This window comes from Suricata suricatta, chromosome 14 (genome assembly GCF_006229205.1).
Source record: "Suricata suricatta isolate VVHF042 chromosome 14, meerkat_22Aug2017_6uvM2_HiC, whole genome shotgun sequence".
NCBI classification, from domain to species: domain Eukaryota; kingdom Metazoa; phylum Chordata; class Mammalia; order Carnivora; family Herpestidae; genus Suricata; species Suricata suricatta.
In genome coordinates this window covers 8,702,431-8,774,519 of record NC_043713.1, presented here as the reverse complement: position 1 = coordinate 8,774,519, position 72,089 = coordinate 8,702,431, and the positions used below count along the sequence as shown (strand labels likewise).

The window sequence follows — 72,089 nt, the reverse complement described above, 5'->3', positions numbered from 1 at the left end:
CCAGACAACAACACAATCGTGAGTTCTTGGGTTTTATTTTAGCCTCTTTTATATCCTGGGCATGATGCTGGAGAAGCTGGCAATTGATAAAGCCTACTTTCTCGAGCCAAAGGATGGGGAAAGGACGGTCTAGGAAAACAACTTGTTTCACAATAACTTCCGTACTCAAGTCACAAACAACAGTGGAAAAGCATGGTCTCTCACACCCTTATCACCAAAAGGTGAGTGGGAACCTGAGCGTCTGCTCTGGCTGGCTTCAAAGACTTTAGCTATTAGAAAGGACTTTAATGCATGCTGAGTAAATAAATAAGATGCAATCCCATTTTGGAAATTTTTCACCTTCTTATCACTTCAGAGTTCAAGTGTTTTATCTTTGTAACTACCAATAGGGTAGACAAAGCAACATTAATATATTCGTTTCACTTTTTTTCCACTTCACTCTACAAACCAGGACATTAAATGTGTCATAAAATGCTCATTCCTTACACTACCTTAAAAACAACTCATCTTGGGGCGCCTGATTGGCTCAGTCGGTTACGCCTCCAGCTTCGGCTCAGGTCATGATCTCACAATTTGTGGGTTCAAGCCCTGTGTCAGGTTCCGTGCTGACAGCTAGCTCAGAGCCTGGAGCCTGCTTCAGATTCTGTGTCTCCCTCTCTCTCTCTGACCCTCCCCTGCTCACACTGTCTCTCTCTGTCTCTCAAAAATAAATAAAAAAACATAAAGAAAACCTCATCTTTCAAATTGCAAACAAAGCTGCCATTTCCAAAAAGCCATGTTCCCGGAAGCCCCTAGTTGTATCTGGACTTCTGTGAACTCCATGGTGTGTTGTACTATTTTAACTGCCCATTGATGTAATGTGGAAATTACCCTGTGCTTTGTCATTTGGCGGGAGCAGGTTCCATAGTGAAGGTAATGAAAATGTAACTTTCTCCAATGCATTCATTTTCTTAATGTTTATTTATTTTTGAGAGAGAACGAGGGAGAGGGGGAGAGAGAGAGAGAATGAACAAGGGAAGGGCAGAGAGAGGGAGACACAGAATTTGAAGCGGGCTCCAGACTCCCATCTGTCAGCACAGAGCCCCACACGGGGCTTGATCTCAAGAACCTTGAGATCATGACCTGAGCTGAAATTGGACACTTAACCGACCGAGCTATCGAGGTGCCCCTTTCTGTTGCATTCTTGAGTGGAGGACTTCCTGCTACAAGACATCTACAGACCTCTCCATGTGTCTCAATAACCTCCCTAAAGACAGCCCACACCATGGCATTTGTTGGCAATGAGTGGGGTTGGGGTGAAATTGATGGTCCCTAGTGAGAGATGCAATGGAGTTGTCTCAGTAGGAAGAAAAAAATTCAAACCATTGGTCTTTGAGGCTAAAAGAAGGGTAAGGAGACAGAGGGAGAAGAGGATGTGCAAGTCTTCCCAGCAGCACAAGCCAGAACCTCACCCCCACACAGAACCTGGGGGCTAACCCTGGCCTCCTGCCAGAGCCTTCACAGCAGTAATGGAAGAGGTTTAGACCGGTCAGCAGAGGAGGGTCTTTTTGTATTGTCACTGCCAGCAGAGAGGGAGGTTCTTAACATCTCTAACAGAGGGAAATGGAACCCACCATGGTATAAAGACCAGAAATTCCTTAAATTGACTCTGTAGTGAATATACAATCTAGTGAAAGAGACAGAGACAAAAGGAGGTAAGAAAAAAAAAGAGATCTTTTAAATAATTGGGACCTGATTTTTTTTTTACATTCTAAAATTTAAAAAAGTGGTATGTTCCCTTCCTCTTGGATCACAGAGCTCCGTATGATTGATAGATGTCTACTCCTTTATGTGTGGCCCTAGATCTTAAGCTCTGTGTGTGCAGGGGCATGTCTGTTTGGTTCATAAATTTATTCTGAACACTAAGCTATGAGTCCCGTTTCTCACATCTTGGTTATAAGAAGACTTTAAAAATAATGCTACAAAACCAAAATAAAACAGGAAGAAAATTACAATTTTAGCCCATATAGCACATAAAACAAATTGGCCATATACCAAAAAGATGTGGTAGTTCATAAATCAAAAAGTTTTAATTTGGTTAAATACATTGTTTTAAATGACATCAGAAAATAAACCAATGTGACTAAGGCATTTTCCTTTCAACTTTGGTTTTCTCATAGATTAAAATCATGTATTTTTTAATATATGGAGAGAATATAAATCTGGTTTTGTGTTATTTACATAATAAGAGCCAAATTCTTAACTGGAAATTATAGAGTCATCAGGATCTTGGGAAGGACAACAGAATCTACTAATGCATTTCGTAAATTATATATGCAAATGTACCTAACATATATAAATACCTACTTGGTCTCCTATACCAGCAACTTTAGGCTAAATTTCTAAATCAAGAAAATGAACCTTCAAATGATATCTGATTCTAAATTCACGTTATTTAGGAAAAATCAGTTAGCAACTCCAGCCTCTCAAAAGAGTTCTTTGGACCATAATTATAAGCATCATTTTAGGTCAAACACAGTGTCCCCGAGAACAGATCAAGCAAGCAGAACTACACAGGAGCACTGAGAGTGGTAAAGGTAATCTACACTGAGTGATGGGTAAGAGGATGTTGCTTAGGGAATCAAAACAGAGTGAAGCGGGGGGAGATGCAGTGGAAAAAGCAGCTGTCGACACATTTTGTAGGACCTCATGTTCTTTGCCTTTCAGATAATATTAACTTTTGTAAAAAGCAATGTTTATAAAACAATAGACGCTCTAGAAGAGATAATATCCAAGTCAAGTTCTGAAAAGTGCCAAGTGAGGAGAGGTTCAAAACGCATCCCAAGCAAAGGAGCCAGTGCTGTTATTAAGAAAGGCATAAGATGGGGCGCCTTGGGTGGCTCAGTTGGTTGAGCGTCCGGCTTTGGCTCAGGTCATCATCTCACGATTCGTGGGTTTGAGCCCCACGTTGGGCTCTGTGCTGACAGGTAGCTCAGAGCCTGGAGCCTGTCTTCAGATTCTGTGTCTTCCTCTCTCTCTGACCCTCCCCTGCTCATGCTGTCTCTCTCTGTCTCTCAAAAATAAGTTAAAGAAAGGCATAAGATATTCAGAAGCCAGGAAGTATTTTCTTCTAGAATTTCATTGTAGAGCAAGGCCACAGACCTGTGTAATTCCCTACACTCCTAAGAGCTGCCCATAAGCTTTCTGCTCCGTCCTGAGATACAGAAGAGGTCCATTATGGGTCCCTGGCCCCAGAGTGAAACTCCATGCTTCTCAGGAAGGCGTGGCCACATTTCTGCAGGATGGAGTCCACATGCCTTCTTTGTGAAGCCTGCACTATGACTCCCCCGGGGCTTGGCAGAAGCCCAGATTCTGTTACATTTCCTCCATATCTCCAGATAGTATGGGCTGCATATGCAAATCGTGCTCCGGGACCAATCCTGACATGCATACACTCTCCAGGGTGTATAAATCCTGCTGTGTTTGATAAAGCTTCAGACAAAATCCTTAATTGATTTTCATGAGGCAAAATAATAATCTATTCTTTGCAGGCATGCTCACTCTTTTAGAAAACAAACACATAGGCAATGGTTAGACAGGGAAAACCCATTACACAGAGACTTGAATTTTCAAGATAAAAATATAGCGGCTTTAGTATCATTTGAGAGTTTGTAGATAATTTAGAGGTCATTACTAACTCTATGCATCTCAATAAGGAGTAATGTTTCTGCATGCCTCTGACAGCATATGCGCAACCTTCAGGAACATTTTGTCCAGAAAACGGTCTCTTTCCAAACTGCTTTTGTCTTTCTTTTCTTTTCAAACCACTCATCTCAGTAAAGTTACTGTATTTATTCATATATTTTATACATTTATCTTTAAGAAGTAAATAAGACGAAGTTTTAATTTTTTTTTCTGCATTTAAAAGCAAGCATATTGTCCATAGAGATTAAGTAAAATATACTCTTGTTAAAAAATTTTTCCTGTAGTAGAAAAGAGAGGGATGTCAAGCTGTCTGCTCCTCACTAAAGCAAAATAAAAAAATTGGAGGTGGGGATATTACTGTATATTTAAGACATCAAGTCACATGAGTTTGGCCTTTTCCCTCATTATCTCGATATTGCTGGACTAAGAATAAGGTGTAATTAGAGACCCTAGGGGCACCTGGGTGGCTCAGTCGGTTAAGCGTCTGGCTTCAGCTCAGGTCATGATCTCACGGTTCATGGGTTCGAACCCCGTGTCAGGCTCTGTGCTGACAGCTCAGAGCCTGGAGCCCCTTCAGATTCTGTGTCTCCCTCTCTCTCTGACCCTCCCCAGCTCACGCTGTCTCTCTCTGTCTCTCAAAAATAAATAAAAAACATTTAAAAAAAAAAAGGTGTAATTAGAGACCCAATAGTCTGCTCCACTTCCTTCACCTTGGCCTAAAACCAAGGACAAGGCCCTAAACCCTGACCAGAAAGTAAATACTACATGTGAATACCACTCTTCCATCACAGGAAAAATGGCATTTTTTTCTCTCTTGTTCTCACAAGCATATACTTCTTTTCGATAAAGCTAAAAGACATCACAAAAGAAAGGAGAAAGTAGACAAATAGACATAAATGTCAAATTTTCAGTAACTACAGCATTTCATTATGACCCACTATCCTTTATGAAAGGTGTTGGAGAACAAAAATTTAAAAACTTTGATATTATTTTCCCATTTTAATGTGTGAAGATCATAGAAAATAAGAAGGCATGTTTAAGGATAAATACATGCCAGCAATTTTGTGTTTGTTTAAATAAATTTTGCTACACATTTACATTCTTGAAAAATAGTAGAGTTTAAAAATAAGTTGTGCACCCAGTTAGGAAATAAAAATAAAATATATTTCTTATATTGTATACCCAAATATATGTAACGTACTCAAATATGTATTTTCACCTGTGGGCCAATCACAGGGGAGATTACTACTTACGTGCTTCGAATAGGGTAGTAGCATTTTTATCAGTAATAGAAGTGGAAGGAGAAGGAAGAGGGCTAGGAAGAGAGGTGCCAGAGCAGTAGTACTAGTAGTAATGGAGTAGTATAGGAACACTTCATTGTCTGAGTAGAAGGCATCCAGAACACCATGTGTGTGGATCTTTGTGGAGCAGGAGCCTATGTTCCATTCCTTTAAGTGAGAAAATAATAACACATTCCCAGCCTACCTTTAGTTTCTCCCAATATCACTAAGATACTTAAACTCCTATATAATATACCATCAAAAAATTTTTTGCAAAATGTAAATCATTAAAAATATAAGTTACTCAGTTATTTAACACTTACACACTTGTTAGTAAATATATATGTTTGCTGCACTTAAAATATAAATAAGGATGTTAACCAAATGCACTTTTCCTCTACACTGCAGCAAAAATATACTATAAGGTAAATAAGAAAGTGGTAAAGTAAAAAGATGTTTAAAAATCTACTTAACACTTGGGGCACCTGGGTGGTTCAGTCGTTTAAGAATCTAGCTCAGGTCTTGATCTCAGGATGGAGTTCAAGCCCTGTGTTGGGCTTCATACTGGGCGTGAAGCCTACTTAGAAAAAAATGTAGATAACACTTAATAAAGTAAAATAAAACAAAAAATGTAATGACTCAACAAATGAAGAGTTGCTTGTCCTAGTCAGTTCAGGCTACTTTGTCAAATACTATGGTCTAGCTGCTTAAACAACAAATTATCTATTTATCACAATTTCAGAGATTGGAAGTTCAAGATCAAGGTGCTGGCAGATCTGGTGTCTGGTGAGAGTCCTTTCCTTGATTTACTGATGGGCATCACCTTGTATCCTCACAAAGCAGAGAACAGAAAGAGTAACAACACACACTGTCATTTTTTTCTTATACGTGCACTAATCTCATTAGGAGGACCCCACCATGTGATCTAATTACCTCTCAAAGACCTCACCTCCAAGTACCATCATACTCGAGACTATCTTCCTAGCTGTGAATTTGGGAGAAGGGGGGTTTGAGCATTCAGCCCAAGGCAGTTGCCTAAATGTGTTGATGGAGAGAGAAAGAAAATTCAGTTTTGTACAACATGAAGTTGATACTTAACTTAGCTTCATTACAAATTTCCTACCTCTCTTAATTTTTTTAGAGCTTTGAAGATGCCCGATATTTTGTGCTTTTCCAGCATGCTGTCTGACACCATTTCAGGATGATAGTGTCTCTCCACCCCTGTACAAGGAACTTGGACAGTCTTCGAAATTATCATACTACATTGAGTAATATGGTAGAGTTTCCCCAAACTAACCACACTTTCATACTTTTCTACATTTTTATACGCATAAAAATAGTTGTATGGATGTTTCTTTCCTTTTTTAAAAATGTTTTATTTATTTTTTAGACAGAGAGAGACAGAGCCTGAGAGGAGGAGGGGCAGAGAGAGAGAGGGAGACGCAGAATCGGAGGCAGGCTCCAGACTCTGAGCTAGCTGTCAGCACAGAGCCCAAGATGGGGCTCAAACCCACAAACATGAGATCATGACTTGAACTGAAGTCAGAGGCCCAATCAACTGAGCCACCCAGGCACCCCTTCTCTCAGTTTCTTATCCCCACCCCTTTATTTTCTTCCCAAGCATGTCTATGTCTTCAAAGATGTTGAACCTAATAATGTGGAGGAGAGGATGGCAATAATAACACAAATACCATTTCATAGTGTAGCCTGAAAGGTTTTTAGTAAAGAGATAATAATGAAAATTCATGTGTTTATTTAAAAAGTAAACAATATAGGGGCACCTGGGTGGTTCAGTTGGTTAAGTGTCTGACTCTTGATATGGCCCAAGTCATGATCTTACAGTTCATGGGATCAAGCCCCACGTCAGGCTCTGTGATGACAGTATGGAGGCTGCTTGGGATTGTCTCTCCTCCTCTTTCTGCCCTTCCTCCAATCTCTCTCAAAATAAAAAAATAAATTTAAAAAAAATAAAAATAAGCAAATATAACAAACAGAGGAGCTCTGAAAAAGACACATTCATTTTTAGGGTTAGGTAGATAGAGCAGGGTGGTAAATGTCATATATAATGGTAGATATTATATACTATAATAAGGACCAATTCTATAATGTATATCATAGTCAATGTATAATAAATAATAAAGCTATATGACTCCATCCACTAGAAAAGAGGTTAACATTTCAATAATACTACAGGGAAAATTGACTAATAAAAATACATACCAAATTGGATCTGGTATCACAATCCAACAGAACTGAGTTGGACTAAAAATTAAATGGGAAAAAAATAAAACCAAAGCAAAAAACACTATCAGCAAAGATAGTGACTATTTTGTGGTTTAGGGTATCCGAAGTTTCCTGAATATCCTAACTCTTTAAACAGCACAATCATTCTCTGTGTAAGATACACTCAAAAAATTCAGTCATCTTTGATCATTTTTTTCTATCCCGTTACCATGTTCATTGTATTATCTTTATTTCTATACCTGCAAATTCCTTATATGGCTGAGATTATTCCTTTTGAAGCAGATTGCTGGTTATATCAAAACACAGTTTAAAAAAAAGATATTTTTTTCAGTTTCCATTGAGCTTTACTTTAGTGTGGTCTCTATTCTGGAATTAAAATGCATCCTTAGGGGCGCCTGGGTGGCTCAGTTGGTTAAGCGTCTGATTTCAGCTCAGGTCATGATCTCACGGTTTGTGGGTTCAAGCCCCATGCTGGGCTCTGTGCTGACAGCTAGCTCAGAGCCTGGAGCCTGTCTTTGGATCCTGGGATCCCTTCTCTCTCTGACCCTCCCTTGCTCATGCTGTCTCTCTCTCTCTCAAAAAAACAAAAACCAACCAACCAAACAAACAATAAAATGCATCCTTAGTATGCTTCAAAATATGTTTCCAATTTTATTCAATACCAGAAATATGCCCTACTCTTCTACTCTGTGTCTTTGGTCAATCCCATCACCTTAGATGTTGTGTCCTTCTTCACCTGTACCACAGAGAATCCTATCCATTTCTAAGAGGCTGATCTCAATGTCATTTTGATATGCTAGTTCCTACAACTCCCTACCCAACTGGAGGTCACCTGTTCTTCTTTGGAACCTCATGGGACACTGTAGAGCACACGTACACTCACCTGAAGCCATCTTGTAAAGAGTTAATGGTCATGAGGCACCTGAGTGACTCAGTTGATTGAACATCCAACTCTTGATTTCAGCTCAGGTCATGATCTCACAGTTCATGATTTCAAGACCCACATGGCGCTCTGCACTGACAGTGCAGAGCCTGCTTGGGATCTTCTCTCTCCTTCTCTCTCTGCCCCTCTCTCGCTCTCACTCTCTCTCTCAACAAAAATAAATGAACATAAAAACAAAAGTGAATGGTCATTTCTTTGCTGTGTGACCATATGAACTATCCACTAAGTACTCAAATATTGGCATCTGGAAAGAGACAGGAGCATAACAGTGAGCAAAATAGAAAGACATATACAGACACAAACAAATTAAAAAAAGAAGAAAATACAGAGAAACGGAGAGACAGATAATTATTAAATAGGCCAATGAGTGAGTATGGGCCCAGCTAGTACATGAGAGGGACAGCAAGTCTGCTTCAGAATATTTTTATTTCTAGAATACTTAGCATAGCAGAAGCTAATCATTATGAGTGATTCAACCAGAGAAATAGCTCTTTGTTCCAACGCTGAAGCATTGCTTTGAATTAAGGTTTACACAATTGCTTTGAATTAAGGTTTACGCAATTTTGATATTTTTCTTAGGGATTTTTGGGAGTGCTTTGCTTATGTGTGCTTTTCAACTTGCACACTGATTCTACAGTTTGATTCATTTGTCAGATGCTACACTAGTGTAGTGTTCAAACATTCCCGTGATGGTTCCAAATTCCTTGGCAAGAATCATTCACCCCCATGGTTCTTAGCGCATACTTTGTATTCCATGATCTGTATTATGGAAGTGCTTAACTGAAATTTCAGATTGTTTTCACTGATGCCCCACCTGCGCTTCTGGTACTAACAATCTGACCGGCCATTTCAAAACACAAACAAAAGAAAAAATCCTAAATTATATTTTAGCAGCTGAGGCATAGTCCTATGAGAAACACAGTAATGAATATGGTACCCTAAACAAAATCCACATAAACTTTTGAAAATTACTTTTCATTCTGGTTGAAAAAATTAGCAATATTTATTACTTGGGAAGCCTGTATTACAATAAAAACTATGTATGTCTTTGAAAATAATAGTCATATAAATTCTACTTTTGGTGTTTGTCAATCCAGGAGGAATTAAGGCCACATATTCTTGGGGCATCTGGGTGGCTCAGTTGATTAAGTGTCTGACTCTTGATTTCGGCTCAGGTCATGATCTCACATTTCATGGGATTGAGCCCTGGGTCAGGCTCCACATTGACAGTGCAGAGCCTGCTTGTGATTCTCTTTCTCCCCCTCTCTTCTTCTTCCCTTCTTGCACATGCTCGCTGGCTCTCTATCTCTCTCAAAATAAATAAATAAACATTAAAAAGGGTACATATTCTCACATCAGATGAAGATCAAAACATTTAATAAAGATGAATTCTTTGGATTTACTCATTTTTTAGTAACCAAGTAACGCAAATATTTGTATAGAGATGTTGCCCATATACCTATATACCAAAAGACAACAGAGTCTGCACTGATGAATCAGTATATATAAAAAGTACATGGACACATCTACACACAAATACACATTGCATCATTTCTGCCACTAAGCCTGATTTTGTGAAATAAGCTCTAATTTTGGTTTTTTAAAACTGTTACCTCACTGAAGAGTCATTTCAGATTTAGAACTCATTTTTAACCTTCGTTTTACAAATGTATCATCAGTATCATCAATCATTGATTATTGAAAGATCACCATTATTAAGCAGACGGCCTCTTGTTTGTGGACACTTCCTACACCCGGAGTCTACCTTATTAGTAAACTTCCTGATGCGAGAGATAATAAATATTCCGATAGCCTGAACAAGTGTGATTCTCTTTTCTTTTCTTTTCTTTATAACTAAAAATATCCTGTTACAGGGGCGCCTGGGTGGCTCAGGCAGTTGAGCGTTCGACTTCAACTCAGGTCATGATCTCACAGTTCCTGGGTTCAAGCCCCGCATCAGGCTCTGTGCTGACAGCTTAGAGCCTGGAGCCTGCTCCTGATTCTGTGTGTCCATTTTGCTCTGCCCCTCTCCTGTTCATGATCTGTCTCTCTCTGTCTCTCAAAAATAAATAAATGTTTTTTTTAAAAAAATGTTCAAAAAATAAAAAAATAAAAGTATCCTGTTGCACACATACAACGGATTCCCAAAGTCACGCGGTATGATAGCTCCAGGGTGGTATACGTGTAGTAAGATGACATGAAATGATATAAACAAATATTTTAAAGCTGATATTGGTTCTATGTAGCTATGCTTTGAATTTACTGTTTGTTGGCGTTCTAAGCAAATGTGTGCTTCAATAAAAGGGAAAATAGTGAGAACCTAGGGGCCCAATGAGGTCGGGGAGCTCATAAAAGAGGAATTATTTGTTTAAAGCTGTAGGACAAATGCACATTTCTTATTAAAAAGAGGTTATTGGTTGGAAATTATCTCGGTCTGAGAATAAAGGCACGTGACAGAATACAAATCTATATGATACAGCATTGGGTTCCTCGGGTTTCCGGTTCTATACGTCTTCTAAGGCAACTAAGAAAGTTTCAGAAAGAATGAACTCACAAAGTTCTAGTTAACTTCCTATAATCTTTTGTTCGGAGTTTTGTTTCTGTGCGACTTGAGTCTATAAAAGCTCTTTTGTGAAGGATTAAAAGCAACAACTTGCATCATGAATATAAAGGATCTTTGGAACTGCACTTTTGAAATTGCTCCCGTCTCCTTGATCCGCAATATTTTGACAGGCACTTTCATGGTCTTTATTAAGGGAACTTTAGCATTTTTCTTTCCTTTCATGTTAAAAATGTCTACCTGTAAAGCAGATATTTTTTCATGCCTGTTTTTCCCCCCACAGGACACAAAATAACTTAAAAAGCTAAATGTTATAAGTATGCACATTGAGAAACCAAATACATAATTTAATATAAACAAAAGATAGATAATGAAGACTTCACTTTTTGTACTGAACTATAAATACAAAATTATCTGAATTATATTCAAACAATTTCTGCAAATATCTATCTTCTCCATTAAGAACTACAATAAAATGTTGAGGAATTATGAAATACAAATTAAGAGAATTTAATGGTCAATAACTGTTTTAGCTTATCTACACATTTTCTTTAAGTTCCTGAAGAATGAATCCAAACTCTTGCATCTTCTTAAGAGTTATAAAAGTACACTTTTTATTGAGAGTTTAAATAAGCTTCATGTCTATGAGTAAGTTTCACATGTGAGGTTGTTTTTTCTATCCATGTCAGAAGCTGAAATTTTGTACATAAGACTGTCAAAATGTGATTTTCTGCATACACCGGAACTGGAAAATCAGGCTGAGGAAGTGTCCTGGCTAATAGTGAAGATTTGCTGCTTGAAAAAGTCCCACAAAATATGGTCAAAATACTGGTTACAATTTCAATAGAACCTTGAGAGTCATGGGACCACTGAAAAGAAAGGAAATCAATGAAAAGCTATAGTAGGTGATTTTTATCTACAATGCACAGTTGTGCAAGATTTGAAAGAAGAAAATTTTGGTTTATCAAATTACTTGAATTCTAAATTGGAACTTTTGATTTTGGGGGATATTTTCCTTGTTAATTTGTGTAGGATTCCACCTGAAATTAACTGTTCATGCAGTGGATAAAAACGTTGGAGGCATGAAGGTATAGACAGCTGTGTGACCCCAAACTGGTAAATAAATCTCCTTTCCCTGATTTCTTCAACTAGAATGTTAATCTGTCTCTGGAAAACTCTTGTAGCACTATTTGTAATGCCATTATAATACTTCCAGACCAATATTGAGTACTTGTGTTACAACCTCAAATATATAGGAAATTCATGGAGGATAGAAAGCACATCATATCTATCTTTGAATTCTAGATAGCACATAGCAATTCTTTGAGCAAAGATGTGACTCCAAATATAGCTGACCCATGAATGAACACAGTCCAATAGGTGACAGGAAACACGTAAGAATGAAGCAGTCATACCTTTGTTTCAGCATGGATAGAAAGGATATAGGGAAAACAATAGATAAGAACAATTTCTCTAATGTATAAAGTGACTAGTCACTATAACATTTGGAATTATTTTTAAAAATGGAATTTATTTCAAAAAATAAAAACCAAGATCAAAAGCATAAAAGTTTGCTTACTTATCATCCTAAGAGGAGATCAGTGATTTTCCATTTTATCACTGCTATGCATTCTTTAAAAGATTGACCTTGATGCTAATTTTGTGCTAGAACTGAAAAACAAAAAAACTGTAGAATGTTATAATTCCAACCAACAGTCTTTTTGTTTCACTTCCCAAACTGTCTAGCTTTTTAGAAAATAATAGGTTTTGACAGTTTCAGGGGTAAGGATAATATTTTGTTGTCACATGTCCCCAAAGACACCTGCTGAGAAATTTATCACAGTTCAAAGAGCATGGATATACCATCTCATATTAAACGTGAGATTCTTATTGAAAGTGTGGTCCCCTGTGTGTTTACTGAGTTTAGCTTGAAAAACCACATATTTATTCAGATCTTTGTTCTAGTGTTAATCCCTTGTCTGACAGCATCTCACATTTCTTGGCTAAACATTCCTCCTCAAATGCCACCTCATACTAATTAAAGTGAAGTATTTCAGCTACTGTTTATTTATTAATTCTACCAAGACTTCCTGTAAATAAAAAAGGATCCAAGAGGGAAAAACCATATATTTGACTTGCAAATCACATCTGTAGAGTGTCAACTTTGTCCATGAAAATTAATGGTTTGTAACACAGCTAGTTATTTCCTCTTAGTTTGCATCATGCATTATGGCCCAATTATAAACAAATAGTAACTTCAGTGTAATTACAAATGTAATTCAGTTAAAATAGAAAATTCCATATGGATTAGAGAAAAACTATTCATTCAGATTGAGGATATCAAATGTGGCAAATTTGGAATGGAGTGATTGCTTTCATTTGGGTGTGATACAAAATCAACTCTAGGAGAAAAGGAGAAATAAATGGGTTGGTGTGCCCCCATGACCTCTTTAAAAATTCCAGGGCTCTTTTATTGGAAAGAGGGCGGGCAATGATTTGGAGGTTCTCAACTATATTCCTACTCCCTATTGCAAGGATCCATTTTGGACCAATATATTAATTATATAAATAAAAGATATGGATATTTATTGCTTTTTATGAAATCATAACAATACTCTTTTCTATCATGTTTTATTATAAAAAATTATACTCATGCTATGTCACAGGGACAAGGATAGAGAATACTGGTAAAAAAGAGTCAGTAACAAGTACTTCCAAAACCAGAGGATTTAACACATTCTCTAAATCTTGTTTGGAAATTTCCATGTTTAAAGTATTTCACTTGACTCCACTATGCTGAGGTTGGCAGTTCATACTGATCAGAACCTTTTTTCTATTAGTGTGAATTTTTCCATAGCTGCAGACATCCTCAAAGTGTGGTTGATTAGAAAGTACATTTTTAACCTATTTCAATAGGATCATTGTGAAATTTTAGTGAAGATATTTTGCTAAGACAAACCAATGGTGTCATTTTTTTCCCCACCACTTGCTGCTATTATTTAATCTACATAGACTAAAATCTCTATTTCTACATATGGACTTAGAGAGGTAAGGTTCTCTTGTTTCCTCTCCTACACCCACAGAATATAAATGTACGTTTAGAGGAAGGGGCCAGTGCTTCCTAGACTCAGCTCATGGAGGCAATTGCATAGATCCAGGTATCCTGCGGAGAAAACATGGAGGCCAAAAGCATTGGAGTTTGTGTATCTCCCTTCCCTATGTCCTATGACATTGTTTGTAGATGTGGCATCTCCCTAATATCTTCCAAACCACATATTAGGATGTTCTGAGATTTCAAATGAGAAACCTTGGCAAGCCTTGGTGTGGCACTCATTGTTAACAATGCCCCATGATTTGGAAGGCAGTGGAGGCAACAGTAAAGTCTCTGATGAAGCGTGTTGGAGAACCAGATGACGGGCAACACAACCAAATGACCTTCCACGTTAGGCACCTTAATGAGCAAAAAGGACTGGATGGCGTTAGGGGAGTTAACTACTGTTTGATCCTTCTGTGTTTTCTCTTCTAACATCTTCAGGTGTGGCCTGATGGTTCTATAAAAAGTTCTATCTCAAAGTTTCTCTCTGGACTCTGTCATGCTGTATGTCCCCTCCCTTGGACCTCCTCTTCACAGATATTATCTAAAAGGGGGCTTGTTTCTTCTCCTTGATGAGTAGTACAAGGCATGTGTCACATGTCAGGCACTTGTCTAAGGGTTCTACAAATATCACTCGTTTATTCTCCCTAATACCTTACAAGGGCAGTACTGCCATTATCCACCATTTTCTATGTGAGGTAGATAAAGCACAGAGATTTTATGTAATTACCATGCATCATACAGCTAGTAGATGATAAGGTTGGGATTTGAAGGTAGTTTCAGTCTATATTATTCTCCCCTAGAGTAGGGAAAAAGCTGCCATTAAACAGAAGTGTCAATTATTAATGCAAAGTGACATATGAAGAATCTTGGTGGTGAATTATATTCAATATTATTAATAACAAGTAATATAAATGGGTACAAATCTAAATTGGATAGAAATTTCTTACTCTTTTGGCTCCTATAAAAATTAATTTGCAAGTTAGCTATAATCAAAATCTAAAACTCAAGAACATTCAAATCAACAGCATTAATTTCACATGATACACTGAATGGGTTTTAGAGGAAAAAGATACTAGGACAAAACTTCCATCATATTTAATATTGTATAAATTTTGAAATCAGTAACATAAATATAGAGAATTCACATTTTGGCATCAGAATGTAATTACTAACATCAAAGTCCAGTTTCAAATTAACATCTGATTCAGAATAATTGGGCTGCATATTCAATTAGAATAATTCTAAATGAGCAATTCTCAAAATTTAGTTGTAAGTAGGTATCACATAACTCTGTATAGTGTCTCATTTACTTGAACTTTAGTATTATTTCTTTACTAACGATCCCTCTTCTTTAATAAGTAGTATTCAGACCTATAACTTAATGTTTAAATTTAATTTTTATAACTGCTGAATGAGAGACAGATAGAAACAGAAGTTACTTGGTGGAAGAAAATCAGCAAATCCTGCTATAACTATTCCAACCTTTTTGAAAATCACTTGAATGTAAATTTTCACTTCTGTTTTATCTTCAAATTTCAGTATTTGACCTGATGAAAAAAATTCTCATTTATACAGCATGCTATGACAAGGTTTTCCCTTCATTTGGTACAAAATTGTAATTTACATTTTGAGCTCATGTCTGCATTTTCTCATTATCCTGGGACAATTAAAATTCAAAATTGCACTTCAACATTGTTATTTCCATTGTATCAGCTAATGTACATTCTAATGTACTTAAAAAAGCAAAGTCATATTTTACCAAATATCCTTCATGTGAAATTACCAAATAAAAGGTTTATCTCAAGTAAAATATTTTAACATAACTACAAAGGTTAATATCAACAATTGTTCAAATTTTGACACTAGGAAATGACGACATAGTGGAAGGTAGGCACAATTAGCAACACATTAGAAGTTAAAAAATGTCCATCTACTCTTTTTAGAGCTAAGTTCCTACAGAATTATGATTGCACATATAAAAATTATTAACCCTCAGTAAAATAAATAAAACACCTGAAGAATGAACAAAAGCAGACTCATTCTATAAAAGAGTGAATAGTTGGAAGATATAAGGAGCACGAGTGGCTTTACCATTTTCACAGCTTTTTGCCTAAAGACTGGCTACAGGGAAAACCTGCACAGTGCAGCGAAAACTAAAGTGGAACCGGCCAAAACCCGGGCCGGAAGGGACAGAGAGCAAATGTTTGGAGTATTCACAGCCACTAACACAAATGGGATTACTTTCAGAGAGGAGATGGACTTTGAGAGTTATCTGTGGATCTCTGTTAAATTCTGTCCACACCTCTGGCCAACCCTTTAAACATGGGTACAAAGGACAAATTGAAAGAAGCACAACTAAAGATTAAAATAACTGAAGTAAAATTCGAGCTGGTACTGATAAAATGGAGTGTCAAGGTTGAATCTAACCAAGTTAATTGTCACCTAAATTAAAAACAAGACAATAATCTTTGGAAGAATATAACTGAATATAGAGTTGCTACAATGCAATATTCTCATAGTCCAGGAAAATTTCCAAATTATGCAATATATATATACAAAGTATTAGCGTTAATTAATAAGAGTGTTCCTTTCATTAAAAAAAAAACCAACAATGCAATGATCTATAAATAGAAGAAAAATAAACAAATGTTATTTTAATCATGGAGAGGATTTAATACATGTGTTAGCTATAGTTACACAATTCACAATGAATGTCAGTAAAACAACATATAAGAAATCAAGGTACAGAAGAATAAACGTATTATGCTGTCAAATATATAAGTATTTAAATATGCAAAATACTGCTATGCATATTGTTTAGGAGAAGATATAAATTGTAGTAAAATATAATAACATGGATGGGAATTATTATACTAAATTCAGTATTAAAGAAAGAAAATTTATATATGGTCAAGAGCACAAATTTTACTATATGTTGATGAATTTTTTAAAAATAGACACATTAATGAATTGCCATCCTAATCAAATATAAAACATTCCTATTATGGCAAAATGTCTCCTATTGTCATTATCCAATCAACCCTCAACCCATATACAAGTGCTTTCTGTTTCCATGAATATAGACTTTTCCTTTTCTTGAGCCTCATATAAATCAAATCTTAAGTGTATTTACTTATTGAGATGGATTTTTTTTGCTCAACATATTTTTGAATATAGAATGCTGTCTTTACTAGTTACTGATTTTTTTTGTGTGTTGTTTTATAGAAATTCTTTAAATGAATAGACTCCAATTGAAAATGTTATTCTTTCATTAACAAACTACTGATTAATTCAAGGTTTAGATATTACGAGTTAAAATCCTATGTATTCTCTTGAATAACTTGCTTGGGGCATTTTTAAAAAATTATTTTTGGGGAAGCCTGGGTGGCTCGGTCTGTTGAGCGTCTGGCTTCAGCTCAGGTCATGATCTCATGGTGTGTGGGTTCGAGCCCTGCGTCGGGCTCTGTGCTGACAGCTCAGAGCCTGGAGCCTGCTTCATATTCTGTATCTCTCTCTCTGACCCTCACCTGTTTATGCGGTCTCTCTCTGTCTCTCAAAAATAAATAAACATTAAAAAAATTAAAAATAAATACTTTTGGTAGCGCCCTGAGTGACTCAGTCTGTTGAGCATCCTACTTCTGCTCAGGTCATGATCTCACAGTTCATGGGTTCGAGCCCCGCGTCAGGCTCTGTGCTGACAGCTCAGAGCCTGGAGCCTGCTTCAGATCTGTGTCTCCCTCTCTCTCTGACCCTCCCCTGCTCTTGCTCATGCCATCTCTCTCTCTCTCAAAAATAAATTAAAAAACATTAAAAAATTACTTTTGGTAAGAAGAGACTGTATCATAGGTAATAGTATGTTTTACCTTTATTAGAAAATACCAGAGGTGCCTGGTTGGTTCAGTTGGTTAAGCCTCAGGGCATGATCTCCTAGTTCCTGGGTTCAGGCCTGCGTCCAGCTCTGTGCTGACAGCTCAGAGCCTGGAGCCTGCTTTGAATTCTGTGTCTCCCTCTCTCTCTGTCCCTCCCCTGCTCACACTCTGTCTTTCTCTGTCTCTCTCTCTCTCAAAAATAAATAAACATAAAAGAGAAAAGAAAAAAAAAAAGAAAATACCAGTATTCTGAAGTGATTATTTCATTGTGATTTTTCTCATTTGTCCATTTTAGTTTTAAAAACTTTTTTTTTACCACAAAAAAAGCGAGAAAACTCTGGTTACTAAAGACAGGAATGAAAGAAGTACCGTCGATACTGACAGACATCACAGCAGGAAAAAAAAGAAAAAGGTTACAAGAGAATACTAGGAACCATTTTCTGCCAAAAAATCAGAAAACCTAGATAAAATGTACTCTTCCAAAGAAACCATCCCCAAATCTGAAGAACAGGAACCCCCCCTCAAATCATACTACTGGGTCAGTATTACTTTGATACTAAAATTAGTCTACGGCCATACCACCCTGAACGCACCCGATCTCGTCTGATACTAAAATTAAATAAGGACATCACAAGAAAAGAATTCCTAAAGAATATTGATACAAAAGTTCTCAATACTAAGAAATGGAATCCAGCAACATATATAAAAGATTATAGACCATAACCAAGTGAAAGTTATCCCAGGAATAGAAAACAGAAAAAACATTTGACAAAATTCAACATCTTTTTTTTATAGTTTATTGTCAAATCAGTTTCCATATAACACCCAGTGCTCTTCCCCACAAGTGCCTTCCTCCATGACCATCATCCCCTTCCCCCTTCCCCCTCCCCCTTAAGCCCTCAGTTCGTTTTCAGTATTCAATAGTCTCTCATGGCTTGTGTCCCTCTCTCTCCCCAACATCTTTAATGATATAAATATTCAACAAAGTAGGACAGGAAAGGATATTTTGGTGGCAGTTTCTATGACCCCCATGTTCTCATTTTTTTTCGAAAGAAGTATACACCATACATCACTAAGGTTTTCCCATCCCCCCTTCCCACCATTGCTTTCTACTTTTGTTTCCTAACATTTAGTGTCTCCAAAGGCCTCATCTTTTTTTCCCTCTATTCCCAGGAAATTCATTTAGTCCCAGTATTTCAATCTGCACTGATGCCAAATGAGTTGCAAACCTGCATTTTTCTCATTTGAAGACCTTTATGTCTTCTCACTTAGGTAACATTCCTCCATCTCTAGCTGTTTATTGGAAATTTAACACATTGTTCTCAAAGTAAATAATCCAGGGGTGCCTGGTGGCTCAGTCAGTTGAGTTTCCAGCTTCAGCTCCGGTCATGATCTCACAGTTTGTGGGTTCGAGCCCCTTATTGGGCTCTGTGCTAACAGCTAGCTCAGAACCTGGAGCCTGTCTTCAGATTCTGAGTCTCCTTCTCTCTCTGACCCTCCCCTGCTCATGCTGTCTCTCTCTCTCTCCCTCTCACTCTTTCTCTCTCTCTCTCAAAAATAAATAAAACATAAAAACACAAATAAATAATTCATAATTATAGTTCCACTATGAAAGTACCTCTCCCTTTTCATAGAACCACCAAATTGTTTAGAACTTAACAACATCTCGCTTTTGTTTTCGCATTAATTCAAAGATCAAATAACTGCCAATTCCCCTTAAATTTTCATTTAAAATGTAAGATAACTTTGTTACATGAATACACTTTCCAACTATAAAGAGCCTTAGCTATACCTCATAATAGTCTGACACTGTAAAGGTGGAAAAGCTGTAGGAGTAGATGGAGAGGAGACGACCATCCCTGTGATAGTAATTTCAATACTTTCAGTTAGCTTAAATCTTCCCTAAATAATGATTAGAATTGTTAGCTTGCCAACAAAATAGCCACTAAAGGTTCTGGACACTAATCCAATTGTAAAATTTTTCCTTTCCATATTTTACTCAACCCAAAGACCTAGAATATATGATCACAATTACTCCAATGTTATTATAGTACGTAAGCTGGTTAAAATTTATACCTAGCAAACGAGATGTGTCTTTGTTGCTTTAGGAGTCCTCAGTAGTAAAGGGCATGTTCTGTTTTAATTTTGACTCCCAGATGTATTTTTAACTTATCTGATAATTGAGAGAATTGCTTAGATAATTGAAGACACTTTCTTTCTCGGTGCACATGTTTATAAAGAACAGGGGTGCCCTGCTGTTTTCATTTATTCCAGGTTACAGCTCCTACAACTCAGAGAACAAAGGTATATTCAGAATTCAGTAAATTCTGGGAAATGAAAAACAAATGAGTCAACGTTTGACCTCATAAATGACATTTGCAAGCTGTGTGTAACTGCTTCATCACTCTGTGTGCATTTTACGTTAAAAAATAAGTAACGTTAAAAGAGGCAAAATACGGTTTTGAAAATATTTAGGTTTATACAAACCATATTAAGGTTTTTCTTAATTTCTAAAATATTTGTGGCATGGTTTGCTTCCAATTGTTTGAATATGGATCCATTTTAGAGAAAGTAAACAGCAGTATACCTGTGGTGAATTTATTTCATGCTGCTTAACATTGCCAGTTCTTCTAATTGAGCCAACATCTGCTCTTCTGAACTTCCAGGTGTGTAATAACTCACTTGATATCTACTTTTTCTGTTACTATAGCAGCGCTCTTTAATGAGGTCAACAAATCCAAATGTCAAATTCTAGATGAAATTGCAAAAATGTAACATTGTCTCACAATAGTTGCATTTCTGTTAAGTAAGAAAAGTAGAGGAAAATTGACCATTCTTTATGCAAAAAGCCAAAACACAGCTTAATTATGGAAGCTATTTATTTGCTAAATAATTGATAGCATAAGATTTTTAAAATTCTATGAGGATAAGCAAGTTTCCTTGTTAAACTAATTAATTAGAGCTGCATATAGGACAATATATTTTTGTAAAAAAAAAAAAAAAAACAAACAGATAAACGAGCTAAGGCACATGATGTGATTGAAAATCATCCAGGGGCGCCTGGGTGGCTCAGTCGGTTGAGCTTGTGGCTTCGGCTCAGGTCATGATCTCATGGTTCGTGGGTTCAAGCCCCACGTCGGGCTCTGTGCTGACAGCTAGCTCAGAGCCTGGAGCCTGCTTCAGATTCTGTATCTCCCTCTCTCTCTGACTCTCCTCTGCTCACACTGTCACTCTCTGTCTCTCAAAAATAAATTAAAACAGTTTTTAAAAATTAAAAAAAAAAGAAAATCATCCAGATTGATTAAGCTACCTACATATCATCACTTCTTTGATGTTTTATATGCAATATATTACTGATATACTTAAAATCAAATCCACACCCCACTATGATTACCGACTGACTATGTTACAGCCTCTTGCACCTTCTCCTGCCTTCCCCTACCCTCCTTCCAAACTGCCTCAATCTGGGATCAAAATGCACTATTTTTGTGGGTCTTAACACTCTTACTTAGGCATTTCCTTTTGTGTGACTGACCTCTTCTTTCATTCACATCTCATTGTTAAAAGACATGTCTCTGAAGGCCTCCCTTGACCTTCTGGTGATTCCACTGAGTCTTTCACTGTCTGACATTTTTCTTTTACATTCTTAGTTTACTGCTAACTCCTTAATAGAATATAAGTACTGCAATGACCCAACTTTTCTGTCTTATTTACAACAATATCCCTTTATTTAGATACCACCTGACACGTTTACTGTATATACACTCAGCAGATCCCAATTTGTGCAGGCACTCATGAGTCATTGTAAGGAAACTAAAGTTTACAATAAGGAAACAATGAAGTTTACAGTATGAATGTGAGACATGCCCTTTCTCAGGACATTTTTTATAGCTAATTTGGTTTTATCATTCAGTTCTCAGTTCACAAGAGTCCTTTCTTAACCAAGATATTTAAAGAGATTCACTCTTCTACACAATGTATTTCCTGCGTGACAACATATTCTGAAACTATTGTATTTGTTTATTTACTTTAACATTTTCTTCTTTTTCCCTTATAATAGTACATGGTCCATGAGGGCAGGGATGCTGTTTGTTTTGCTCACAGTTATATACTTCGGTGCATAATCCAGTTTTGTGGTATATGATGCTCAAAAATATTGGCTGAATGAGTGAATCCTGGGTTTAAGATAGATTTTTCAGGCTTTATATACAAGTTACCTATAATTGGTTTGGTGACATTTTCAATAGATGTGAAGGGAAAAAAGCAAGATCATAAAAGATGATTTTTGTTTTCTGCCTTGGGCAGTTGGATGTAACTGATTGAAGGAAGGCAAAACTGGTTGAAGAAAGGCCCCAAGAAGAATGGATGGTACTGGATATGGATCGTTAGAAGTAGAAGACGTATGTATAAAGAGAGTAGACACTTAGGGCATAATCTTTTGAAGTTTACAAGACACCTTGGCAGATATATAAAGTAGGTACTCATATATATAAGGTAGAAGATCAGTAAGAAGTCTGGACTAAGATTTTGTAAATTATAAACATATACCAGATAATTAAAGCCATGAGAATGAAAGCAATGAGAATGTAAACCTAAAAAAGGAAATGTAAATTATAAACAATTTACAATTACAATGTACAATTTAATGTACAATGTACAATTTAATGTACAATGTACAATTACAAAAAACAATTTACAATGTAAATTGTAAATTATAAACATATACCAGATAATTAAAGCCATGAGAATGAAAGCAATGAGAATGTAAACCTAGAAAGGAAAAAAGTACAGGATTTGCCCTACAGGCCAGAAGAAGACAGGCAGCAGGAATTCCATTTTATAGGATTAGCATCCGCTTCATCATCCACTGAAATGAGGAGTTATCCAGATGATCGCTAAGACTCCTTCAAGTTTTCTACTACATATTCTAAAAGGCAAGCAGCATCCTGCTACTCAACCAAAAAGGCCAGGGGCCCGTGGGTGGCTCAATTGGTTGAGCATCCAACCCTTCATGTCTGCTAAGGTCATGATCTCACCATGAGTTTAAATCCTGCATCTGGCTCTGCACTGAGAGAGGGAGATTCTGAAATTCTTGGAATTCTCTTGGAATACTCTCTCTCTCTCTCTCTCTCTCTCTCTCTCTCTCTCTCTCTCAACCCCTACCCCACTCATGCTCTCTTTCTTGCTCTCAAAATCTCAAAATGCATAAGATAAACCTTAAAAAATTAAAAAATAAACAAAAATAAAAATTAAAAAAATGAAAAACATTTCTAGTTCCATTTTGTTCTTCAGCTTCAACACATTTATTTTACTTCTGCCTTTGTCACTTGTTTTTAACTGACAAACTTAATAAATAACTGTGGTTATAGTGCAAACAAATAGTTTTCCAATTTTCACTAACATATTCATTCCAGAGCAGATTACAAAAAGGGAACTCAGAAGTATAATAGGTATAAGAAAGAAAATAATAGCTAATTACAACAGTGTATTTTCTGTGATCAGTTTCTGAAACCTGGAAAGATGCTTAAATTTAAAAAAGAGAAAAGCAATCACAGGGCTGTTTTATAATCTTTATAAATACTTGAAAGAGCATCTGCATCCATGGTTACAATCAATTGTTATAAATTTTTCTTTCCCTGGGCAGCCAACAGGGTCTCCATGAAGAATATGTATTATTTCCACGCTTCACTAAAAAACTACAAGACTTCTATCCAAGCAGATCTTGGGAATCACTAAAAAAAGATAAATAACTAGAGTTGAATGGAGAGAAGTTTTAGGTTCTCTAATTACTGCAATTATGACTAAATTGCTCAGCTCCACTGACTCTCAGACACACACCAGGCCTCCCTCAAGTTTCCGAAGCCCATAAAATCCAGAAACCATTATATGTATGTCAGAGGAGCACAGATGAATGAATAGTAAAAATGTTCATTTTCATATAACAAAGGCATTCACTTAGTAATCAGGGGAAATATTTAAGAATGAATTAGAAAATAGAATTAAGTTTTCCTATGTTTCAGGTGTCACTTTTTCCAAACTATCATCCACATATATGTTTCATAGTTTTAAATACCTCTCAATTTTAAAACTTTACATGTACAAATTCTTCTCTCTTCACCTTCATTTTTATAAACTACTCATATATTAATGTATATTACACATTAAATTAATGAAGAGAAGTAGTGATTTACATAATTCTCAGAAACAAAGGCACTTTAGTAAGATTCACATAGATATTTTTTCACTAAATTTGTTGAGGAAAGCACTCCTTCCTAAACCAAGGGAAGAAAAAAATATGGAATCAAATCTTCCTAAAATTTCACCAGAAGAAAACTGAAGCTTATATTAAGATCATTCGTAAACCAGGTCGAACAAAATAGATGTGAAGCAAGAATTGTCTGAGGCCAGATGCCTATGTTGGTTCTTGCCAACCAATGATAGAATAGTGTGGGTAGGTCATTTAATTTTCTAAAACTCCGTTTCCTTGTCTCTGGAAAGCAGAAGAAATACCTGTTCTGATCTCATGAGAGTTTCTTACAATCTGATGGCATAGCGTTTGGGAACTGAGAAAATGTTCTTCTGACTCAAGTCAGCAAAATATGCAGTGGCTGAAATCCTGGTTGTTGGCATTATGGGACTGCATGTAGTTCTGACCTCAAAACTCTGTTCCGTTGAGAGACCACTTACTCAGACTCGTTGAATCTCATTTTTTTAAATCTGTAAAACATTGACAAACTATCTAACCCAGGAAATTATTGTGATTATTGGGTGAGAGCCAAGTTACCATAATTTCTGACTCAATTCATGGAAGGTCTTAGTGGAATAAAATTCATCTGATTTTGTATCTGTGAATTCTGTGTCCCAGAGAAAATTTCTGAATATAGCTCACACACACACACACACACACACACAGAGACACTGAAAGCTGAAAGGAGAATTAGCAGTGTGCTTAGCATAAGGGGAAAAAAAAGTAATGAACTGGTAACAAATTGCTTGATTATGTATCCAAAGCCTGGCAAGACAGCTGAAAAAAAAGTAGTATAGAAAACTAATTAGAAAGGTTTATTTTGCTCAACCTCAACACAGCAAGGTACAAGCATGGAGTGTTCTTGTTTTTTCTAATGACTGATAACAGGTCTTCTTGTAAGACTCTACTGCCCGAATTTTAGTGGGGAGAGGGAGGGGATTCAGAGGGTGCAAAGGTACCAACTAAGAGCTTTTCAGTTCATCTAATAATTTGTATGATAATGTTGCATATTTTCAATGTAATTAAAGTCTCGGCTGCTGTAGAATTCAAAGCCCTTCTCTGGAAACATTCTAGGGAGCAGTGAGTGCATCCTGAACTCTCCTTCCTCCTTTCCCCCACCTGTTGCATGTGCCAAGGATGCCGATGGGGGGCTCTGGAGACATGTGTGCTCACCGAAGGAATGGCCCAGGTCACATGAGTCGAGAGAGCACACCAAATAAGTAGACGAAAGACCAAAGACACAGCCTTAGGGCATGTACCAAATTTGTCTATTAGGCCGAATATAATTGCAAGATACTGATCTTAAAACTCTGCTATGAATTGAATTGTGTCCCCCAAATTCATAGGCTGAAGCTCTAATTCTTCAAACCTTAGAATGTGATCTTATTTAGAGCTAGGTCTGCTCATAGTCAATTAAATTGGGTCATGAGGGTGGATATGAACTACTATGACCAGTATCCTTATTAAAAAGGGAAATTTGGATACAGATATACATATACAAGGAAAACAGTGTGAAGAGACGCGGGGTGAAGGTGGTCAATTACAAACCAAGGGAGGCCTGGGAGCTGATCATTCACCAACGGTCTCATAAGGAGCCTCCCTTGCTGATGCCTTGATTTTGACCTTCTGGCTTCCAGAACTGTGAGAAAATAAACATCTGTTCTTTAGCCATCTAGTCCATGGTACTGGGTTGCAGAGCCCTAGCAAACTAATACTGTTTCCATCCCAGATCTGCTAATGTGGGTTTCCAGTGCAGGGGCCCAGACATTTCCTTTTTAAAAAATTGTCAGAGAAAGGAGAAGGGGCGTGATGGGCACTTGCCTGTAAGAGCGCTTGGTGTTAGATGGAAACCAACTTGACAATAAACTATTTAAAAAAAACTACTTCCAAAAGCTAGTATCTAAAGGGCAGAGAGAAAAATTATACTCAAAAGAAACTTCTAGAAAGGTAAAGTAGAACAAAAGCTGGGGAAAATCAAGGAAACCAAGAGAGAAAAGAAAAATTTGAAGCAGAAGGTAGGGGTCAAGAATAGAAAATCAATTTTTTTTTCACAAAAGGCAAAAGCAGGAAAAAGCTGAATTGCTTTTAACCCTGTGAGGAGACAGCAATGGCTTCAAGCTGCTAAGTGGGCAGAAGATTCCTGGCTAATGCGTCTCTTTTAACTTCTTCCTGTTTGTGATTCTGTACGAAAACCCACTGTTGAATACAGTTGGCTAACACAGAACACCAACACATTTATGACACATGAGCTTATCAGCGATCGTATATTTATGGTGCTGACTTGCAAGTCTCATGTAGGAAAAAAAAAAGCTAAATTAGGAAGGATTTATATTTAGAAATCCTGGGAAACTGGTGAGAGACCTTTTTCTAAATTACACTTTAAATTTGATTCTTTTTAAAGATCATTAAAGAAACTTAACCTTATTGATGCCATCCTTCTCATACTCTTTCATAGAGACTTCCTTACTTAGATATTTCATATTGATAGGTATTTCCAACTTTGCATTGTGGGTGAAAATATATATAAAATTATAAATGCACACATGTATATGTATTTCAACGTATACTCATGCCTGATGGGATACTAAACTGTGTCAAAGGCAGACACAGAACTAACTGCAGAAGAGTTTGCCCTCACGGAAATTCGATGCTACGTATGATAAGGCCTAGCAGGTATATTAGGTATTTAGTTAGGTTGGATGAGTGTGAGAGAGTACAGCAAACCAAGTTCAAGTATAAGTTAAAATGAAGAGTTGACCTTCCGGAGGATTGTGAAAGCATTCAGATGAATAAAAGAATATAGAATCATGATACTGAAGGAACGTGTGGCTAAATGCTGTAACAAATGCTGAGCATAAATACATTTTAGAAAGAAAGAAAAAGAGGGAAGGGAAAATGGAAGGAGGGAAGGATGCAGTGAGGGACGGAGGGAGGAGGAAAGGGAGAGGGAAGGAAGGAGAGAGGAAGGAAGCTGCTCTTCATTGGCCCTATTTACAGTGGTTTTCATTTTTTGGTTTTCATTTTCATTTCATCATGTTTTGTTCATTTTCATAGGTTCTCATCTCTGGCCACGCAGATGCCTCGTTGATCGCACTGGTGATTCCTGAGTCTGGAGCTGGCTGAGCTGAAGCAGAGGGAGACGAGGGAGGGAAGGAACCTCTTTCTCCTCTAAATCATTAATTTCCCCGTGTTCAGAAGCCAACTAAAGACCCTGAGTGATCCGCTGATTGAGGTGAACCTTTCATCAACAGAAGAGATAATTGTGTGGAGGAAATTTCGGTATGAGGGAATAAAGAGAGAAATCTCCTGAGAAAAAGGGCTACCACAGGGCTTAAGGCAAAAAAGACACTGAATTCAGAACTTTTTAAGGCTCTCCTGAGGCGATCTGAACTGTTTATGTGGGAGCCGTTTTATTGATGAAACACTCCTGAAATGCTCTCTCCCCTCGCTGATTTGTATATTGCACATTTGTTTCAGACACTTTAATATACGAGGATACCTTTGCAGGGAGATTAACTTAAGTTTCTGCACAACATTGGAAGCAAGTTAAATAAATTTAAGTAATGATAATGTTTATATCCCACTTTTCAAGCATAAAAAGAGACAAGCGTCGCATTTTTTCCAGGCTTTCTCCCTTTTCTTTCCCTTTACGTGTTTAAGCTTTGCTATTGACTATTTTTACATAACTTAAAGAAACTCCCACTTGAAGCCCAATTCAATAATTATTCTATGACAGTACTCTGAGACCAAAGTATTATATACTCAGACACTTAAAATATACGGGCCAGGAAGCAATAAGTAAATAAAAATAAGATCACTCTTTGGTTATCTTTTCTGGATAATTAGTAGCCAGTTTTAAGAGCTAGTCCATTTAGGAGAAACCATCATCTCTTAAAGTTGCTTGTAAATCCAGCATAAAATCATGCCCTCTGGTAGCAAACAGTTGTATTTAAAGATTATGTCTTCTGAGTCAGGTGACTTAACAAGAGGTGAGTTCATAATTCATTCTAATAGATCTTACACGGCCTCACATTTGGTCGCGACTTACCCGAGGCTACTTCTGTGCTTGTTACGGAGAAGAGCTACGGGCCACTCGTTAGCGCTGACATTGGAATGTCCACCCGGGTCCCTGAGCGCCACTGTTTTGCTATTCAGGTGGCTGTCTGGCTCAGTGTCTGAGCACAGCAAAGCCAGAATGAACCAAACCAAGGCAACAAAACAAACCCCCCGCAATCTCATTGCTTAATCGACTACCATTCCCCACCCCTAGGAAGACAACGACATGTACTTAAAATATCTCATTTAAGAAGGATGAAAGATGAAATATGATATTCATCTTTGTGCATTCCTAGAAACAGGAAAATAAATGCATGATAAAATAAAGCCTTTAGCCTCATCTGGTGTATTGTACTATAAATCTTTTGTAAGGTATTTTGCTATAAAGAGCATGTTGATATAAGCAATCTGTTTTCCAAGCTGTTCCCCTAGAGAATGATAGTTTTTGGCACAGAAAGTTCAGGAAATCCATGACAACTGAGAAACTAAGAACACATACATATAGAATCTCTTCATAATTATTATACATTTTTATTAAAACAATTTTTACTAGAGTTTATTTTGAAAATACCACATGCTTTCCACACTAACTGAAGAAATCAAATTAACTGTCTACTCTTAATTCACACAAAATGTAAGGGTTGCAATGTATTTTCAAGAATATTATCAATGCTACTTCATTCAGAAAGTAACCTGATCCATCTGCCTACGGAAATCCTTCTCTACAATTTTATTTTAAGTTTCCAAAAGATACGTACTATATCATAATGTTGTATATTAGCTGTGTCAATCAGGAGCATACAGGCTAGGAACAAAATTTTTAGTTAAATGTATATAGTACCTGATATGTCTGCATAATTTATCCTTTGTATTCAAAAATGCAAATTCTTATCATTATGTGGTAATAAACAAAACTAACAGGTACCCCCTTGTGGTCATTTATTAAAATTGCATTTATGTATCTTCACCATCTTCATAAAAAATGAAAATATAAAATGGCTTAAAATGAATAAAATATATTACAAGTTTCTTGTCTTAAATTAATTCAAAATGGCTTTTTGGTCATTGGTAAAAGTTGTAACATACCCTAAGGAGGAAAAGGACTCAGTGAATGACTTTTATCAATAAACATTTTTAAAAACTCAGAAGTCCAGTGTGCATTCGGTAAAACTTTAAATTATACATATTTAGGAAGACCAGTGAACTGGTGAAAAAATCAGATAAAGAAATTTGAGAGGTTACTTTTTTAAATCATGCTTTCTTCTAATTCATGGCAATACTGAACCACACTGATTTCCTTCTTTTTTTAAAATTTTTATTTATTTATTTTTGAGAGAGAGAGCACATGTTAGAGGGGTGGGGGGAGAAGGGGGGACAGAATATCTGAAGCAGGCTCTGCACTGACGCAGAGAGCCCCACGTTGGGCCATAACTCACGGACCTTGAGATCATGACCTGAGCAGGAGTCAGAGGCTCAATGGACTGAGCCACCCAGCCCCCGCCTCATTTCCTTCTTTCTAAAACTTCACTTGTAATAACATATTACTATGTAATCTATACTAATGAAATGACTGTAATGACTGAATCAAATTAATGCCATTAGAGAAATAATCTTGAATCATGCATTTACTTGAAGGATGTTTCAGGAATATGAACATTAGTTTATGTGTTCCTCTTGAGTTTTATAAAGGTGAACATATTTACATACATTTGCATGATAGATCTTTATTAATTTCTTGGCTTCCCTTGTGCATTAGCAGTATTAAGATGCTCTAGTAACTTTTGTGATTCCTGTTTTTCTTTGGCTCTATCATTTTTTTGTTCCTTTGGTGAGGTCATACTATTGGGTCTCAATGTGAGAAGGGAAAATGGGTTTTTCTGTACATTTTGGTGAAGTGAGTAGCATACAGAAGTAAAAATGTCACAATTTTATGGATAAATATTTTTCATCCTGAAGGTTGTTGACTTGTTAGCACCATAATCATCTGAATCTATGATTGTAATTAAATGTGGTAATAAAGATATCAGTATGGCATAATGGTTGACTGAGTTCAAGATGGTGCCATACTATTGCCTTTAGAGATATTAGACCTTCAAAGAATGGAAACATAATGTCTTCCTTAAAGGTATTTGTGAGGGTTGAGAAGATACTTTGTGTAAGCGCTAGCACATTGCCTAACATATCTAGTGTTTTGAAATACTTATAAATTGTATTCTCTTAATTTTTCACTTTAGAATTTTAAAAGAAAATAGGTCTATGTGAGAATTAACACCAAAATATTTTCATTTGTAGCAGAGAAATACTTTGTAGTTGCCTAAAAAATCTATGTTTGTTATTGTTTTGGGGTTTCAAAGTTTTAAGAAGCCAGATCAATATCTAGCCCAACAGGTAAAACAAATTATAAAATGAGACTCTTAGTTCAATGACCAAAGGTTTTCAGAATGTGATTTTTCCTACAGGCACAAAACGTGACTTGTTTTTGTTCTACAGAACAGCAGTTTTCATTAATGTGAAAATACACAAGAACATAACTCATGGTTACCTCAAGTTCTCTCTGGCATTTTGATTTAGCGCAGTGAATCGATTTCCCACACAAGCTAACCAACCATGTTATTCCCCAATGTCATATCCTTCAAATCCAAAATAATTCTCAGTATCAAAATAATTAAAATAATTCATCGTTGCACTGACAAGGAGAAAGATATTACAATTTGGTTCTTAACATAAAATCTCTTCATTTTTTTGGTAAACATATATAGCCTCAAGTCGAGATAAAATTGTTTTCATTTTAACAAAAGACATAAAAGTCAATTAAATACATTATAGTACGAGGACTATTTAAAGTAGAAAATCAACTAATTAAAGAATAAAATGTAGATTTTTTAATTGAGAGAAAAGAGAAGAAAATCAGATTATCTTATCTTAAAATTTTCCAAACTATAAGTTTCATCCCACTAGTGAGGGTTGAAATAAATTTAATGGATCTCTACTAGAATATTTTTCAGAAAAGAAATAAAACAAAATGAAATAATATAAAATGGAACTTCCCAATACTGTTTCATGAGACCTTTGTCTTAGCTGTGTGGAAGTGTGAGTGTGTGTGTGTGTGTGTGTGTGTGTGTGTGTGTGTACTGTATCATGAGGGAAAAAATATTTCTTCCTGCGGAACGTCAAAAATTTGAAAACAAAAAAACAAAACACTAAACTCTATTTAGCAATTGGAAATCCAGTTTACAGAAGGTAACGGAAAAATAAAAACCTGGAAGTTGTGAATGAGGGCTCTACTCATGTCAAATTATGTTCTCATTTCTCAAGATAAGCTTTTGAGACATCTTTGAGCCACTGAATTATCAGTTAACTTTCAATCATAAAATAGAGCATGGGACAGGTTTTTCTTACTCATTTTAAAGTTGTTTTTTTTTTTAAGAAAACAAAATAGCTTTAAATTGTCTCGGAGACGCTCAGTAGAAAATCCAGTCACTCAGTGATTTGGATAATGCATCTGACATGACCATCGATGTATAGTGATTCTTAGGAAAATCAAAATTAAACCTTGTGAAAGCTTCTGTGAATTGAAAGGATTTAAGTTACACATTAAGTGTAACATTTAGTGGAAATCAAGGTAGTGAAGTCATGCTTATAAAATTAAATGGAGAAGTAGCAGCTGAAACCCAGCACATGAAAAGCAAATAGTATCTAGGCACAAATTAGAAAAATTTTGAAGTGCAACACTTTTGCATCCTTCCACATATAATAAGTATGTGTATGTAGTCATATCAATAACGCAACATAAAATATTCCTTGGATCTGAAATCTCTTTGATTCTTTCTAAATTTATAATACTTTGGGAACAGAGAGAACTTCAGCGGTGTATTTTTCTAATTTGTCTGTGGCTTTGATGATAGCTACAACACTACGAGGCTTCCTACCCTATCCCTGAACACTTAACTCCAGCCTACTGCCTGTTAGGAGTTTCCCTCTTACTTTCTTTCATACTGTCTAGGATGCCTTTTCAACATCTCTATTAACATGCCCCCTATTCTTTAAGGTCTAAGTTAAATTAATCATTCTCCACTTTCTCCCAGAGATGTTTATTTTACTTTACATAAGGGTTTTTGCTGTATAGTAACATTTTCCTCCCAATAACAGATTATTAGTTCCTTGAAGGCAAGTTCATCATAATCATCTTTGCATGGTGTAATGCCTTGAATATACATAAGAGTCGATGTGTGGGTGTATGTGTGAAGGTGGATGAACTGATGAATGAGCAAATAGGTGGATGAATGAATACATTTATTCAATGAATACAATTATTATATATGCAGATCTATGACAACAATTTTGGAAAGGGCATTATCAAGTGTTTACTATTAATGCTTTCATTTAGAACAAGCAATTTGATCCACTTTCACGTTTGATACCTTCTTGAATGTGATAAATCCTTGCAAAGCATCTGTAAATTCTTCATCCGCAATCTAACCAGTAGCAGCCTGGGGACAGTAGGGTGCTGGTGTCCATGGATTTCACGCAGTTTCCTTAGGATACTGACTTCATCTTGACACCACCACACATTTCACATATGGTGCCTTTCTGCACTCTTCTAAGCCCTGACATGAGTAAATCAGAGAGACCTCTGACATTCTATTTGGAAATTACCTTAAAAACGATGTCAAATGTTGTCATAGCTGCTAAATGATGATGCCAAAGCCACCGTATCAAAACAAAGAAGAGAAATGCCTGATATATTCTCATTCATTTCTGGAAAACGGATTTATAGTTGAGTCTTTTAAATTATATAAGTGTAGTTGCTCACGATGAAAGGATTCAAAGGCACTTTAATTATCTTGAGACATTTCTGGAATATTGTTTTTTTAGTCTTATCTCCACGTACATCTTTCATATTCCCCATATTCTAACAACAGATGAGTTTATGTCTTTGATGCCTTTATTCTCAAATGTATTTTGTTCTTAATTACTTAGCATTCTCATATTCAATTTTTAAAAATTGGTAGCAATTTTACAGTTTCTCTACATTTTTTGGCATTTCCTTTCCTGGTGAAAATAATTGGCTGTCATCTGTATATACTTAGGAAGAGAAGTAATTTTAAAATAAGACAATGAAATATAATTTAGTTCTGGAAAATTAGGTTTTCCTAATTTGCTTTGTATGTGTAGTGTCAGGATATAGAGTTCTATGTAATCTTTGTCCTCCATGGGGAGGAAAAAGTGGTCTCATTACTTTAATGAATTAGAAATACAAGGTAAAATAGAAGTAAGAAAAATCACTTTACAAAAAAAAAAAAATCAACCTTTTACAAAGTCAGAATCCAGAGAAAAGATCATTATAGCCTAGGGTATAGATAGTTGGGTGTATCTGATAAATCAGCATTATTATAATTTGGAGTGAAAAAGAACGTTGAATGGTGTAGGGATTTTTTAAATTAAGTCTTTTAATTAGTCTTAAAAGAATAGAAAATGAAAGGTTATATCTCTCTTCACATTACCTTGGAGTGAGATTTTATCAGTTCTCCAAGCTAAGCAGAATCAAAACTGTTCATTAATTTCCTGGGAACAGACCAAAAAAAAAAAAAAAAAAAAAAAAAAGGGTGCTCTAACTGGTGATGGCAATGCAATTGATAGCAGGTACTTTTTGTTTTATGCTGAGTCAGTTTTCACATTTTATAAAGGATCCTGATACGATTATCTCTAGAAGAAAACTGTATATTGGCTTAAGAATAGACTGTTTCTGATACCTTTCTGAAGGGGCTTAATGCGAAGTCAATTAACTCAGTTAAATTTCCCCAGCACATGACATGGACATCATTGGTTGAAAATTAGTATTTAAGAAATTTTGCGTGACAAACACAATGTAAATAGAGGGGTTTTGTTTTGGTTTGGTTTTGGTTTTTTAAGCAAAAAGACTCATGTATACAGAAAACTCTATTAATTAACTTAGAAAAATTGGCATGTAAAGCTTTCCTAAATGTGAAATTAAAACTGCATCTAGAAGGTCAGGGTTATAGTGAGAAGGTTCACTTTTCATTATAACATACAAAAAAAAAGCAATAATGGTGACAGAAAAAGTGTTCTGAATTTATACATGCAAAGCCAAAAGAAAATTTTTCTTTCCAACCTTCCACACATGGATTGAGGTCATGTGACTGGGAATAAGTCAATGCCTTGTAGACCAAAGACATATAAACCATTTAAGGGCCTGGCCCATAAACTAGTCCTGTGAAATGACCTAGCCCTCTTGTCCCTGCTGCAGCAATCCTGACACCATTGTTGCTCAAACTGAGAGAGGGAGGGAGTTCCTGATCTCAGCAAACCGAATCTTAAATGAGAAGTACATGTTTATTGTGTTCAGCCATTGCTATTTAACAATGTATTTGTTGCCACACCATGATCTAGCCAGTCCTAACTAATGCACTGCTTATTTTTTTTATCATTTTCAAAAATTAATTTAAATTAGGAGCTCTTTTGGGGCACCTGGGTGGCTCAGTCAGTTAAGCGTCCGGCTTTTGCTCAGGTCATGATCTCACGGTTGTGGGTTTGAGTCCCATGTCAGGGTCTATGCTGACAGCTCAGAGCCTGGAGCCTGCTTCAGATTCTGTGTCGCCCTCTCTCTCTGACCCTCCCTTGCTCACATTGTCTCTCTCTGTCTCTCAAAAATAAATTTAAAAAATAACAAATTAGGAGCTCTTTGATTTATTAGAATGAAAAAATTAGGGGTGCCTAGGTGGCTCAGTTGGTTAAGCGTCGGACTTCAGCTCAGGTCATGATCTCACGATTCTTGGGTTCGACCTGCGTTGCTCCCTGTGCTGACAGCTCAGAGCCTGGAGCCTGTCTTCGGATTCTGTTTCTCCCTCTCTCTCTGCCCCTCCCCTGCTCCTTCTCAAAAATAAAAATAAAATAAAAATAAAACATTAAAAAAATTAGAATAAAAAATTAAATAGGTTCTAGGGAGTAAGTCTAAATTTTCTAATAAAATTAGGATAAGCACAATTCATAATTCTATACTGCATGTTTAGGTGTTATACATAATTCTAAAAGTATTATTTTAAGTGTTTATTTCTGAGAGAGAGAGAGAGAGATAGAACCTGAGGGGGGCAGGGACAGAGAGAGAGGGAGACACAGAATCTGAAGCAGGCTCCAGGCTCTGAGATGTCAGCACAGAGCCCAACACAGGGCTTGAAATCATGAACTGGGAGACTATGATTTGACCCAAAGTCAGATGCTCAACAGACTGAGTCACCCAGGTGCCCATAAAAAGTATAATTTTTGCAAAAATATTTGCAAACTCCATTTTCAGAAGGAATTCAGTTTCAAACTTCAATGGTCAACTATTTCCATTAGTATGTTTATCTCAGTGCTATTGGCTTAGAAAATTGTTTTCTTTCCATGTTATTTGGAGCCAATCTTGCACATCTTGCAAGGTGGACTTTGTTTGTGCTACAAATGGTTTTTCCCTATGACCCTCCTTGATTTCATGATTTGCTTTTCACGTGCTCTTTCTTTTCACTGTAACTTAGTTTTGTACATCATGTGAGTTGGATTTAGAAAAGTCCTCATGACAGCAAAAGATACAAATGCTTGATTTGCTAATACTTTTGTACAGCGGAGGGGGGAGGGGAATACAGAGAAGACTGGGAAACGTTTTATAACTGTATGATTTATTAGCAAATATCTTCTTGATATGAGTGCTTCTTGTCTATAGAACTTCATAAATTTGGGGACTCAAATATTGAGAAAATAACGGATGCATTTGCCTCCCTGTTCCTCCCACTAAGCACAACTACACCCCCTGAAAAGTAAAGCAAAGGATAACCAAAGAACTCCGGAGGGTGGGAAAAGGAAGGCAAACCGGTCTGGGATCGCAGGACTGGTGCAACCACATGCTTGCAGGACGTCTTACAGTGTTCTCCTCCATCTCCTACCCCCCAGCCAACAGAAGAAGGAACCCAACTGCCTCCCACAAAAAATAAATAAATAAAAAGAATAGAAAGAAACAGAATGGACATAGAAAGTTTCAAATAAAATGGAGACAATAAAAAGAGGGAATCTTGGGAAATTGGGAAGAAAGAAAGAACATGGAAAGGGGTAGAAATCGTGGAGAAATAGAAAAAGACACACCTCATGTGTTTTCTAAATCATCTGTGATGACTAAATAAGAGTTGGAAAACCATTCAGATTCAAAACAAGTATATCTGAGAAGTGAAGACACCAAAGGGACCCAAACAACAGTATGTCTTCCACCTTTGCATGTCACTCAAATGGATAAAACATGACACAGGTAGGTTGTAAGTCACATATGTATTGTAGTTTGTAATACCCAGGCCAGTGACTAGAAAAATTCTACAAAGCAATATATGCCAAAAATTATTGTCAATATATCACAATGACATCCTTAAAAATAAATGTTCAAATGATCCACAAGTATATAAAAAGAGGAAAAAATAATAAGAATGAGAAGCAGAAAAAAATAATTTGTCAGACTTCAGTTTGAATATATCAATAATTACTTTAAATGTAGATTGCCTAAATATTCCAAAAAAGCCAGAGATTAGAAGAGTAGATAAAAAGTCATGACTCAATTTTAGGCGGTTTACATGAAACTCATTTTAATTATACAGGTAGGTTGGAGGAAAATGAGGGAAGAGAGTTATACCATGCAAACATTATTTTTTTTAAAGTTCAAGTTACCAAATTTATACCAAGGAAAGTAGACTTGAGAGCAAAGAAAAGAATCTGAGAAAAGGAGGAACATTCAATAATGCTGGGTTGATCCCTAGAAGAGAACTACTATAAATGAGTATGTGCAAAACAACAGCTTCAAAAACACTTGAAGTGAAAATTGATAGAGCTGAAAGGAAAAATAACCAAATCTACATTACAAATGGGGAATTCACTGCCCCCTCTCAGAAATTGACATAACTCCTAGACAAGTACACAGAAGATCTGAACAACAAAATGAACCAACAAGATCTAATTGATTATTTTTGGAACACACCAGTAAACAATAGCAGGATATGCAATTGTTTCCAGCATCTATAAAAAATTCACCAGGGGCGCCTGAGTGGCTCAGTCAGTTGAGCCTCCGAATTCGGCTCAAGTCATGATCTCAGTTTGTGAGTTGGAGCTGCACACTGGGCTCTGGGCTGACAGCCCAGGGGCTGGAGCCCACTTCCAGTTCCAGTGTATGTGTGTGTCTCTCTCTCTGCCCCTCCACTGCTCACAATCTGTCTCTGTCTCTGTCTCTGTCTCTCTCTCTCTCTCTCAAAATAAACATTAAAAATAAACATACATTAAAAATTTGAAGATACCAAAATATACTACATTCTTGGCCATAAAACAAATCTCAACAAATAAAATAGTTGGCATCATATAGGCTATATTGTTTGACCATAAAGGGAGCCAAACAAAAATCAATAACAGAAAAACTACAGGAAATTTTCTAAATATGTGGAAATTTCACTATCTAGTTCTAAATAATCCATAGGTCAAAAGGGAAGTCTTACAGAAAAGTTTTAAAAAATATACAGAACTGAATAAAAGTGAAAACACAATATGTGAAAACATGTAGATCAACATAGTAAAATGTATGTGCTGAGAGGGGAATTTATAATGGTGAAGGACTATATTAGAAAAAAGTGCTTAAATCAATAATCTAAGTTGCTATCTTAAGAAACCAGAAGTAAAAGAGCAATACAGTAAGAGAAAAATCAAGAAACTAATATAAAACAAATTAAAACAGGAAAATGATAGATAAAATCAATAAATCAAAATGCTAATCCTTTGAAATAAGTTAAAACCCTTAGAAGCCTCTAGCAAGACTGACAAGATGAAAAGAGAGAAGACACAAGTCACCGATATGAAGAATTAAATAGGTACATCCCCACATATCCTGCAGCCATAGGAAAGATAAGGGGATACTACAAATAACTTCGTACTTTAAGAAAATATAACTCATGAGGGGGCGCCCAGGTGGCTCAGTCAGTTGGGTGTCTGACTTCAGCTCAGGTCATGATCTCACAGCTTGGCTCATGAGTTCGAGCCCCACATCAAGCTCTCTGCCGTCTCCACAGAACTGCATTGAAGCCTCTGTCCCCCCACTTTGCCCCTCCTCCACACTTTCTCTCTCTCTAAAAAATTTTAAAAAACATTTAAAAAAAGAATATATAACTCATCTAAAGAAAAGACAAATTGGATACAGTAGACACATGCAAAAACGTGTACGAATTTCCAGATTTTGCTGAGTGGGAAAAACAAACGTGATTCCCAATTATTACGTACAGCTTGATTCCGTGTATCTAACACTCTTGAAGTCATGAATCTATAAAACTAGAGAACAGACTAGTGGTTGTTAGGGTTGGAGGACAACGTTGGAGGACAAGGTTGGAGGTGGATATAACTATAAAAGGGCAATATGAGAAATCCTTGTAGTGGTGGGAATGTTCTGGTCTTGACTGGATCAGCGGCAGCATCTTGGTTGTGACATTGCACCATCAGATTGCAAGATATACCGTTCGGAGACATCGGGAAATAATGCACCAAATCTCTCTGTTATTTCTTACAACTGTATGTGAATCTACAAAATCACAGAAACTTTTGTCTCATAACAAAGGTTAACTTATAAGTATTATTTGTTGATTAACAAGTTAAAATTAATTTTTATTTGGTACATTCTGCATATACACATGTATAGGTTAATATGTGATCCTAGTTTTGCAATTATGTGTATCATCTCTATAATGTGTTACAGATGTTCTGCTTCCATTAAGCATGTGATCTCTTTAGAAAGTTCAGGAAAGTGTGAAGAAAACAGAAGATTCTAGGAAAATAGCCATTAAACCAAGATTAGAAATGACCAGTTAACAATAGAAGTCCCATGTAATAACCAGGTGAAAAAGAGAAATCTAATTATAAGATATTGCATTAGCCAAAAGCCCTGAGGGAAAGTTGGGCAGTGCAGTCTGTATCCAATATTTTCATCAATATAAACCCTCCGGATAGTACAAGTGACTTTAAGGACATGTCCGTAAGATGTAATGACTTAGAAATTTATCTACTGATATATTTGAAGCTAAAAATTAGAGCCTAACAATTTCAAGAGATTGTCATTTAAGTGTTTTATGCTCTAAGAGCAGACTTAATTTAAATATACCTCTGCCTGGGGGCGGAGGAACACCTGGGTGGCTCAGTCGGTTAAGTAGGTAAGCGTCTGACTTTGGCTCAGGTCCTGATCTCATGGCTCATGGGTTTTAGCCCCCTGGGGGCTCTGTGGGGCTCTGTCCCTTGGCTCAGGTCATGATCTCACGGTTCATGGGTTCATGGGTTTGATCCCTGTCTCTGGCTCTGTGCTGACAACTCGGAGCCTGGAGCCTGCTCCAGATTCTATGTCTTCCTCTCTCTGTGTCCCTCCCCCTGCTTATGTGCTTATGTTTAAATAAACATTTAAACTACATATATATGTATAACATATATATAATAAAATATATAATAAATATAAATAAATACACTCTACATAAACTTCGGTGCACTCAATATGTCTGGGTGGGGAAATGAACAACGGATTTCCAGGGTTGGTTTGGTGCATGAGGGGAGGGAGATCACAGTGGCTGGAAGACGACATAAAGGTTCCTTGTAGGGAAGAAAATGTTCCGTATAGTGACTGTACAGGATACAACAGAACTGATATCAGGGGAGAAAGTGGAATTAGAGACAGGGGTACAGAAAGGGACTAATGAGACCCAACTCAACTGATTCTAGCTACAGCAACTGATTTCCTGTGAATCAAAGAAGTTGTGCCTGCTATACTAACTCAGCCTTCTTATGAGGGAAGAAACTTCTGCTAATGGTGACTGACAAAGAAGCAATCCTTGAGTGCAGTTTGAATCAAAATCCTGCAGGGGTACTTCACTTGTTTACAGACTATTGACTAGGCACTAGGGTAGGGGTTTATAACCTCTGTTGCATGAGCCAAATCAGGCCACTACCTATTGGTATAAATAAAGTTTTATTGAACACAAACACCCTCATATGTTTACATATTATATGTGGCCACTTTGCAATAAAAGGCCATGTTGAGAATTGAAACACAGACCATTTGGCTTACAAAGATGAAAATATTTACTATCTGGCCCTTTATAGGTAAAGTTTGCTCTGGGGTACAGTTTAAGGTGACTCAGCAATGTCAAAAAATACTGAATACCCATGAGGTCACTTTTCCTATGGAATGAATGTTAAGCTTTTGTTAGCCGGTATTAAAACATATTTATAAGTACTGTAGTTACAATTTTCCACCACCTTTGCCTACAACACTAAGCAAAATCCATCGGCTACAAAATAAGAACCTAGGAACATGAGAACTTCAATTTCCATTGCACGGCATAGGCCAACTGATCAGTGCGTATATATAGCATGCATGGACCTACTTCTACTGATAAATTTGAAGCTAAAAATTAGAGCCTAACAATTTCAAGAGATTGTCATTTAAGTGTTTTATGCTCTAATCTAAGTAACTGAGTGTGAGAAGAGTTGGTTAAGTTTCCAAATTTGTCAAAGTTGCTCTTGTGCTGACCTTCTTCATTGAGATAATTTGTTCCTTGTTAAGATTTTCAAAAGGAATTTTTGTGAGAATCTTAGTAATGTGACAAGTGTTGAGCTGAAGAGGATATTTAATGTGACCTTTCTTTTTGTGGAACAGAAGAAAATCTTAATATATAGCCAGGGAATACATATAAAATAAAATAAAGCAAGGCAATTAAAAGTTAGTAGCAACACCAAACTTTTGTATTCGCATTTTTTAAGTTACGACTCACTATGCTTAGGTGTAGTATAATGATAGATCACTTAAAACATTTTTGTTAGTATTCAAGAATTGAAAAGTAGAAGAAAGGAGGAGGAGGTCTTCAACTTTTTAAGAAAGTTATATTTTTCTTCCTTAAGGTGATTATTTTAATTTTAATTGTTATCTTCGTGAAAAGCAGAATTCACCCATGAAAGCTAGAAACCTGAAAGTCGTCTGGGAAGGCTGTCTTTAATTTCCCTCATCTCCTCTACTGTCCATTCCAGTCTGTCTTACCTCACGCATACTTTCAAACACTATTGCTTTCTCTTCAGCTCCGTAAGCACTTTAGCAGTTACCCCCGTAACTGGACTTTCAATCACTAATGGATTATCTTGTGGCTGGTGCTGTTATATTTAATTCATTGTTCTCACTACTTCTAGAATGGCTCCAAATCCAATGACACCAATGTCTCCCTTAAAATATTTTTGAGTTTCCTTCTTTTGTATGGCCAAGCCCCGTGGTATTTGTTCTATGAAAAAAAATCCTTCATGGCCTGGCTCTTGCCCATGTCTGTAGATTCATCTCCTAATAAGCCACCCTATCCTTTTTCTACTGCTGCCTTCATGCAGAATAATTTACAGCTCCCCAAAGGTACCTCAGTCTCTATAGTTCTTTGTTTTATGCCTCTGAATCTCACTTCATGGAATGCTTTTACCTGTATCATTCATCTGAATAATTATTTCATTCTTTTTAAATTTTCTTGAATATCATCAGTTCTTGGGAAGTGTTTCTTGGCTTCCTCAACAGCCTCCTTTCTCTGTTCTCCTACGTGGCTTTCTCTTAAGATTCCCTGCTGTATTTCCAGAGTGCTTTGCAAATCTCCTCTTATCTCTACTCATTGAATTGATTCACACTGCTAAGGATCAGTCTTAGCAATTTGGAGGTAGATAGTAATTAAAGCAATAGTTATTGAGCAATTTCTCTGAGTCAGATAAGTACTAAGTATTTTATAAACATTATGCTATCTAATCTTCATAGATATCTTATAAAATAAATAATAAATAAATTATTTACCCTTGAGAAAATATAATCAGGTGAGTATTATTATCTGTATCACATACATGAGAAAACTAAAAATTAGGGAGAACACATTTCAAACCCAGGTTTACCTAAATCCGGACAACAAATTCTTAAGCTGTACCTGATAATGATGTGTCTTCTGGTAGGAATATTTTCTCCTTCATTGTACCTTATATATTAAATATGTCACATGTGTGTGTATGTATGTATATTTATCATAACCTCCCCTTTAATAACTATTCAGCTATCTAATAGCTGAGAATGTACATTGACCACTACTATGGTACATTCCAGTGGCCCATGCATAGCATTTTTACTCTTCTTCATCTGAGTCCTATTCCCTATCAGAGTAATCAGAAATAAGGAAATATACCCTATTCTAAGATGCTAACTGATAAGGTTTTGGCAAAGATTAAAACCCTGCAACAGTATTTGATGCTAGCTGGGGGTCCTGGAAACAAAAAGTGTAATATCCTACATATAACCCTCTAATCATGGAGAACTGGGGGTCAAAGGCACATGCAGAGTTGGATAAAAACATATTTTTCTGGCGCACCTGGGTGCTTCATTTGGGTAAGCATCAGACTTGGGCTCAGGTCATGAACTCTGTGAGTTCAAGCTCTGCATCAGGCTCTGTGCTAACAGCTCAGAGCCTGGAGCCTGCTTCAGATTCTGTGTCTCCCTCTCTCTCTGCCCCTCTGTCTTTTTCTCTCTCAAAAATAAATAAACATTTAAAAAGCAATGTAAAAAGAAACACATATTTTTCTTTACATCTCTCATTAGCAGCAAGTTCATCATACTCTGCTTTATCCCATAAAATTATATAAAACATTATAATTTATCTTAAAGCTCCCAAATTCTAGTGAATGAAATTAGATAAAATCTGACACATTCTGCTATCATTTCTGACTTCTTGGAAACTTTTCCCCCCAAATTGCAGGTCATAATCCATCACACTGCAATCTAAAGTTAGTTGATTTTCTCCAAAAAGAAATAGGGACTCAAATTCTCTGTATAACAGCTTCTTATTATACTTGGAAGTTCTGATGAGTCACATCTTAGCTTACCTCCTTCATCATAACTAATCATAGTCCTGTAGCTCTTTAGATAAGCAATTTATTCGACTATTCAGTTCAGCCTAGACTTAAATCAGGTGAAATGGCACTGAATTTGAAATAGAGTTTTTATCTATTTGTTTTAAATTGGTAATTTTCATTCATGGTTGTTCAGGGGAGATGACTTAGAAACACCTACTTGGAATCGATCTCATTTTTAATCTGATTATAAATTTTGGCAGGTGAAATAGAACATGAAAAATGTAATCAGAGTCTGAAAGATAAAAAACTGTTGCTATGCAAATGTAGATACTTATGGGCTTTTTCAAATAATACAAAATAGTAATATTATTAGCTAATATTTGAGGAACATACAGACAGATATTTTTCTTAGATTACTTTAAAAGATGTAGTATAACAGCTAATCAATCTCCCTTATGAGAATGGTTTTTCATTGTTTAATCGTTTATCATGGAGACTAAATATACATCTGTATGTTAATAATTCAAATTGACATAGGTCTAATTTGATTGTTGGATGATTTCATATCCCTATCTGTGTATCTTATTTAGAATTTTTTGCATATGTAACTGGGAATTGAACTTAGATCAAAAATTAAAATCCATTTGTCTTCGAATATGGACTTTAATTTATTATACAATAAAATATCATGGACTCACCACGGTTGAAATAGGTAGAAATGATCTCTGCTACAGATGTGTGCCCAGAGTACAATGCTTGTTTGCAGCTGTGGGAATGTGCATTTCGCGACCTCAAATTGGCAACCCACCACCAGAGCCCTTTTTTAGAAGCAGATACCAGTGAATAGGTTCTAGGCTGGCATCTACACGTCTGAATCTAGCGGTCACTGATGAATTTGAGACTGGCTGCTTTTATTCAGATTCGCGTGTCTATCGCTGAGGACTCCATCAGTAATTCTCACTGAGGACACTACAGCACGGGCGGGAACATAAACGTCTTGGTTCTGGTCAGAAGCTTCTGTTGGGTGCACTATGTGCTCAGTCCTTCTTGACTTTTCACTGCTTTGGTCCTGACACCCGTTTTTCTGTCTTCCCATTGCTACATACTTGCTGCTAGATGATGGGAAGAGGAACAGCCTTAGAAAGGATGCCTTTGATTAAGTTAAGGCTCGGCGGAAAGGGAAACATGAATGTTTTGTTCTCTAATAAAGATATCTTTTCTCCCCCCTTTTAAAGGCTTGCAAACTTTCCTTTGGAGCCGAGAGATAACGGTGGAGTGAAACGGTTCGTGGTCGGGTGTTGGATGAATCTGAAAGTAGAGCTGTGTCACTACTGACTCGCTGTGTGGCTTCGGTTCACTATGAGGCTACCCCAGGTTTCAACTTTCTCATCTCTAAAATACAGACACATAATTGAGATACATCATTATATTTTGTGCTGCTAAAAAAGTCAAAGGTGCTGTCAGTTAAAATATGCTTTAATGTTTTATTATTTAGAATAATTTTCTATTTATTGGACTAGGTTTTTGGATGTAATTAGATGTAAACTTCTTTCAAATATGACTTTTAGATATGAATAAAAAAAGAATTTAAGATAGATACATCGGTCAGGGCAGCTGGGTGCCTCAGCTAGTTAAGCGTCCAGCTCTTGATCTTGGATCAGGACGGGATCTCAGGGTTCATGCTGACAGTGCAGAGCCAGCTTGAGATTCTCTCTCTCTCTCTCTCTCTCTCTCTCTCTCTCTCTCTCTCTCTCTCTCTTTCTCTCTCTCTCTCTCTTTCTCTCTCTCTCTCTCTCTGCCACATCTCTGCTTATGCATGCTTTCACACACTCTCGCTCTCTCTGAAAATAAATATATTTTTAAAAGGTAGATATATTGGTCAATACATCTGAGAAATTTGCAGCATCTGACTTTTCTGAATCCCTTTTGATTCAGAATTCATGCACATTTGTTTTCTTTCACACAATCTAGATCTCTGGGTCATCAAAGAAGCTGGAATTCAGTGTTTCTTAACATAACTCATAAAGGAGCTGAAGGTCATCACTTCTCAGTTCCTATGCTGGCTTCGGTATTATAGAGAGCCAGTCTGCTCTTGATTCCTGTTCCAGGAAAGTTGTTGAAAGTTTCTCGTTCATCACCATTGGATTCCTGGGACGTTAGAGAGTGCTCCACCGCTGCTGTTGAAGTTCCCCCTCAAAGTTCTGATGTAGAACCTGAAGTTTTCTCTTGGCAGTTTTGACATTCATACATGCAGAGGTAATGACACCCGCACCAGGGCCGTCACCTAGTAAAAGTCATGAGACGTCATGAACGTGATCGTCATCCAGATAGCAAAGACGTTTCACTCGGAAATGTTAAAATGAAAGGGCGTCTTAGAATCATGTGCAGAAATTAACATTTACCTCAAAGGTTGTGCTGAAAAGAAGAATGTGTGGTCGGTGTGCGTAAGGCACGTACCTGCTCCTTTCACATACCTCACTTTCCCATTTACCGTATTAACACAGCCACCCGTATATTGTTTTACATCTTTATAGAGGAGGGATCATGAGCCACACATCATTATACCTACCATATTTTTAACTGAATTGTGTCTCTGACGGAAAAAATGAAAAACAGAGTTCCAAAGCAATGTCACAGTAAATGGACTTTAGTTACTTAGCCTTTTCCAGAAGAATAATGTATCTCTTTACATGGTTGAAACCTTCTGTTAAGTCCCAGTCCCTCTTCCCTGCTCAGATCGAAAGTCTCCTGGGAGAAGAATCTCTCCTCAGGAGAGACTTCCCTCAAATCGCCACGGCTTGCTACGCGGTTGAGGCAGGTGAAATGTGACGGGCTGGAAGATGGCGATTAAACAGGAGTAAAAAGTACAGTCTATTTACAGTTAGTGTAGAGAACACAGACTTAGGCAACAAAGGTGTCCAACCAGAGCATTTTCCCCTTCAGAGGGTAGATTTCTCCCCGGTGTCCCTGTTCCCAGCAAGGCAGGGACCATAGCACATATGTATGGAAAGCGACAACAAGAAATAGAAACCTAACCTGGGCCCTTCTCCAGGCAGGATTTCTATGCCCTTCCATTACTTGCCATCCTTTTTTTTTTTTGGCGTGGATCACTGCCTTTATCTTTACTATGAACTTTGAAGTGCAGAACACAATCTAATATGTAGAAAAATAAAATTTTTGGCAAAACAGAAACTGTTAGGGAAATTAAATTGTATACTAGTACTTTCCGTATGTACTTAGCAGTTAAACATGTTTCACATAACATTGTAAGATGTCAGTTCCATGGTTATAAAAAACTTAATGAAATTTACACTGCATATTGAAATGATACAAATGGAAATTAAAATTTTTGTATTAATAAGGAAGCCCAGTTTGCTACAATAGCATTAATCATTCACATCAGATTTTAATTTGTTATACTTCTTTATAGTTTAGCAAATGCCCTTAATAATGAAAAATTAAAAAGTTATTAGGATAAAAATAATGATCTGTGTAAAAAGGGGGGTGAGGAACCAAAAGATTTTTTAATATAATGCTTAGATCATAAAATTTCCATGAATTTAAGAGGAATGAGGATATTTGAACACTAATAGAAAATAGACTTATCTGAGTGTTCAAATGCTTGTACAACTCTTCAGTCCGTTCAGTTTTATAAAACCAAAACTTTGAACACAAAAGCAAAAATGTTCATATTACCTTATTATATGTTCCTAAGTATCAAACCGCATCAATTTTTTACTTACCATTCTATAAAATAACTGCCGAACACCAGAATGCCTGCCTTGTTGTATTTAGTAACTCTCTTAACATTGAGTGACTAAGGTGGGCCGGCTCCAGCACACTCTTGGGAATACAGGAGGCAGAGATGAACCACAGAGTCATCAGACAGCCTGGGATGTGACAATCCTAAATGGGGCTAAGCTTTACAGTCTCCATATTTCCAGTAGGGACAAGACTGAGTGCCCCACCGCAGCGTTGGCTCAGCACTGCCATTTTTACAGGTATTTCACATTTCAAGCAGAGATTAGAATAGAGCCAGCTGTATTACTAGGGAAGCTACTTGAATTCCAGAGGCGAAGAGCATCGCATCAGCCAGACAAGCACTCCCACGGCCTTCCAATATTCTCCCTGTTTTAGAAGGCAACCGACATCTTTATTCATTCATATTAGAACTGTGGCTTTGCACTAGCAAACATTATTTTGAACGACACCTAAGAATTTCCATGCTTGCTTGGCTCCAAAGAGCTGTCATCAATATTTTCTTATTGATCCTGAAGTTGTTCCCATGTGGATGTAGATCTCTCTCTCTACACAGACCTCTTTATGCTGCCACCAGCTCAGGGCTCCTCTGCAAGCACACTGTGCGCTCTTCTTACTCCAGGAGAATTTCCTTTATTTTGTTCTGATTTTTGACCGATCTACTAACTTTCCAAGGATCCTTCATTCCTGAGAATAGTAATAAAGAATATATGCGTCTAATTTTAATAATTACATGGAATAATATAGGAGATTGCCAGAGAAGTTTTTATTCATTGTATTATTCAGAAGGACTTAAATAATTATATATATGGGATTACATAATTATATTTATAAGCATATATATATGATTATATATATATGTAAAAATACCCTGAGATATTCCCAAAAGATTTGAGCATTTTACTGTATACGAATTATACTAGAGGTGCTAAGCAGAATAATTAAAATTTTGTTAACGTTCAGGATGGTATTTTAAGTTTCTTTTATTTCTTTATAAGTCTTCATTAATTAACTTTTTTCTCTCATTTCATTAACTTTAGCATACCCTGTTGCATGTTAAGATGCCAAAAATATTTTTAAATTTGAATTTAGAAGTATTTTTTTCTTTTTCTTTACTTTCTTTGTTTTGTTGTTGTTGTTGACTATCTGTTCATGCATCAGGGACATGGTTCCAAATATGCAAGTCCAACGTGTCCTTCCTGCCAGCATCATTTGGGCACAACAATCCAAAAATAAATATCCAACTATCCTTTCAAAAATAAAAATGAACTTTTCTCCAAGGGAACATCAAAGAATCTCTAAACATAAAACACTCTGGATCCAATGAAAACCCAATAAAAGTAAACAGCAATGAAAGAGTAAATACAGCTGTGAATCAAACACAGGCCTGAGTACTGTTCAGAATCCTCTTGTGACCCTTACTGTTCTTGGGCACTCCTGTCACCATTTACCCTTGAGCACATGCGGATTTGACACCAACTCCTAATGATTAAAAATGATTGAATAGATACAAGATCTTTTCTAACTCAGTGCATAGACTGCTTCAACTTTTTAGTTGAGGATACATGCAAATTAAGTAAATTAACGTGAAGAATCAAACCTTGAAAAATGTTTCACTGACATTCAAAGTACATCAAGGTTATAACAGTGGCTGGGTCTTCCCCCAAAAATCCAACAATCATTAGTGCACTTGACTTTTCACAGGTGTGACGGCAGTTTTAGGTTTGTAGGAAGGTTACATTTTACGTCACAGTTTCCTGAGTAAATTCTGGACATATTTGGACTGTTGCACTCACGCCACATAGGAGAGAAAGTCACTTTCTTGAGCAATGGATGGGTATGAATAACAAGTTGGTTGAGGGTTGAGCAATAACGTCTAATAGTTAATTTCTCAATAGTGTGAAATAGTTTGTCAAAATCTAAACATGACTACAAGGCACTGTTTCCTCCTTGGCCCTGAGTGGGGCCAAGGAAGTAATTTATGCTTTTCTGTCAGGGTGTGTGTGTGTGTGTGTGTGTGTGTGTGTGTGTGTGTGTGGTTTGAGGTTAAAGGAAGTAACTACTTTTTATTAATTGGTACTCTGAAAACAGATATTAACAGAGAGTCTCATTTTCTTTGAACCTCCAACAGTTCTACGTGGGACCACCTTGTACCTTTGTTGCTATCACTCTGAAGAAGTTCTTGGATTTCTCCAAGTAAGAACAGAACATTTCAGCCTCAACCTTGACCTAACCTGGGTCAGGGCTCTGCCTTTATCTTGTCCCTCTGGATGTTTTTTTTCCCCATCAGAGCCAGGAAACACAGATTTAATTTCATCAGACCACATCTGCTCCATCCTTCTAAAATGTTTATTCTGGTGAGGTTTTTCCTGGGCTATGAACTCAGTATTATGGATGTGTACTCAGCACATCAGCTCTGATATAAGTCAAGAACTTCTGCTCCTTCTCTAACTTATCTTCGTATACCAGCAGAACACAGAATACCCAGTTAAATTTAAATTTTAGATAAATAACAAAAAAGTTTTTACTCTATGTGTTTCCCAAATATTGTCTGTAACAAGACAGTTTTTGCTCTACGTATTTACCAGATATTGTGTGGATCATATTCATATTAAAAATTCTTTGTTGTTTTCCTGAAATTCAAATTTAACTGAGCAGTCTGTATTTTTTTATTTTGTTAAAACTGACAACTCACCACATGCATTCAGCTAGAACACAGAATCTAGAATACTAGATTTGGTCTATTTACTGGAGTCTTAGGGCTGCTGTAACAAATTACCACAGTGTGGTGGCTTAAAACCACAGGAATACATTCTCTCACAGGCCTGGTGGCTCCCAGCCTTCCTTGGTTTGTGATCTCATCACTCCAGTCTCTGTCTCTGTGGTCACATTACCTTCTCTTCCATCTGAAATCTCTCTCTACCTCCTACTTTTAAGGGCACCTGTGGTTGCATTTAGGGCTTAGCCAGAAAACCAAGGACAAGATCTCCATTCCAAGATCTTTAACTAATCACATGTTCAAAGTATTTGCCATATAAACTAATATTCACAGGTTCCAGAAAAAAGGATGCAGACATCTTAGGAGGTCATTATTCAATCTACTGCAGTATGACTGTACAGAATTTTTAAGCTTAAGTTGGTTGGAAGTAAAAGTTTACTATTTTGGAAAGACATATACCACGTTATGGTAGTTGTTAAACTCTAGTTTCAAGGATGGTAGTCTATGAGTCAAAACCTTCTGAATCAGAATCTCCATAGGCAGCCTGGGAATGAACATCGAATCAAACTCCCCAGTACTATGTGGGTTTACTGCACTGGGAAACAAATGCACAGTTCTTACCAGGGATCATGAAACGGGCTGTTTCAGTTCCAATCTGGACTCCACTTACTAGATACGTAATCTCAGGAAATTCACATTGATTCTGCCAGATTCCATTTTATCTTACATAAAAAATTGTTGGTAATTATATCTAAATTATATTATTTTTGATAAGATTGAGTGAAACATTATAAAGTACTTAGCACAAGCTCTACCTTATAGAAAGTGCTCAGTAAATATTAACTGCCTTATCAGAATTAGAAGTATTACTTCTACTATTGTTATTACTCAGAACTAGTTGTAAATAAGGAAGTGCAAAAGAAAGCATTCTACTGAGGGTTCATTTAATAGTCCAAGTTCTTGACAGTTGAAAATAAATGTATAGCATAAAAGCAAAGCCTGTAATTAATGCATTTAAATGCTTCAAATGTATAATTTACCCATGATTATGACTTACTATATAGCAGCTGTAAAAAGGTATTTTTGGAAGAACAATTCCCATGGAAAATGCAGTCATTACCTTGTTTCATCTCATGATACTGACTTTAAAGAAAGTTTGTAATGGGAAAAAAATTTAAATATAATGCTGAAATAGAAAATGTTCCACATCCACTATGCTGTGGTGAAAATATCCTTTTACATAATATAATTCATTGAATTTATTTAAAAATGGATTTATAGAAAACATATTTGCCACTCTAAAATCTCAAAAATTAGTGGCAACATAAATTTATATATTTAACAGTGTAATCCCTGAGCTAATGTGTTTTCAAGTACATATGGATTTAATAAACATATGTGAATGTATTTCTTTCACTACATATCAGTTCAGTATATATAAATGTACACGTCTTGCCAAGCTTCTTGATAAAAATAAGATTTTTAAAGTAGAGAATTTCCACAATTATTGAAATGTATATTACATTACATCGATTTCATGATCCCACCCAACTCATGCAAATACTGCCAGATAAATTTCTCAGCAGTCCTTTGGGCAAATCAATTACACAATGCAAATGAGGTTGCATATTTCAAACTTGATTACAGATTTCCCTAGAAAAATGTATCAAGTAACAAACACCTTTGGAAAGCTTATAAGAGATAAAAAGAGCTAATTTTAAATATTTTAACCGATTATTAAAATTGCCATGTTTACTGTATTAGTCAACTTGGATTGCTATAACAAAACACTGCAGATGGGGTGGCTTACACAACAGAAAGCTATTTTCTCACACTTCTCAGCATTGGAAATCCAAGATCAAGGTGCCAGCAGGTTTGGGTCTCCTAAGGCTTTCTCTTTGGCTTCTAGATGACCACCTTCTCTGTCTCCTCACATGGTCTTTTCTCTGTGTGTTCATGCTCTTGGTGTCTCTTCTCCTTATAGAGATACCAGTCCTACTGGGTGAAGTCCCTACTTCTATGACCTTATCTATTCTTAATTAAGTCTTTAAAGGTTTCTTCTCCAAATATAGTCACATTGGGGGTTAAGGCTTCAACTTATAATTTTTTTTGGGGGGGGCAACACAATTGAGTGTATAACATTTACCAAATAATTATGTTAAAAGATTAAAATCATCCTTTGAAGTTTAATTTCTTTCCCTTAGGATGGTACAACAGTGCATGAGCGTAGGATGACAGGACTTGTGCTGTTGATCATTACTGTTCACTAGCATTCCTGGTTCTCTCCATCCTTGGTATAACATAGCACGGTGCATCTTGGGACCCCTGTGGTTGGGAGAGACCATGTAATTAGTTCTACCCAATAAGTGAATAACAGAAATTATGGCTGTCCTTTCTGAGCCAGAGCATATAATTATTGGTATATACCTTCTCCAAAATGCTCTTTCTCTGCCATATACACAAGAATGTTCTAGATAGTGATCGCAAAGTTCCAGCTGCATCATGTATATCATGTGGCAACATTTAACCTATCCTGGCTGATACAAGAATTGATACAAGAAGTGGGTGCTAATACAACAACAAGAACTTAATACATAATTTATGTGACACGGGCAATAGAGATATAGTTATTGGAGTGGCTAGGGCAAAAGTCATCTATGTGTATGATTTGGAAAAGCATTTGTCAATCGCACATCATGTATATAATAATTTTGTGTCCCTAAAAACTGTAGATTATTAGCCCAGGGTGAATGCCTTTGAGTATATTTGGCAAGGTGGTACAGAAAAGATATTAACAGAAATGAACTGGTTTATTTGTAAGCAAAAATGATAGGAGATAAAGAAAAAGTCATAAATTTATAGAGTTGAGTATTTGGAAGAGGTAACTGCTTCTCACCTCCAAATAGTAAAAATTAAAAGTTTAATGACAAAGTGGGGCACCTGGGTGGCTCAATCTGTTAAGCCTCATACTTCGACTCAAGTCATGATCTCATGGTTCACAAGTTGAGGCTGGCATTGGGCTCCGTGCTGACAGCTCAGAGCCTGAAGCCTGCTTTGGATTCTGTGTCTCCCTCTCTCTCTCCCCTCCCCTGCTCACTCTCTGTCTCTCTCTCTCTCTCTCTCTCTCAAAATAAATAGACATTAAATAAATTTACTTACCAAGTATACTAAAACCCTAGAGGATTATTTCAACATTACTTTCACCCTCTTGGTAAAAATGATGTGCTGTATCTAGGTGGTGCCCAGTGAATCCTTTCAATGGGACAAAATGGATCAAGGATAAAAGAATAAAAGAGGCACACCACCTCCACAATGCCAATGCAGCCACAAATAAGTGGAGAGAAGCATAGAGCAAGGATGCAAGCTGCAATAGCTAACTTTGAGTGTCACCTTGGCTAGGCTACAGTTCTCCACTGTTGGGACAAACATCAGTTCAGATGTTTCTACGAAGGTGTTTTTGTGATGTGACTAATATTTAGGTCAGTAGACTTTGAGTCAAATAGACTAACCTCTGTAATGTGGATGGGGCTCATCCAATCACTTGAAGGCTTTACAAGTAAAGGCAGGCTTCCCAAAGAGGAAGCAGTTCTATCTCAAGCCTATGCTGGAATTCCCAACCTGCTGATCTCAGACACAAACCTGCACAGTCAGCTCCCCCAGCATTCCCAGCCTGCTGAGCTACTCCTGTCAGCCCGATGATCTCATGAGCCAATTCTATACATCTCTCACTGGTTCTGTTTCTCAGGAACACCTGGCTAATACACAAAGAAATAGAGCAAATCTAAAGAGTATGTTTGAAATGTGGCTATTGATAGAAAGTCACTATTCAAATAGTCAGGAGGCCAACTAGAATCTTTAAAAAAAAATCACACTGACAAAGAGATCACAAATTGGATTAGAGGTATGTGACTCTATGACACTGAAAATAGTAAAGCACCCTGAGTCCTGGAGGAGGACAATAGACTCTGCATTGAACCAGTAAAGGACATAGACCATTAGGAAGAAACAAACATTTGTTAAAGTCTTTAAGAATTAGAAAAAATAAAGTCTTTCTTTTATTAGTGCATGTCCTGGCTCATCTTGACCAATTCAGGCCTATTTGACTTTTGTGGGAATGAGCTTTAGGTTTGGTGGGAATCTCAGTCTGTTGTTTCTAGGGATAACTGCTAAAACTAGCAAATATCCAAAAGGAAACTTGACTGAACTTCCCCTGTACTTGTTCCTGTCAGGAAGTAGGGATAAAAAAATTAGGAAGAGAAATACATAATCAATAGGTCCTGAGTGTAGAAATTCTATTGTCAAGTAAGAATAGGCAAAAGAGTAATGCTTCTTGAGAACATGTTAAATCTTATTCTCTTCAATGCCATTATCCCACAACTCCTAAATCCAAACAGCTTGTGATATTGTTTCCAAGCCCATGGAAAAAGAAATAAAGGCTGAGAAGTAACTTTTGAGTGATTTTCCCATGCCTTCCCATTGCCTGTTAAGCCCTTTTTCTGTATCTTCCTCCTTTCTTTGTCTCATGTTAAATGTTTTCACATTAACTGGAAATCCATCTCCTCAGTTAAATTGACTTAAAGGAATAATAGCAAATTTGTAAAAATGTGTCTGGTAATCACAATTGTAATCCTATTGTATTAGGTGAGCATGTTTTAATTTTCCATTGCATACAAGAATTTCACAGTGTGATTAATAGGCAGGAAACTTCTTTAAGGGCTTTAGCACAAAATTTTAATGAGGACTTTTATATTCATGGCCAAGATACACCTCTGGATATCTAGCTCCAAAGAGGAGACCAAAATACAAAAAAGTATTATAAACCTGAAAAATAAGCAAATGGCATCATTAGTAGTTTTGGATACATGCTGAAGAAATTTAGTGTTGGTTGCCATTCTGTACTAAGTATATTCTTGAAAGGGAACGGAAACTTCTAACTTAATGTGTCTGATTAACAGGCACAGGTCAATTGCATATTGTCTGCTTTTCAGATATATGACGTTATTTTTGAATAATGATTCATGCCTGACAACACTGGGAACTTAGCTCTAATTGCTAAGCTCCCAAGTTTAACCCATGCCAACCGATAAAGTAAGGTAATTTTCCAGCTAGAACAGATTTACAACCGCATGAAGTAAATGAGCATCTGCCCTTAGCAACCTAGCTATTTATATAAACATTTTCTCATTTATGACATATAAAATCCTTCTCCACAATACTGCTTTGACCTGACACATTATTATCTTCTTGTGAGTTCCTTCATTAACAAGTTAATATACTTTGACATGTGCTCAAGATCAATTTTTCTAAGAAATTTTGCTCTAACAACCCATAACCCACACACTCTATCAACTGATGATATTGCCTCCAAATTCCAAGAGAATAAAATGAAGTTGTCAAGAGTAAAAACCATTTCATTACCCCCTACTCTTCACTTATCTATAAAGCTATAATTATCTGTCCTCAAAATTATATCCTTTTCTATAGTGTCAAATAAAAAATGTTCCTTCTATTTTAGGTGCATCCTTATACTTGTGTCCTTGATCCTTTCCTATAGCAATGCCCTGCAGCTTTATTATCTCCTGATGTATTTCTATATTAACTGTATTTCTTCATGGCTTACCTGTACTTGTATGTAGGCTTTTTTCCTATGGCAAAGACATGATAACTACTTGAGCTGCAACATTGCTAATTACTAGGAAATAGAAAAGGATAGTAGTGGATAAAAGAGTTTCATTTAGTTATTTGCAATAGATATCATCATAGCTCTGACAAGTAGAGTGGCAGGGAAGAAGAATGAATGTTCAAGAGACATCATTGTCATAAAATGGGCAAGATTTAATGAGAGATGACATATAGAGGAAAAGATTTATGGGGGGCTTTTGGTGTGGGTGCATCAAAAACATGTTTTTGAAATGGAGAGCCCCAGGGAAAGAGAAGTTTTGGAGTTGAGGAGTGAGGAAAGGAGTAGAATTTGGTTTCGCCATTTTAAACTTGGGATGTCTACAAGATATCCAAATAAGGATGGATATGCACAGTTGGACCTTGGTAACTTTCTGAGATACAGACATAAATTTGGTGGTCATTGGCATTAGAGGAGTCATATTTAACTTCAAAATGTAGATGAGGTGTAACCATGGGAACAAACACATGGAGAAAACAAAAAGGTAATCTAAGAACAAGATCTGAGGATATTCCAGTACATATCAGTAAAGTAGAAAGGAAAGAGCCTGGACAAAATGATTTAGAAAAGAAGTAGAGAGGCAGAAAAGTGTGGTGTCTTGAAATCAAAGAAAAGCAGTATTTCATGGATACAGTATTCTACTGTGAGGTCAAGAAGTTGGGCAATGTGTTCATTGTACATTTGCCATATTAAGACTTTTAGTGAGCATCCCACATGTAACTTTCATAGAGTAAAAAATCCAAGACAAGATTTGGGTGGGCTCAACTATGAATAGAAAGTAATGAAGTGAGTATCTATAATTTGTGTAGAAGAAGAGCGAATACAGTTTTCCCTAAAGAGTCTTGAGTTATATCTATTTTTAAGGAATTTAAATAAGATCCCTATTGCACTTAAAAATGTTCACATGTACAGTCACCTTGTGATGGGAGGTAGGGGTTGAGATATAAATGGTGTGATTATTAGAGTGGCAGGTTAGGATCTATGATTACTCAAGAAATAACACATCAGCAGATGACAAATTTAAGACATATGCCTTTCTGGATCATTGGAACTTTCCCCATAGATATTTTAAACATCCCAGTGTTTTGTTATGCCCTATATTTAATAGGAATCTTCTTGAAACATGCTAAATATTCTTTTACCTTCTAAAATAAAGTAGAATGAATGTATCTTAATCTTTCTGGATCATTAGCTTATGAGAACATGCTGATGTATACTATAATGCTCTTGAAGGAATACCCTTGAAGTTGGTAGGGATATCAGTCACTCACTAAATGTCATGTGTATGTATTTGGTTATACTTGTATATGACTAATGGGAGGGGGTCCCCATGGGTGACTAATGGAGAAGAGAAGATGGAGAAGAGAGGATGTAGAAGAGTGGAATATATACAAGAGTTGGAATAGAGCAGGGAATGTAGAAGGAAAGTTTAATTTTAAAGAATGTGGGGTAGAGGAGAGAGGAAGTATGCTGATGCATGTGAATATTGATAAATATGTGTTAAGAAGTATATATGTTGGGATTGCGAATAATATTTGTATGCTGATATTGGCTGTGGTCTGTGTGTTTGTATGTACAGAATAGGTGTATACCTGCATGTATGTTGGGACATAGGATAGTATATATATTAAGATGAGGTACTGTGTATATACAAGGATTGGTGTGTGTGTGTGTGTGTGTGTGTGTGTGTGTGTGTGTGTGTGTTAGGAAGAGCAGGGATGCACTGAGATGGATATTTATAGGTAAGTGTTATATGTGCACTGTGAACACATATGTGTCTATGTTGAAGTGTGTGTGTTGCCATGTTTGGGGAATGTGTGTGTGTGTTTGTCTTTATTTACTCTCTTTTTCTTTCTACTAAGGTGTTAACTTTTCATTGTCAACAATATGATTGAAGAATCCCCTTCTACAACCTCACAAATTTCTGTATCTAAATCTTCCGGACATAAATACCCATGCATGTTAAAATTATATCCAAAATAGGAAAAAAACCTTTGAATAATGACTTGAGTGGCACTCCTGTTGGTGAGCAAAATATATGTTAAACCAGTTGCAACAAAGAAGCGGAGGTTCAAGGCGTTTTCTTTCTTCATTTAAAATTCTGAGCATGGTTATAGAAAGAGGGTTGCAAAGTGTTTCTACAGAAATTGCATAAACAAAATGGTCATCTCTATAAATTCATGTCTCCAGAGACAAATACACCTTAGAAAATTGTTTTGAAAAAAATTCAGACAGCACATTTAGATTTTGGCAAAATATCATGGCAAAGGAAGGACTGGTAAATATATAGCCTACAGGTGGTGTCTGAGGGTCTAGAAAAGAATTTAAATTGTATATTATTTTCAACTTTTACCAAAATATTTGTCTGCAAATATTTTTCTGACAAGAATTTCCTGGTAGACTACAGCCAATCCTTCTCTTCTCTCTTTTTAGCACAATTTTCAGGTCTTCTTAGACATTACTATCGAGGAGATTAGGGGAATATTTGGCTACAATTTCTGGAGTGCATGACCCGCATATAACTAGCCTTTAGTGAGTTTTCTAATAAAACCAGATTGGAAATATACATGCAAGGAAATGAAAGATCTAACAGCAGAAGTAAAATCAAAAAGAGATTTCAGGGTCGATATGAAAATTCCTGACCACTGACAATGTTCTTCTCTGCTCAATGGATATAAGGATAAAAATTAATCACCTTGAGTGGAGGCTCAAAAGGCAGGAAAGAGCCAACTGGAACAACTTGAGCTGAAGTTGCAAGTTCAGGCAAAGAAATTGCCTGATTCAGGGACCTTGGCCCAATCCATTTTATCTGACAGTTCAAGAAAGATGTGCAGTAACAAAATCACATTAGGGAATAGAGAACAAAGCAGCAGAGGAGAACAAACAAGAAGCTTGGCTCTCACACCAAGGGCAGAGATAACAGTAAGATGCTTTAGTTTACTGGATTCAGAAATGGAATAAACGTATTTTTCCAGTAAGTACCATTGAGGGATTTGTGGGAGCATATTAATATCAATCTTCAAGCACTCTGTTGAGATGATTCAGCTTTAATTTAGTGCCCGTTTCCAAATTCACATTTTTGTATATACTCCAAAGGACCCCAATTCTATGGCCTCTTGAGAGATTGGGGGAGAAACTTTTTATAAAGTCAAATCAGAGGAGAAAAATGGGGAATTGTTGAAGAAGTATCACAAATGGCAAACTAACAAACTCTAAATTATTTAGCTGTTAGCTCTCCTATGACTGAGCTGTATGGATGTCCCATGACTGAAAAGGAGGCTAACAGGGAGGAGGCTGCACATTGAGAGTGGTCAGACACGAGGTGGTGAAGTCTGAGATGACTCCTCCCTAGCAATACACACTCATCAAAATTTAGCAGAAGGTGCATAAACTTCTGGGCTTAAGAACTCCCCACAACCATGTCACCAATTAAAACAATGGATACTCCTTAAGGAGAGAAATAAAAAGCCATGTGAAAGGCATAACATGTATTTAGGAAACTCGAAAAACAAACTGAGCAACCTCTATAGACTTTTGCCAGACAAAAGCAGAAAGAATGAAATATAGAATAAAAATTTAAAATCATCATTTCAAAGACACAAGGAAGGACATATGGAATATGAAGCAGGTATAAGAACTTAAAAATGACCACATAGAAAAACTGTGTATGAAAATTATGATAGTCTGAACAAGGAATACACAAGTAAGCTAAATAGCAGAATGGAAATAGCCAAAGAATGAGTTAGTAAGCTACAAGTTCAGGTCCAGGAAAAGAAATACAAGAAACAAAAGAAAAACTGGAAATCTGAAACAAAAATGAATTGTTAACATCTGTTCAAGAGGAAAGGAAACATTTGAAGAAATGTTAACCAATAATTATTCTGAGTAAAAGAGAATTGAAAAGGCTGGTCATGAGACTCACAGCACAATTAACAAAAACAAAAAAGCAAAAACAAAACCAAACCTTAGAAAAAGTTAGAGAATGATATAGATATGCATTCAAGAAGTTTCTGAAGTAGTTGCTCAGAAAAATAGGAACTAGTCAAGGTTCTCCAGAGAAACAGAGTCACTAGAATGTGTGTGTGTGTGTGTGTGTGTATGTGTGTACATATACATACATAATTAGAGAAAGAGAGAGAATTAAATTCATTTTAGGAAATTGGCTTACACAATTTTGGAGGCCGGCAAGCCCAAAATCTGTCAGGTGGGCTGGCATACTTCAGACCCAGGAAACAACTGATGCAGTTCTGATCCAAAGGCATTCCACTGTAGAATTCTCTCTGTTGGCGGAGGCGGGGGGGGACAGTCTTTTGTTCCACTTGGGCTTTGAGCTGATTAGATGAAACTCACCCACTTTATGGAGGGTGATCTGCTTTATTCTAAATCCACCAATTTAAGGTTTAATATTAATCTCATCCAAAATCATCCTCACAGACACAGCCAGAATAAAGTTTGACCACATATCTGGGCATGGGAACCCAGTCAAGTTGATATATACAATTAGTCATCCCAACCCCCAGCACACACACACACACAGACACAGACACACAGACACACACACACACACACATGTGTACACACACACGTGAGAATGAATTTGCAAGCCAGACATTTAAATGGGAAATCAGGATGTTAAAAAGAAGAAAAAACATACCTTGGAAGTGTAAAGGAAAAGAACTTTAATTATAAAACTTTACAGCCAAATAGTTCTTTAATACAGGGTAAAATAAGAATATTTTCCATCATAAAATTGTTATGTCTATAATAGGCAAACTTTCTTAGCAATCTCTCTTAGGAAAGTTAACTTGGGTAAGAAAGAAAAAAACTTATGAAGAAGCTAACTGGAAAATAGAGGTGATAAAATAATTTTGTGAATTATAATGTGGTCTTAAAAACCGGAAAAACAAAACACAAGTTATAACATATAGGAACCCAACAGAATCATTCTAGATCAGTACTCCCCAGTAGAAACATGTGAGCCCTATATGTGAGCTATGTAAGAATGTCAAGTTTTCTAGTAGTCCTACTTAAAAAGTAAAAAGAAAACAGGTGAAATTAATTTTAATGTTATATCCCAAATACTACATATGTTCAGTATTATATACTTCCAAATATTATATATCCAAAATGATATCATTTTAAAATGTAATTGATAGACAAGTCACTATTAATAAGATATTTTACATTTCTGTTTTTAACAAAATTTCTGCAATCTGGTGTGCATTTTATACTCATATCTCAATGTGGACTGGCTACATTTCAAGAGCTCAGTTGTGCCATGTGGTAGTGGCTTTCATGTTGGTAGGTAGAGTGCAGTTCTAGATAACACCAACCTGTCAGTGATCAGCCTGACGCTACAGCAAATTAGTAGCAGATGCTGAGTGCAGGGGTTCCCAGCTAACGTGGGGCTGGCCTCTTACAAATGTCCGACAGGTCTCATGGAAAGACATTCCGGCTCCAGAAATTTGCTCCCTCGATAGCTGAATATATTTTGAGTCAGTACTTGTGTCTACGATCACAATACATCGATGTTTACTTACTTTTAAGCTGCAGGTTTTTTTCTGGATAAAAATGTATTTAATAAAAATGTTACACTAAAATTGGCATAAAATTATGAAACAGTTTAAGAAGATATTTTTGTTATTTACAGCTGTGTTTTTCTTGAACCATTAATCCTTATCCTGTAACTCACTTTGCACATGGCATATTGAATGTATAATTAATAGACCAGCTATGCATCTAGTAGAAAAATAATAGCTTTAATTCTAAGCTGTCATCACCTAAAAGAAAAACTGCCTTCCTAAGTCCTGATGTATCGTCATCCTCTGAAAATAAGCACCTTCCTTTCTTTTTCCAGAATGATTCTCCTTCTCACCTAAAGCTCAAAATTCCTCACCCACATCTGTGAAAATTCAAAAAATAAAGAGCTTCAGGATTCCAAACAGCCCCTGTATTCAGGCAACTCATATTGTTTTCGCCTTTTTCATGCCAATCATGCTTCACAGGAGGCTTTTAGCACCTGCCATGAAATATCAGGAGTTAAATCCCAAGAAAAACAATGACTAAGTGACTATTTTAGTGAGCTGGGTAGGACTAAGGGATACAGGGTGTAAGGTTGATTTCCTACAGTTCTCAGAAACAAATTTAAAAGTGTGACACACAAAAAGAGTGATGCAGCATATAAAGTACCTTCTTTTCCCCTCTCCCCCAACCCTTGGTTATTTTCCTAGAAACTTCCCTGGACATGCCTCTGCCCGGTTCTCAACGTCAAAGGTGCGGTCCTCTGAACTGCCCTTTCCTGCTCTCATGTCCACGGCTCCGACCCTTCATCATATACCTCCTCTGGAGATCCCCACACCGCCGTCTCCTCTGCCCCTGTCACAAGCAAAACTGCATTCCCTCTGAATCCCTGTTTTGGATCTTGCCACATGGTAATTAAGCGTTGTTTACTTGTCTATCTCTTGCACTAAGTCATACTTACAGACCAGCATCTTCAAATAGTTTACATTTTAAACATACCCATAGTAGAAGCAATACCTAAAACTTCGAAGCATCTCAGTACTTTTCCCAAGAAAAGTATATGATTTTGAATCCAAGGTGAATCACAATTCTTTACAAAAGAAAATTGCCACTATTAAGTTCTTCGGTTGACAAGACGCTGTCACACAATTGCTGCATCTCAATAAAAAAAGTGAATTCTGGAGGATGATGTGCTGAGATGTGCATATATTAACAGTCTGTTCTATCTGCAACCTTTGCCTGTAGAGGTGTTGCCTACAGGAGAACAAGCACTTAGTTGCCTTTAGATTGTCTATCTCACATTAGAAGCTGTGTGCAGAAAGGCATCATTGATAATTGTGGTTCGAATTGTTGCATTTTGGCTTTATTGTTGGTCATGTTGTTGTTATTTGAGATACTGACACAATTATCTAGGTTAGACCATCAATTTATCGACACGGAAGTATGTGCGTTGGTTCTCGTTTTTTATGTGATGTTTGAATCCTGGGAAAACAATAGCCTTCCTTTCACAACATCCTTCCCTAAAGGGTCTATGTTGACCACTAGCTTCTATAACCTCTTTAAAAAATACTAGGAATGGGCAAGAGTTGGTGTGAACAGTAATTATGGCCTATCATTTACTCTAAGCATGTGGAATTTAAGTACAGTTGACCCTTGAAAAATGTGGGGGTTAGGTGTGTCAATCTCCTGTGCTGTTGAAAATTGACATAAAACTTATGACTCTCCAAACACTTAACCACTAATACCCTACTGTTGATGGAAGCCTTCCTGATAACACACACAGTCAATAAGACATATTTTGTATGTTTTATGTATTATGTACTGTATTCCTACAATAAAGAAACCTAGAGGAAAGGAAATGTTCTTAAGAAAAGCACAAGGAAAAGACATTTACAGTACCATACTATAAAAAATCCATATATGGGGTCCCTGAGTGGCTTAGTGGGTTCAGCGGCCGACTTCAGCTCAGGTTATGATCTCGTGACTTGTGAGTTTGAGCCCCTTGTTGGGCTCTGTGCTGACAGCTCAGAGCCTGCAGCCTGCTTTGGATTCTGTGTGTGTGTATCTCTCTCTGCCCTTCCCCTGCTCACACTCTGTCTTTCTCTCTCAAAACTAAATACACATTAAAAGACATTTGAAACAAATCCACATAGAAATGGACCTGCACCATTGTTCAAGGGTCAACTGTATACTTTTATGGTTTCAGAAGGCTTTATCTATTTTCTCAATCTGCTGGTAGTGTCTCTGTGCAAAGTGAAATAATTAATTATGTTGACTGACACCTAAGGGACTGGATGGACATAACCCGGGGAAAATATATTAAAGGGATATTCTTTTAAAAAGGCATTTTAAGGAGTCTCAAACAGAGCTGATCATATGAGAAGCTGGCGTCTCGGCTAGGCACTGACTCTCCCTCTAGAGGCTGACATCACGACATCTTGTTTGTCCTCCATCTTTTGTCCTGAGTAAGACCTGGTGTCTTCACTCTCTTTAATCACAGGATGGCAAATACATTTGGTTAGGATTGCCTCCTGTTACGCATCAGGGCCATTCTACATAAGTGGGATATACACTAGGGTAAATTTTTTCAGCTTTCTTTAATATGTATTTACCAGGTATTTGTGTGTTAGGCTGTTTTTCCCCATGTCTTAAAAAAAGAGTAACAGTATGAATGGAAGAATGCTTACAGTATGTGAATTATCCTAAATTGCTTCACATGGATTATTTTAGCCAATGGACAATACAGTTTTGTAAATGATGCCAATATTTTCCATAACATTATCATTAATATAATGCCTTTCAATAAGACATAGTGACAAAGCTCTCAAATACATCAGGAAACTAGAGTATCCAAATCAAGACAAATTATAATCAGAAAGATGAAAGTATGGAAAAATGATAAACTTTTACATATATTTTTCAGAAAGAATAAGATCTGTTTGTAATTCAATTGTGCTACCACACAATTGAATTGCCATAATCAAATAAAATTGATTTTCAACTAACATGTAAGTATTGTTACTTTGAGATGAAAATTTAAAATAGTTTAAGTGGGAGTGAAATTTACTTCCTCAAACCCAGTACAATTTCTGTAGGTATTCTTGTTAAGGATGCAATAAAAATATGAATGTTTTATTTTAACATCTTTTAAGCATAAGTGAAGTATTACTACATAAGTGGAACCAAAATACATAGAAGTAAAAACAGAATTTACCAAGATAGTCTAAGTGCTGATGATTTCATTTTTTCTACACCAACTCTTCTGTAACTTGCATTTTCACTTAAAACCATATTTGAGGTATTCCATATATTTTGTAGGTCTATTATTAGTCCTTTTCTGTTGTATGTTAACCAAGGCACTGGTTTCAAAAACTTCTTTGGACCAACATAAAGACAATGTTGTACCTCCTTCATTTCAACATATCTGCAAAATAGATTTGTTTCAAAATCTACCGCTAATGTAATGACAGACAACATAATACACAAAGAGAAATTTTAAAATGAACATTTATGGAGTGTTTAAGAATATGTCAGTATTGTTCATGTAACATCTATGAATTCGCTATTACTCTCTTTCCTGTAAACCATAAAACAAGGCACAGAGGGGTGAAATATTGTACCCAAGTTCACACAGCAAGCAGGTAGCCAAGACATCTTCTGTACAGCCAACCTAACTCCAGCATCTATGTTCTCATGGAATATGAAACTCCAACTGTGTGAGAAATAAAGTATGAGAGAGACACAGAAGGACAAAGAGACAGAAAGAGAAGGAAGGAAGGAAGGTTGATTGACTGATTATCTAAGATACTTACAGTAGTTTATTTTTTAACCTGTATAATGGTGACATAAGTGTTTGTTTTATTTGCATTATTTTAAAAGGATATGCATATATTTTATACCCTTCTCCTTGTGCTATTTTTATAATATAAACTAAAATATTTTTAAATACACATAAAAATATACTTGGAAAATTATCATTTTATACTAAAAAGCAAAATGTCTGTTCTCTGGGGCACAGAATTTTAATGACCAGGAACATACTTTCAGGATATTGTAAAAGAAATTCAATGTTAAAGATATAGATTACAACAATGACAACAAAATATTCAGTTCAAAACCTAGCAAAACAATAGTGAGCTATTGTACCTGAGCGTTTGGGATCAGTCAAATGTAGGGGAAGCGTATACCCACAAAAACAGGCATGCAGCCCCTGAAGCTGCTCAGAACAGTATTGCTGGAAAAAAGTCAGACATCTTTCTTTTCAAGAACAGTCTTCTGCCTTTTTTAACCCTAAGAATGATGCAGTGAACACAACTCAGCATAGACTTTGCAGGTGATCATTGTGCAATTCTAGCCATTTTTCCAATTTGAGTTATATATAATCTCTGTGTGACTTTCTGTCTCTTTCTCTCCCCATACAGAATAAAAACACCTTAATAATTCTGGTAGAGTATTCCTAACAATAGAGTTATGACATTAAAATAAAATGTGCCCCCAAATTTTTACTGATACTTTGAAACAAATGTCTAAATAACAATAAGCATATGCAAAAATTCTTACAAACTTCCCAGAAGTTACGGGGAAATCAGATCCCTCACTCCTGTATATTTAGCAATATTACATTTTCCTGACTAGCAAAAGTCAAGGCACTGTTTAGTGCAGAAGGCATAGCAATTGGTGTGCAGGATTAAAATTTTCCCATTCTAATATCCTAATAAGTTTCTGATGACCAAATAGACCTGGAGTATATATTAAGATAAATAAATAGAAACGTATACTGAATATCTGGAGAACAAACAATCTGTTATATTTGCTTGGAAATGTCAGTCTACTTTCAAATGACAAGAAGATCACAGATTGATCTCATAAGATGAAAAAAAATATTTGAAAATGCTCTGACATGTCTAAATTTAGCCTTTCAGGATGGAGGTCCAAGGCCATATCTGGATAAAATGGAGAATTTCATAAATACAGAGTCTATAAAAAATAAGTTATAATGAAGGGCACCATGACAAATAAAACCAATCTAATTGTAGATTGGGCTTTAGACAATGTATTATTTCCCTAATCTAATTTCTCATTGGCTATTTTCAGAGCTCTCCTAAACATGATTAGAAGTAAGCAAGGTCAAATAAACTGCAAGTGACTGATTCATATCCAGGTTCAGAAAACAGACCAAACAGAGTTCTATGTGAGTGAGCCGACCAGCTCGGAGATTAGAGGCCCCAGTCAGCTGCACGGTGTCAGGCAAAATGGGATCCACTGAATTATCACACGTCTTACTGCTCTCCAGGACTGAGCTCCGGGGACAACCAGGAGGCAGGATGAGAAAGGACTTTGACAACAGTCACACACTGACATTCCATTATGATTTCAGCTTCTGTTTAGTAGGCTGAACTCCTGCTAGACAGATCTCACATAAAATTGAACTAAACTTAAAAATTTCCAGGTAACTATACAATAAAAAAATTAATATGAAAATATGAACAGTGGTTCTCCATACAACTTACAAATTAAGTCTTAGGTTGAGGGTTTCTTAAGGTATGTGCAATGATCATTCTTTGTCAAGTAACTTACCTGTTTCAAAGGGAGCTTTATATTTTAAAAACAAACAAAAAATTATTTTTTCTAATGTATACGGAGTTAGTGTAGAAAACAGGCAATATTCATTCTGGGAAGTGTGAGAACTAGTATGTGATCATGATAAATTCAACATATTGGGAGGAGAAAAATGATTGGTTTTTCATTAATGAAATTTCAACATACCACAGTTTAAGGGACATTTAATGGAGTCACACAGGAATTTTCAAGGTGACCTCAACTGTCAATCAAGTGCTATTAGAAGCCCAAACTCCAATCTTACTCTTTCTGCCAAGTGAGTGGGGCCATAAAATCCACTTCATGATGCAAAACACAGCATCTTTCAGAAGGAGCCGAAATGAGGGCACAGACACATAACTCAAATGATTCTAAACAGAGAAAATAGACTGTTACTGAGATTGAACCACATGAAAGAAAATAAAATTCACTTAAGGGTAACACGTAGCTAGCACTAGAAATCTTTCAATGGAAACAAAAGAAAAGGAAAAGAAAAAATAAACCCTTTAAATCAGACAACACATTTGGTTATTCATTTGCATTGATGTTTAAAAATTACTGAAGTAAAAACTATTATAAGACTGATTTCTCTGCAATTACTATGAAAAGCTCCAATAAATCTGAGTGTGAAGCAAAAAAACAAAAAACCAAAGCCAAAACACAAACCAGTAGGCTAAAGAAGAAGACAGCATATGAACTGAATAATAGAGCAATGTTCTTCACTATATCTGGTTAGAAGTTTTTTTTTAATAATTTTTTAAATATTTATTTTTGAGAGAAAGAGAGAGAGAGAGACAAAGAGAGAGAGAGAGACAGAGAAACAGTGTGAGTAGATTAGGGGCAGATAGAAAGGGACACAGAATCCAAAGCAGGCTCAGTCTCTGACCTGTCAGCACAGAGCCCAACTTGTAGCTCAAACTCATGGACTCTGAGATCATGACCTGAGCCAAAATCAGATGCTTGGGCTGAGCCACACAGGCACCCATGGTCAGAGGTTTTTCATTAATTTCTAATGGGGAGAAATTGGAAGTTATCTCAACACCAATATATGACACATATATACAGTATATTATTAACATATATAAATTTCCTACTTGTGATAAGTGGATCACACAGTGAATCATGTAACCAGAGCATTATAAAAATATGACTCTATGGATATGGTCAGAAAATAACATTATTTTGCTCCTTTAAATTTGTACATTGGAGTTTATTTTCCCTTTGCCCCTCTGTAAAAACTAAACTTAGGATGTAAAATTCTCTGGTCAGTCTTATAAAATAGAAAATCTAATAGTCAAAATAAGACACATAGTCTCGATTCAGGAATTAAATATTTTCAGTCTAAACTAATCTCATCTTGGGTCATTAGAAGACCTTCCCCCATCACCAGTACTCTGTAATCTGTAATGTCCTTATTGTGGGAAAATGTATTCCAATTCTACCTGGTCAGCTAATATTTCATCAGCTTCTAGAAATATGATGATACCTTAAATAATCTTCACCCCTCCCTGTGAATTTATCGAACAGAACCCAATACAGTATCACATAAGTACTCTTCAGCAAGTGGTCTATTATCTATCTGGTCCATGTAAAATACACATCCTTCACCATAACAAATCCTAGATTGCAGGTCAATACCACTGTTGCCACCAGGGGACAATCATTGCTCCCACTAAACATTTCTTACTAGGCTTGAAGTGAGGCAGGCACCTGAACTTTCCATTCTCCTACTCCCTCTAGAGGCTTCTTATGCCCAATAATGTGTTTCAAACATAGATGATAAATGATGACAGATAGATAGATGATAGATAGATAGATAGATAGATAGATAGATAGATAGATTAGATTAGATTAGATAGATAAATAAAAATGTAAAGTCTTTCCATTTAGAGCAGGGGAAATACAAAAATGCCTTTCTATAGCATCTTCTGGTTTTCTCCCCCAACTCCATTCCCAAAGCTATTCATCAACTGTCTAGATAAATGCCACTAAGCAGGTGGCATAATCAATCAGGATAGGTTGGACTTATTATTCTCAGGTATCCTTCCAAAAATCAAAGACTAGCCTCAATTATATATACTGAATTGAAACTCTCAATCTTACCAAGTGGATAGAATGCATGTTAGAGACAGTTAACCTGCCCCTCCCCAAATGATGTGGGTCTTCCTATGAGGCATCAACAATTGTGAACAACACTATTTTCAGGGGTATCATGTGCATCCCTAAGGGTACACATCTCATGTAGAAGACAGTCATTGTCTTCTTTTCTTCCCCAAAACATGGCAGCTTTGCACTATAGGGGTAGTCATAGAAACACCACCAGTAGATCATGTAAGACTCAGGTTACTGTGAAAGTCTATAAAAAATGAGGTTAAACTTGTTTACTGAAGAAAGGTTCCCAAAAGCATAACTTACTCATATATTACTATGACTTATATTTAGCCCGTGAGCACTTATCCATATAATAGGAGGTTTCCAGTTAGAAAAGGTGTTACTACATTTGTTCCTGATTCTATGTGCCATGATGAATCACACTACCTTGACCTTGGAAGGTAATCAGATGATCCACAATTCAATGGTCAGGATGGTGATGGATGATAGAATTGCTCTAGATGTCTTTATAGCTGTCCAAGGTGGAGTCTGCAATACTCTAACACTTGCTACTGTGCCTGGGTTGATATCTCGGTCCAAGTAGAAATATCAGCAATATATGGAGAAGGCTGCTTGTCTATCTAAGATAGAATGAAATAGGATTTGTTCAGTTGGATCTAGGATCCTGGGAGACACAGGGACAATTGAAGTCAGTCCTGCAAGTTGGGCTCATCCTGATATTTGAGGTCATGTTGATAATTGTCCTCGATAAGGCAGTCTGAGATGAATTGAACAGATGTGTTCCCAGTTTCTATGGGTCATAATATCAATAGTTGACATAGTAGTGTAGTTATAAGAAAATTCTTCAAAAGTTAATATAGAAACAATTCCTAGGACATCCACAACAAGACACAAATGGCAAAAAAATAGTGATGAGGAAAGAAATTTAAAAGCAGCAAGAGAGTAGAAAATAGTTACATACAAGGGAAACCCAATAAGGCTCTCAACTGATTTTTCAGCAGAAACTTTGCAGGACAGAAAGGAATGCCAGTATGTTTTCAAAATGCTATAGGACAAACAACCTGCAACCAAGAATACGCTATCAGCAAAGCTATTATTCAGAATAGATGGAGAGATTAAGAGTTCCCCAGAAAAACTAAAAGAATTCATGACCACCAAACCAGCCCTTTCAGAAATGTTAAAGAGGACTTTTTAGGTAGAATGGAAAGACCATCATCCCTTGCAGGCAGAATGTGTACAGCCATCTATGTGAGCACATCTGCAGTACCCCCATGAGACTTGGAGGTAAGGGAAACTGAGGCAGCTGTGTGGATGTTCCTGCTCCTTGCTGTGCTGTAATAAATTCCTTATCTTTGACCCAAGACTCTCATGTCTTCTTCCAGGATCCATAAAACTGTGGCAGACAAGCTTGTTAGCTTACAAGTAGAGCAAAATCTTTACAATACTTGGTAGACATCCAGTCCACAGCTAATTTTAGTATTACACTGTAATATTTTGAGTATATAAAAATTTTCACACTGTACATTAATTTTATTAAGTTTCAGTTACTTAAAGAACAATAGTCAGTTTTTCCATTATATAGAATACTAAGGAACATATGAAAAATATTTTAGTTGTTTTCTGAGTTTCTATCATTTTTAATTTAAGAATTCAAGTTGATGCAGGAAAATTGAATTGCTGAATATTTATATTTAGAAAAGCTAGAGATATCCTTGAGTTAGGTTGCCTTGAGACTATTGGCAAAGAGACAGCAGTCTAACCAAGGTATTGAAGAGTGTCTGACTTTGATAATATGGATTATGATGTGAGGTAAATCTAGCTGGGAGGACATTATATTATAAGCAAAGTTACAGAAAAAGAAATATGTAAACAAAAAAATGAGACATCTATTCCCAGAAAAAATACCCTTAGCTGGAGTGAGCAAGAGAAAACAAAATGAAATCAATTTTTTTGTATGGTATAAACTTTAATATCCAGTAAAAATTATTATCTCAGAATTATTGAACAATTTTCTTATTTGTATTTACTGAATTCTATTAATTCTCCTGGACTAAAGAGGCTATACCATATTCACACTCACAGTACGCACTGCTTTTCCCACTGGCATTTGTCAGCATAGATCCGGAGGAATTTAGACTCCAATGAATCTGAAACCATTTTATTAATATGGAATACTTGAGTTAACAATTTGCATTGTGTCAAAGATTTTCATCTCATAGTGACAGCACTGTTTCTTCCAAGTAATTCCAAACACTAACTGGGAAGAGCAAACAAAGGCTTTTGAATTTCTTGATGTTTTTACAGAAAATCTACACATCATTGCTATTCTGGTTCAGCAATCCCAACCTTGTTTTGTTTTTTTTTTTTAAGAATCTAAAGGCCCCATTTTCATGTCGATTTGCAGAAGCTGTAGTTCTAGACTGAACAGGTGGTGCTCTCCCCAGGGCCAAGCTGGGCAGATGGGTCCCTCCTCACTGTTGTTGGTCATTAATGGTGAGCAGCTGCCTCTCGCCAGAAAAGTGAAACAGCCCATGAGTCATCAACCTCATTTTAATGTATTTCTGCAAACAGTGACTCAAACACTTCATCTTAATGGGCTTGTTCAAATATTTCCCCCTTCCATGACACACCACAGCTTCAGTAATAAAAATGACTGATTAGTGTACACACGCAGGTTTTACTTTTCTCCTTTAATATATAGTTCTCCCTTATACGTAGGAAGGCATCCTCATTCCATGTTGGATTTTGAGACACACCAGCAAGGCTGGATTCCCCAAAATATCTTTCTTTATTATCCCACTGCAGATCCTAAAGCACCCACATTGTATATTTATTTTTTAAAGTTCTAGGTAATTTCACTGTAAGATCCTTGCCGTAATCATTTTTGCCACACAACTAATTGGCCATAAGACAATTTTTGCCCTAAAAGATAAAGTCATGATAAATTGAAAAAAGACATTCATTTAAAATGACATAATGAAACACAAAAAAATGAATAACAATTTTAAAAAGACTTTCTTGTGAAATTCAAAAATGTGAATATATTTAAAATGTGTTTAGGTTCATGACAATACTGCACAAATAGCCAATTTATTTTGTGGACTGTACTTAACCACTTGTCTTCCAAGTCTTCCATCTATATTTTTTCTTTATCATTTCTTTTTCTTTTTTCTTTTTGCTTGTTGATTTTCCTTCTTATTAATTATCACAGTTTTTCTTTTTTGTTGACACTTTTTCCTTCATTAATGGAGGTATTAGTTTTCAAATACTACGATGCGTATTTGTAATGGAGCTTTAGACTGCATTGTGAAAGCCTTATACATTGTTGTTTGTTCTGGGCATATTACCTCTTGATAGACATTCCAAAGTTCTTTGGGATATATGGGTTCAAAATTATGTACCACTGTATAGACCAGTATGTAGCTAAGATTTATATAATATAAAAATGGATGCAATGCAAGGGTGGCATAGTCAGTTATGTGTTTGACTCTTGATCATGGCTCAAATCATGATCTCACCACTCATGAGTTTAAACTCCACATTGGGCCCTGTGCTGATGGTGCAGAGTCTGCTTAGGATTCTGTTTCTCCTTCTCTTTGGCCCTCCTCCACATCTTCCCTCTCCTCTTCTCTCTCACTTTCAAAATAATAAATAAACTTAAATTTTTTTTAATGGAAGTACTGTGTCAATGGAAAAATGAAACCAAACTGTCAACCAGTTGAAGAAACCAACAAACTGTCAAACCAAACTCAACCAGCTTGGGTTTTTGTTTGTTTGTTTGTTTGTTTGTTTTTAGCTTTGATGGCAAAATTGT

At 36.4% G+C, this 72,089-nt stretch overlaps 1 long non-coding RNA gene across 3 annotated transcripts; it reads right to left on the bottom strand.

Annotated features, from left to right (window-relative positions):
* Positions 1-46,930: 46,930 nt before the first annotated feature.
* Positions 46,931-68,872, bottom strand: LOC115278213. 3 transcript variants are annotated; one of them, XR_003902764.1, is made up of 6 exons: positions 68,702-68,872; positions 63,780-63,989; positions 61,583-61,819; positions 60,379-60,606; positions 51,512-51,690; positions 46,931-47,333 (listed from the first exon to the last, which is right to left on the bottom strand). It is a non-coding gene; the product is annotated as an uncharacterized LOC115278213 (long non-coding RNA). The 3 variants fall into 3 exon arrangements; XR_003902766.1 differs by lacking the exon at positions 61,583-61,819 and having other exon boundaries at positions 60,379-60,554; XR_003902765.1 differs by lacking the exons at positions 60,379-60,606; positions 61,583-61,819; positions 63,780-63,989; positions 68,702-68,872 and adding an exon at positions 53,005-53,115.
* Between the last annotated feature and the right edge of the window lie 3,217 nt (positions 68,873-72,089).